General features: G+C 37.1%; 3 protein-coding genes across 14 annotated transcripts; 2 read left to right on the top strand and 1 right to left on the bottom strand.

The window, feature by feature from the left end:
• Positions 1 to 38,553: 38,553 nt before the first annotated feature.
• LOC147524911 (callose synthase 10-like) lies at positions 38,554 to 42,231 on the bottom strand. Of its 12 annotated transcripts, XR_015197508.1 has the most exons (6): positions 42,004 to 42,231; positions 41,685 to 41,787; positions 41,169 to 41,221; positions 39,227 to 39,277; positions 38,998 to 39,074; positions 38,554 to 38,836 (listed from the first exon to the last, which is right to left on the bottom strand). XR_015197508.1 is itself a non-coding variant. In XM_086564125.1 (5 exons), exons 1-4 carry the CDS (start codon positions 42,087 to 42,089, stop codon positions 39,250 to 39,252), a joined length of 270 nt encoding a protein of 89 aa, XP_086420251.1. In that variant the 5' UTR covers positions 42,090 to 42,231; the 3' UTR covers positions 38,554 to 39,074; positions 39,227 to 39,249. The 12 variants fall into 12 exon arrangements, 5 of the variants coding, with proteins under 5 accessions (XP_086420251.1, XP_086420259.1, XP_086420235.1 ...); XR_015197512.1 differs by having other exon boundaries at positions 38,554 to 39,074; positions 41,685 to 41,804; XM_086564125.1 differs by having other exon boundaries at positions 38,554 to 39,074.
• Positions 42,232 to 57,023: 14,792 nt separating this feature from the next.
• Positions 57,024 to 57,699, top strand: LOC147524910 (uncharacterized). The gene is made up of 2 exons (XM_086577175.1): positions 57,024 to 57,159; positions 57,383 to 57,699. Exons 1-2 carry the CDS (start codon positions 57,024 to 57,026, stop codon positions 57,697 to 57,699), a joined length of 453 nt encoding a protein of 150 aa, XP_086433301.1.
• A 989-nt stretch (positions 57,700 to 58,688) lies between these two features.
• Positions 58,689 to 59,609, top strand: LOC147524909 (uncharacterized). Its single transcript, XM_086577171.1, has one exon. It carries the CDS (start codon positions 58,689 to 58,691, stop codon positions 59,607 to 59,609), a length of 921 nt encoding a protein of 306 aa, XP_086433297.1.
• Positions 59,610 to 72,089: the final 12,480 nt, after the last annotated feature.

Raw genomic sequence — 72,089 nt, 5'->3', positions numbered from 1 at the left:
TGGTTGGTCCCTAGCCGACATTAAGGGAATTGACCCTAATGTTTGCACTCATCGTATCCATTTGGAGGATAACGCGAAGACTTCTCGCGAACCTCAGCGTCGCTTGAACCCTACCATGAAAGAGGTGGTCAGGGAAGAAGTCTTACGATTACTCGATGTGGGTATCATATACCCAATCTCTGATAGCGAATGGGTAAGCCCCATTCATGTAGTTCCTAAGAAATCGGGAGTTACCATGGTACGTAACGGAAAGGGTGACTATGTTGTCACACAAGGTCCTATGAAATGGAGAATCAAGTATTGATTTGAGGCGTTTAAATGCTATGACATAAAAGGATCACTTTCCTTTACCTTTTATAGATCGGATGCTTTCGAGCGCCTAGCCTGGTCATGCTTTTTATTGTTTTCTCGGGCGGCTACTCGGGCTATTTTCAGATTATTATTGATATTGATGACCAAGAAAAGACTACCTTCACATGTCCCTTTGGAACGTGCCTATAAGCGAATGCCTTTTGGCCTTTGTAATGCTCCTAGTACCTTCCAAATGTGTATGCTTCATATATTTAGTGACATGGTAGAGCGCTTTATGGAAGTTTTCATGGATGATTTTTTCTATCTATGGAGACTCCTTCACGATCGCTTGTCTAACCTTGTCTAAGGTTTTGACATGGTGTGAAGAAAAGAGCCTCGTTTTTAAACCTGGGAAAAATGTCATTTCATGGTGAAAAAGGGCATAGTACTAGGTCACATTGTATCTAGTGATGGCATCGAAGTAGATAAGGCCAAACTAGATAAGATAGCGACTCTACCTAAACCACGGATTTGTCCGTGATATTAGAGCCTTTCTAGGCCATGCAGGTTTTATAGGCGTTTTATTAAAGATTTTCGAAAATAGCTAGGCCTTTAACTAATCTGCTTTTGAAGGGTGCAATCTTTGATTTTAATTTTAATCGTAACCAGGCTTTTGAAACTTTAAAAGCCGCCTCTAACCTCTGCACCAATTATCTGACCTCCCGATTGGTCTAAACCTTCGAACTCATGTGTGATGCTAGTGATTATGCGGTTGGTCTTTGTCTTGGGACATAAACTAGATATTAAGTCCATTGTTATTTATTATGCTAGTAAAACCTTAAATGATGCTCAACGGAATTATACAACTACTGAAAAAGAATTCTTAGTCTGTCATTTATGCTTTAGATAAGTTTCATCCTTATTTGGTTGGTTCTAAAACTTTAGTTTACACGGACCATGCAGCTTTAGGTACCTTCTTGTAAAGAAGGATGCTAAGCGAGATTAATCCGATGGATCCTTCTCCGCAAGAGTTCACATTAGAAATAAAGGACAAAAGAGGGGTCGAAAACGTAGTTGCCGACCACTTATCTAGACTTACAAACGACGATAATAGTGATTCTGAGTCCATATCAGACTCTTTTCCTGATGAGCATCTGTATGCTATTTTTTCAGCACCATGGTATGCTGACATTGTAAATTATTTAGCGGCTGATGTTATGCCTTATAATTGGTCAAGAAATGAACGTAAGAAGTTCTTGGCCAGAGTTAAGTTATACTACTGGGATGAGCCCTACCTTTTTAATTATTGTGCAGATCAGATTATTCGTCGTTGCATTATCCAGTGGGAATATAATGAAGTTCTATCGTTCTGCCATGACAAAGAGTGTGGTGGCCATTTTAGTGGAATGAAAACAGCCGCTAAAGTTCTTCAATATGGATTTTATTGGCCTACCCTTTTTAAGGATGCCCAAGTGCATTGCAAAATGTGTATTAGTTGCCAACAACTTGGGCGAATCACGAAGCGTAATATGATGCCATTAAATCCAATCTTGATAGTAGAAATTTTTGACATTTGGGGCATTGATTTCATGGGTCCCTTCCCTATTTCCCACAGTTTCATTTATATTCTAGTTGCCGTGGACTACGTGTCTAAATGGATAGAGGCCATGGCTTGCCATAGTAATAACCATAAGACAGTGGTATTTTTTATTAAGGAGTATATTTTCTGTCGTTTTGGCATTCCTAAAGCCATCATTAGTGATGGTGGAACACATTTTTGCAACAGAGTTGTTGCATCCCTAGTGAAAAAGTATGGAGTTACACACAAAGTAGCAACTCCTTATCATCCACAAACTAGTGGACAAGTAGAAGTTTCTAATAGGGAAATCAAAAAGATTTTAGAAACAACTGTAAATCCTAATAGGAAAGACTGGTCGAAGCGTCTATCGGATGCCTTATGGGCGTATAGAACTGCTTTCAAAACTCCTATAGTTATGTCTCCCTTTAGACTTGTATTTGGGAAACCTTGTCATTTGCCCGTTGAAATATAGCACCGTGCTCTGTGGGCTATAAAAAGTCTTAACTTCAATATTGATGAGGCGGGTGTCAAACGCAAATTGCAATTGAATGAGATTGAAGAAATCTGTAGCGATTCTTACGATCTCGTAAAGGATTATAAAGCTAACATGAAACGTGTTCATGATAAGCAAATCTTGCGCAAAGAGTTTGTGGTTGGTCAAAAGGTTTTGCTTTGTAACTCCCGTCTATATATTTTCCCAGGGAAACTAAAACCCGTTGTGCGGTACTTTTTCAGGTTATGAAGTCACCCCTTACGGGGCAATCACCTTGGTAAATCCCAAGGATAACATTACCTTTCAAGTCAATGGCTAACAGTTAAAACATTTTCACGAGCTTCTGTCCCCTGATGTAGAGGAAGTCCTTTTACAGGACCCTGTAAATGAGGAGTGACCTTTGTCATTTGGTGTACTTCCTTTCACTTCCATATAGTGGTAAGTGCACCATTCAGTAACGGCCCCTCTATGGAGTGTGTGGTCGTAGAAGTCACGGATCCTAAGTCCACGTTTTATATAATTCACGTCTTCCACTTTTGCATGTGTTCTCGGTTTTTGAGTCATGTTCCTCTATGGGGTGAATTATGTAATTATTGTTTTTCATTTTTCTTATAATAAACTAAAATAATAAATTTTTTTTTAAAAAAAATAAAAATAAAAATAATAAAAAATAATAATAAAATAATAAAAATAAAAATAAAAATAATAAAATAATAAAATAAAAATAAAAAAATAAAAATAATAATTCTAAAATCATAGAAATAGCAATCCAACAAGTCTTAGGAATCTGACTTTAAACGACCCACGTTTAAAACAAATTTTGTGTTTAAAAATTTATTTGGGGGTGGGCAGTCGATCTTTCCATCCGGATTGCTCAAACTTTCCATTGTGTTGCTTAGGCCCGTTAGTCGTAGTTCATTCGGGTTGACAATATCTATAACGTAGATTCCCTTCCTTCGCATAACTTACGTCACTCACGCACTTCGAGGCATTTTTCACCTTCTTATATGTCACCCATGGTTGGAATTGAGTGTTTTATGGATCATTGGATTGGAAATTCTCTACTGATCATTTCCATAACTCATTCGCCAAAATCGGACCAGTAACGAAACAGCAAATTGAATTTGAAATTGCGCGAAATATCGGAAAAGTTATGAATTCGAATTGGGCTTGGGCCCAAACCGCACGCACGTCTGTGCGTCTCCTTCCTTCCCAAAAACGCACAGTTTGTTTCCTTTTCCAATCCCGCCGGTTACCAAAGTTTAAAACAAAACTTAAACACCAAAATAAAAAAAAAAAAAAAAAACCTAACTACACCCACGCCAAGAATTTAAATCAATCTGAAATCTTCTCCAAACCATTACCACCACCAACTCCAACAATTTTAAAACTCGAAACCACCAAAATCTAGAAATTTGAGCTGCAATCCGACGCCACCACCATCGGTTCTTTTTAGTAAAGTTGTCTAAAATCGCATCCCCACACTCCATTATACAAACCCGTAGATTGTTTTAATATTTCCCATGGTTATTTTAAGACGTCGGATTTTGCCGAGCACGCGTTTCTTTGCCGACGCGGCAGCGCCATTTCTGACGCCAGATGATTAGGAGAAATTGGAATGGACTCTAGTACTCGACTGAGGAGTTCTACCACTTTGATTTGGTAGAACTGTTTTATAAGAAGCGAGAATTGGAGGGGGATAGGATTTTCATTAAGGTAGCAGGAACGAGGAGGGAAGTAACGAGACAGTTGTTAGCTGAGTTGTTAGGCGTTACACCTGAAAGCAACCTAGAAACGACCATTCAAGAATCCCAGTATACTGGAGTTCCTGCTTTGATGAAAGATGCTACCGTGGAGGGTGAATACAATCTACGAAGTTCTCATCATTCGTCCGCCAGTGACCACGAGAACCAATCAACTGGCTGTAGCTCAGTGGATTGGTAGGAACGTCCTCGGGAAAGAAAAAGTCAGTGACATCGGTCTGCAATATCTGCACCTTCTCTGGATTTTGCAAATGAATAAGTATAATTTCTGCATCCTCGATTTAATTTTTAAGGTGATTAGAGGAGTGGGAAAGAGCATTGCGCCTCTTCCCGTATTGATCACTAAGATAGTTGTAATTCTAATTTTGAACGCATGCAAGTGTTGCAAACTGTCTTGCGTTGCGTTTATGGTATTTGTGAAGATATCCGAGATAGACAGATTGTAGTTCGAAATAAACAAACGAACCTTTAGATGAGAGTTGAAATGCTCGAAAGGGGTCAGGAAGATATCTTGTCCAACATGGAGACTATCCACCAGCATCACCAAGCCCAGTATGCAGTACTCAGGACTGAGATGGAAGCACAACGCTTGTTCCGAATAGAGATGCTACGACGTATGCCACCCTTGGAGGATTCTATTTCAGCCGAGTCTGAGAGGCATGAGCGTCGTCACCGAAGGACAGATGGCTCAAGCCATTCTTCATCCCAGGACCAATCTCTATCTCAGGGTCCATCTTCATCACATGGCTAGGTGTTCACCATAAGTTTGTGTTCGCTGTTATTTCATTGTTTATATTGTTTTATTAGTTGGATTTTAATTCAGTTGTTAAATTTAAATATTAATGTGTTTGCTTTATGTTGTTTGGATTTAAATTTTTTAATATAATTGGTTATTTTCGAATTGTGCGTGTTTTTATCATTAATCCCACCTTCCCAAATTGTTTGGGGGTGGTAATATTTATACCGAGCATAATTCGTTATATTATCATCTTCTGTAAAGTTGTCTTGGAGTAAAGGTTGAGAATTTGGCCGATATCGGCATATCTATGATTATGTGTGGTGGTAGCATGAAATCTAGGAGAGTTTAGAAGTTACTATTCTAAATCCAGTATAAAATATACCAAGATTTTTAGAAAATCAAGAAGATGGTTTGTTTCCGTTTTCGGGTTTGGAAATTTTCTATTTCCGAAAATTGCCTTAAACAATTTGGCAACTTGCCGATTCGTTTTGGAAGCTCAAAACCTATTTAAACTTCCTTCATTCTAAACTCACAACCCACACTACACCCCACCATCATCTCTCACCTTTCACTCCAAGCTTTTCCTTCTTTTTCCTTGTAAATTTCTGTTTCAAGACTTACGGCACTGCGCCCTAGAGAATCGCCGAATTTTACTTTCGAGCGCATCTGGCTTCAAGTTGAGCGACTGGCTACCAAACACAGATAAATCCAAAAACACCCGAGCGACTCGCTTCAAGTTGAGCGACTCGCGCCCAAACATGTAAATCCAAAACACCCGAAGACTCTGCGCTGCCGCCTCTCGTAAACACAAAATTTCCAATTTTCGAGGGTTGTTCGAGGATTTTGGAGCTGTTCAAAAGAGTAGTTGAGATGACATCTCCTATAGTCATACCGAACAGTCTTTTCGAAGACGTGTTAGGAACCGAGACCTATGGACATTGGTTCAAACAGGATCCTGATTAGGATGGCGCCATCTACGGGTAAGTGATGACGATTCATATTCAAAGACGACTTCGCTTATTTCTACGACCACGTTAGATTCTATTGTAATCAGGATGGAGAACAAGAATTCTCCGTCGTAGTCGATGACACGACACTAGAATTCAATAAACATGTGGTAGCTTTAGTTTCGGGATTACCAATACCTGATCCTGTTCACACATGGGGATATATATGACCAATAATGCATACCTTTATGATTATACATATTTCCATGAGTATTATGGGGGAGGGGTATTTCGAGTAATGGACCAGGGGCGATATAGCATTGCCCTTGGTGGCCTATCCCTAAACGTAGGCACCACCATGTTATTCATCCTGATGAATATTTTGGGGGAATGGCAGTTCACTTCTGCAAACAGTACTGCTGGTGACATTTTCCTCGCTTTAGCTGAGGGACGTCGCCGATATGACATTCCCCGGGTTTTAGTCGCTAGTCTTAAGAGAGCCCAAAGCATGAGGCGTAAGTATCTTCTTATGCCTGTTTTGGTAAGCCGCATCATGCGTAGTTGTTTACCTGTATTCTGTGCACAATTCACAGATTGGAAAAGGGTTGAAGTCATGAGACCCACCAATTGGGTGGTTTGTTCATTGTGAATAATGACTTGGCCGGGATGGCAGGTGCAGCCTCATTTGGTCGCCCCGTACATCCCATCAGACATAATAACACTTAACATGTTAGCATTAGTAGATGATAAATGGCGGCGAGCTTGGCAAGTTATAATGGCCTGGCAGGATGCGAAGGAACCTCATCTCTTTGATGAGGAGGAGGATGCTTAAGCGGGAAATAAGGTAAGTTTTTAGTTTTGTTATTGTCTGCTTATGTCCCAAGCAAATTAATTAATGGGTGGAACTCTTATAGAGTTGCGTCAGTTTTTTTTATTTCCTATATTAGTATGTTCTAACCTTGTTTTGCAGATGTTCCAGAATTTCACGTGTTTCCATGGTATTTTTCTATCCTCTTTATTTAAATGCTTTGAGGACAAAGCATGCTTCTTGTTTGGGGGGGGGGGCATAGAAACACGTGTAATTAAGGCATCTGTTAGGATATAGATATGTATAATATGCATTTGTTTTCAAGTTAAAAATTTTAAAAATATAAATAAATAAGTTTATGCTATACACTTAGGAATATTGGTATTGTTTTCTTTCTCTATGATTTTAACAATTTAGAAGTCTCACGTAGCTTTTGCATCAGGATAATTGTTAGAAACTTAGGTTAATATGTAGGTAATAATATTTGCATCTATAAATATATTACATGAGTATCTATGATTGTTAGCAGTAAGTTTCTGAAATCTAGGCTAAAGTACTTATTCTACAAATCCTGTGAGAATATAGCCTAAAGCCTTATATGAGCGAAACATTTGAGAAATGACACAAGGGAGAAGTAAAATCCGGATAGAGAAATCACACGTCCACTTGCTTGATCACTATGCCATATCCTAAGCGAGAATTTAGGCCCTCTTTGGATCGATATAGCCAGAAATTCAAACCTATGAATTATTTTCCGCTAGTTGCCCCTCTGAGCCTTTCTTTAGCCTTCCATAAACCACAATTCCTTTACCCTGTTACAAAAACAAAACAAAATAAAAAATTCAACTTACCCAATCTAGAATAAGTCTGAGAATAGAATGAGTGAAGAAAGAAGAAGAGAAAAACCTGTGTAAACAAAAATTAGTTAGTTGCTTCAGAAAAATAAAATAAGTTTCCATCCAAGGAAAAGAAAAAATAGAAATAAATAAAAACTCCAAAAATAGAATAAAAGGGAGTCAAAAACAAAGAAAAAAAAAAGAAAAATATGGCTAAGGATGGAAACAAAGTATAGAAGCAAAAGAAAATAACAAGGTTTTCTCTAAGTTACATAATATGAAGACTCTATTATCTCAGACTTGTCCTTTTGAATATCCATTTCCTTCCTTCTTAAACCATCTCCTAATCCCCGCAACACCTAATAAAGACCTCTAGCTCAGTTAGGAATAGGTTAGTGTGATAGTAAGTGGCAGATGTGTTTGATCGACTCTGGCTTTCTTGTTTGTCATTGAGATTGTAAGGTAAAGTGTGCCCACTGCACACTAGAGTAGCTTAAACTTGAGCGGAAAAATCGAGTGGTTTTGTCTTGACATTTATGTGAGGACCTACTTAAGGACGCTTATTTCGAAGTTTCAGAAACTAACCGCTAGGCATTTCATAGTATTACTCATAGTATATATATTTGTATCATAGATGATTGATTATTATGCATATATTAGCTTAGATTTTTGACTTGGTTATTCTTATTCATTTGCTAGTGAGATGTATAGATAGTTGAGACATGAATGAGGAAACAATAGTTTTATTTCTTAGTCGATTTGTAGTATAGATGAAGTTTGTGAGTACCTTTCACTGGAAAACTCTCACGCGAGACTATAACTCGGCCCACTAGGGAATTCCTAGTGGTTTAAGGCCTTGTTGCATATGGTCAATGCAATCGCGACTCAAGTAAACGAGTAGTTAGAACTCCATTTTTGGTCACTTATTCTAATTTCTCATATTTGCTTGAAGACAAGCAAAATGCTGTTTGGGGATGATTTGATAAGAGCCCAAAACTGTAGTTTTAACCCTGTAACAGTCATACTTTTAGACCAATTATGTGAGTAATAATTAAGAGTTAATATCGACACGTGTTTTTATGCGTTTCAGGCTTCAAAGTCAATTATGTGCAGAAATGTGCCACTTTGATGAGATAAAGGAGAAATGGTTGGTTGCTAAGGATTTCTGTGATTAAAGGCCAAGATTCAAGAAGACAAAGCCTTTCTAAAGCCCGGTCAAAGCTGAAAAGTCAAAGTCAACGCTTGGGCGTAAACAAAGACACAAAGTCAAGAGAACTTAGAAGGTGTATCTTTGGACTCGGGACCGGAATTGGGTCTACCTTATGTCAAAACGACCGGCTCGGAAAGAGCTTTCCAATGGTCCAAGCTTTAGCCTAATCAGAGAATCAAAAGTGGACAAAAAGTCTGTCAAAGTCAACTACAGCAGAAGAGGCCTTTTTGGACTGAAAGAATTGGGTTTTGGGCCTGATTCTCTGGCCCAAAACATGGCTCCAACCCCATGCACGATTTTTGGATCTGAAACATATAAAAACAAAAGCTTAGCTCTTTGTTAATGGTAGATAGTTAGGTTAGAAAATAAATTAGGTTAGGATAAGAAAAGTAGCCATTAAACCTTAGTTCTAGATCTAGTTTTACATTATTTAGTTTTACATTAATTGATTAGTTTATTTCTTGAGTATTGAATCATTGTTTTTGTTGTTCATTAGATTAATAAGTAGTTGTTATTCATTCAATCATATCTTGTTCTTATTGTTCTATTAGATTTATAAAGTTAATTACTTATTCCATAATGACATGTTCTTATTATTGTTCTTGTGTTGGGAATGGTAGTATAGAAATTTCACATCAAATCATTACTCTCACTATTGTTCCTTTTGGGTTTGATTAGTTGCATTCAATTTAAGTCTAGACAGTTAAGAGTGGAACGAATCCTTACTCATTATATTGCATGATTATGTTTTGAGAGTAAGAAGAATTGATTTAAACGTAAGAACGGTAGGATTACGTATTAGTGTTGTTAACATTAATATTTAGGATTACATATTTTACAGTTATCAATAACTAACCCAATTCATGCAAGGAAAAAGAGGGAGAGTGCGATAGATTTTGGAATTCGAGTTCAAATAGGAGTTAGAATTTGCCCAGTGTCAGGAAGCTGTAGCTTTACGATTAGGACTAGTAGAGACGTGGATCACTTCTAAAACTTTCTCTATAAAGCTATATTTTGTAGCGTCTCCTGAATTCACTACTTCAACACTTTTTACATCTCTGTATTCTCTATCCCATCACCACAAAAAGTTCGGGAAGGAGCTTGAAGTATCAATAGTACAGAGAATTAATCTATTTTTAGTCGTTATGGTATAGTATTAGGAAAAGGGTACGTAGAAGTTAATTTTATTTCCTACTGTCATGGGATTAGTTGTTTTTAATTTCTTAGAATATCAATAATTATATATTGAGTGATATTTTATGCGTGAGTATTAAATTGATATGAGTTTAAAACTGCTATGTTGTGCGCATGTGTTATTGTGTGCTACTTAGACTAGTATTACGTGAATTGCTCAAGTGAAGTAGAATCCTTTTATGCTTCAGACACAATTGCTAGTCAAAATACCCATATAAGTCAATTTGGGCCTGGAAGCTTAAGGCAAGCCCACCCAACTAGGGAATTATTCGAGAAATTAAATATCAAAGCCCGATATATCATTCTATTTTTTTTTTTCTTCCGCTCATCTTTGAACTCTAGCCTAACTAAACATCATCACCTTAAAACCTTCGGCGGGAAATAAAAACCTCACCATCTGTCACCACTAACCAGGAGCTCCACTGCTCACCTTCACCCACCTCACGTCATCACCAGTTAAAATTTCAACCTGAATCAGACGCTGCAACCTCCAGTCACACCACACGAGATGAGGATCACTTATTAAACGGCAAGGCCTACCACTAGTTAGTTCACAACCAGTTTTCAAATTTGAATTGTGGAACTCTACATTCCCAAACAGTAGCTTCGATCAGCTCCTCCAAGTTTCTCCAGTTTCAGTTCTAAGTGATTCCCCAATTTTCAGATTCTCTTTTTAATTTATATTCTCTTGATGGCGTGGTGAATTCGATTTCGCATTCAATAGGAAAAGAATACCGAAAATGAGAAAGAGAATGGAGTTGTCGAAGTTTTGATTGAATTCGGGTTTCTATTTTGTCTACTGTTGTTAGGAGGGAAATAAGAGAACTAAGGGTGATCAGGTGGTCTCTGGTTTAGAAAAGACGGGTAGATTATGGGTATTTGTTTAGGAATTGGAGAGAAAGAAGGTCCTGAACCTTAAGGACTTGTTCGCTCTTTTGTGATCCAATTTTGAACTTTAATGACTTATTCACCGTGCTTCACTAATTCAAGGACATTTTCGCAAATAGATGTTAAAAAGAGAGGCCGCCCAAAATTAAAACAGTATTGCTCAAATACTTTATTTAGGCTCAAATTCATAAATAATATGGTCACTCATGTACTTTATTGTCTATCATGGTTTTATCACTTTTATTTGTAGGCAGAGAAAAATCTTGTATTCCGTGCAACAATGAAATTATTATTATTATTATTATTATAATTATTATTATTATTCATTGTTTAAATTTTTATTTTTATTTTTCAGTCATGGCATTTGTACATGTGACTCTTACATTCCACTCTAGTACCTTTTCTTTGTCTTTTTAGAGACGTATAACTCTACGAATTGAGCACATGACAAATATTTAGTCGTTGTAGTAATTATTGATCCTTATGAATCATCACTCTTATTTGTTTTGTTAAGGATATAAATTCTACAGATTTTAGTGATGTAATTTTTGCACGCATTTAAGGTAATATCCCTCCTTTCTCGATTATTTCAATTATGGTAAGCTTTCAGTTATTTTATTTAGTTATTGAGGACAATGCCTAATTTAGTTAGGGGGGTGAGAATTAAAATTTTGCAATATTTTAATTACAATATTTGGAAAGTTTATATGTGAATTATGGTGATTCTAGGTGAAAAGTATATTTTTATCGTTTAAACTGGCTAATGAAATAAGAAATTATAAGTCATGACCAGGATTAGTAAGACTTTTAGACTAAGTTTCTATTACTAGAAATAGATCTCACTGATAAAAGTCTTAGTCTAGAGTAAGTTCATATAATACACCACTAAAGGAATTTCAAATGAAAAAGCAACTTAAACTTCTACCAAAATAGATGATTAGTATAGAGACTTGACCTGTGAGACTTGAGCCTTTCAATTTTAATTTCTTGGAGAGTATTTACGTAAATCTGAGTCCAAGTTAACTCAACCATTTTTCAGTGCTTAAATTCGTTGTGTAGTCTCATTTATTCTTGATTTGGTCAATCACGAGGTGGCATCAACTGGGGAGATAGCCATTAGGTCTTGTAGTCTATTCAAAGCGGAATATCATACTGATAAGTCAAGTAGTGAACCAATCAGCCTTTATCCCACCTAGTAGGATTATCATGTTAACCACTTTTGAGCCTTATATATTAAACCTTTTATTCTTAAACCAATCATCTTAAACCCAACTCCAGATAAGGAGTATATCCCATGTTATTAGCCTTATCCATATTTTTGAGGATTTCTAAAGAACTAAAGAGAAAGCTAGAACGAAGAAGATTTTGAAGGAAATTTTACCAAAGTCAAATGAAGAAAATCATTCCTTTTGCTCAAAAAGAAAAAAAAAAAAAAAAAAAAAAAAAGAAAAAAAAAAAAAAAAAAAAAAAAAAAATAAATAGAAAGAAATAAAGTGATAAAGTTTAAGTGTTGTAGTCTACAAGTGAAGAAAATCTCCAAGAAGGTCAAAAGCAAAAAGTCTTTAGTATATTCTCAGAAATTTTTGAATCATTTTTACCCTTTTCTTGTTAACATGTCCTATGCCCCGTTTTGATACCCAGACTTATCACTAAAGTATGATATGAAGTTTAGAATAGGTGAGAGGATGCTAAAGTGAAGGACCCGACACTTCAAATGTGATTGACATTCTTTCCATGAGACTTTATTTATATATTTGCAAATTTCCGTCTTTCTAACTAAATATGTGGGATGCTCTACTTTTTACTCATTTCCCTGCATATGGAGGCAAAATATAAAACTTATCTGAGAGAGATTTTCTTGTGAGTGTATGAAATGGTGAGATTTGAAGTCAAAATACTAATCCAAAGGTGAGGTAGAAATTTCGTTGCTTGGAAAAGAGAAAGGAATCAAAATGGTTAAAAATGAATAAGCTCTAGTTAGGATGATTAGTCAGTCTTTTCTATCTTTATAAATAGAACCTTAACCTAATGTTTTATGATCATGGGTGTGATAAGTAATAACCTTTTGATTTAGACATTTTAACTGAAAAAGTTGTTTTCTCTAGATTTCACCATAGTTCATATGTAAAATTGATTTTGTGGGTATATCAACTGAAAACCCTCATGAGACTATAACTCGTCCTTTAAGGGTAACTTAAAGGTTTAAGGCCTTGTTGCATATGGTAAATACAACCACGGTGCCTGCGAAAGTGAGTTAGTTTATTATTTAATTAGTATTGTTAGCTTTGAACACTTCTCTAGTATAACACATATTTGCTAAGAGACTAGCAAAATGCTAGTTGGGGGTTGTGATAAGTGCTCAAAAGTAATGATTTATAACCCCAATTATGTGTATGTTAGTATCCATTTTATATTTAAATATTCTAATATGATGCAATTTGAGTTTTTGCAGGTTAAAGAACCTAAATGAGAAATATGGAGGGAAAAGAAGTCAAACAAGTCAAAAAGGAGTCACTGGGAATTACAGTTAAAGGCCTAGGGCAAAAACGTCATATTTGTCTTCATAAGTGCCAAGCCTAATGGGATTCTAAAAGAGGATAATAATTGAGTTAGAAGAGTCTTCAATCTGATCTCAAAGCCTTAATTTTGACTTCATAGGAAGATGAGAACAACATGGAAAAGAAGTCAGAGTTTCACAAGAATTAGGAAATTGAAAGCTGTCAGAAGCTACAACTTGGGAAATAGCCTGCAGGACAAACTGGGTCACGTCCAACATTTGTCCAATCGAATTTAACTTTTCCAAGATTACTTCTCGAAATATTACAGGGATTTTGACACCAAATAAACATAGGATTTGGATCTCTATCCAGACGAGCATGTAAGCCAATATATAAGGCACAAAAACCTCAGTTTATATCAAATACCACAAACCATAGATTCTTTTCTTCTAGTTTTTAGTGTTCTAGTGTGATGATTGGATTCTTTATGGCACCTCAATTAGTTGTATGGTTAATGCCACATGTGGATTTTCCATGGCACCTAGAGTTGTATATTGAATGCCACTTAAAGCACAATTTGGTTAGATAGAAGATATCATTGGAGATTGAAGAAGTATTTGATGGAAAGATAGAAAGCACATTGAAAGCCACATATTATCATCATGGTTATGAGCATAAGGTTTGTAGGTATGGTGAGTTTCTATTGGTGATTTATATTAAGCATGATAGATAGATCTATTAGACTAATTCTATGATTTTGGTGGATTCATCTCTCCCAAGATATTCTTTCTCTTGATTCATATTCATATATTTAATTTAGTTTAGTTTATGCATAGTTTAAATCTCAAATCTAATCAACCATATATTAATTATTACTTAGCCACATCTTTTACTTGCATCCATTAAAGTAACTTAGATTAGAAATTTCTATTATTATCAACTAGTTATTTAGAGTAGGATTGATACCTTGCTAGTTACTATACTAATCAATATATATTAGGCTAATTAAGATTTGCAAAAGATACGTAACACAAACAACGACACAAATAATTACGTGTTGCGTGCTTTGTCAGCAAGGCCAACTAGGCAACCGCCTAGGTCCCCCACTTGAACCAAAAAAAAGGCCCCCAATTCTCCACCCACTGTATATGTAATTCTAGTAAAGCCCATATCCAAAATACATATTAAAGCAATAAATAAGCCCAAACATTACATTGACCCAACTAATTTAAGCCCAGGCCAACAAAAAACAAAAACAAACATATAAGATCGGTTATTGTTTCTATTCGGTCTTCTAGAATTCTGGTCTTCTCTTTCCTATTTCAAAAAACCCGAGGGGTTTAAGTGTTAAGTGGTTAGTGATTTTAGTGTAGTGGTGGTATTGGGTGTGTTGTTCATCTTAGATCATTTGTTGGAGGAAAGGTGTTGATGGTTGGAAAACCTCTTTCTAAACTTTCTAAACTTTCTTAACTTGTTCTTGATGTTTAAATGGTGGAAAACACTAGTTCTTGCATTGAATGATTAAAACTATTGATATGAAAGAGAAAACATGTATGGAAATGGCTTAGTTGGGATAGCTTGCTCACAAAGTTATACTCATTTGAACATGTCAAATGAGTATGACTAGTGTTTTAGGGTTTTGATGCAAAATTAGAAGAATTAATGAGGTTAAAGACAAGGTTGAAAACTTTGTATTGAAGACACTAAGAACTTGATTTATCAACTAAAGCTTGAAGAACATGAAAATGAAAAACAAGCAAATAACAAATTAAACTAGTAATTCAAAACATGTTAATCTACTCCTAATGACCAAAGATTAATTCTAGGGTAAGGTTCTCTCCCCTCCCACTTTGGTTTATATAAAACACTAATTACATATTTGCCCCTTTCTTCTAGAAACACCTTGAGGATAAGATTAAGCTTTGTAGCCTTTTGACTTTAGCCCATATATTTGAATTCTTGATTTGGCTTTAAGTCCTTCAGTCTATAGCTTTTAGCTTTGAATCCTTGAGCCTTCAACTTTTAGCTTTGAGTCCTTGAGAGTTGACTTTAATAGTTGACTTTGACTTTTTGGCACTTTTTTTCCTAAGTTGGAATCTTCCCAAGCAACGTCAATAGCAATCATTTTTGCGCTAAAATGCACATTTTAGGAATATACGTCTTAAAAGGCATGTATCCTGCAAAAGGTAGCGAAAGCTATAAGTTGTCTGTTCATTAAGCATAATAAGGGCATAATTGAAGCATTGTAAAGGTAATCAAATGCACATTTGGGGACTGATCAACTACCCCCAAATAGCATTTTTCTTGTCCTCAAGCAAAGATGAGAAAGAAAAAACTAAGATCACAAATGTGTGATTTATTATACTAGTCTCATTTCGCAGAGTGCGATTGCATTGACTATATGCAACAAGGCCTTAAACCACTGGGAATTCCCTAGTGGACGAGCTTCAGCCTCATGAGAGTTTTACATAGAAGGTACTCACAAACTTCTTCTATCTAGTACAAAGGGTCTTGTTTCCTTGTTATTCTCAGAAGTCTATATGTCTCATTAGCGGGGGAATAAAGAAAAGCTCCTTTGAACTTAGAATAACATATACACAATAATTTAATCATATAAAGATAAACGTGCAAAACATGAGTGATGAAATGCAAAAGCAGAGTCATTTCCGAAACTTTTGTAGAGCGTCCTTAAGGTGGGTTCTCACAGGGGTGTGTTGCAATCACAACTCTCTGATAGATTCACTCAAGTTTCATTTTCTCAAGTGCAGAGGGCACTTATATTCCTCACATACACAAATGACGTCCAAAGAAACTGGTGTTGATTGATCACAATATCCACTTACTATCACACCATCCTATTCCTAGTTGAGGTCTTTTATTAAGAATTATGGGGCTAAAGTAGTGGTTTAGAAATAAAAATGAAAGGAAAAACAAACTCTAATAAGTTGAGAAATTGGGACTTCAGGATAATTGTAACTAGAGAAGAACCTCGTTTAATTTTGTTCTTTTGCTTCCAAATTTGTGATTCATTCTTTAGCCCTTTGGATTTGTGATTCTATATGATTTTGATTTTTGGGAGTTCTAACTTTGCTTTTGTTTCTTTTGAAATCGACTCCTTTTGATTTTGAACTTTGGGAGATTTCGATTTTTGAATCTTTTTTTTCTTTTCTTTCCGAAGCTTCTAACTATTATGTTTTTGTACAAGGCCTTCTCTTCTCTTTTTACTGTTCATCCAATTATCAACTCATCAGCTGGGTACACTTTTTATTGTGTGTAGTCAAGTTCAGGGATTGATGGTAAAGAAATAAAAAGGTTTTTTAGAAATTGGTGAAGACTCAAGGGGGGTAACTAGAGAAAAACTATCTTTTGGGTTTTAACAGTTTATTTGGCTATATCGATCCAAAAAGTGCCGAAATTCTCTTCTAGGATATGGCGTGGTGATCAAGCAAGTGGACATATTATCTTTCTATCCGGACATCCTTTGTGTCATTACTCAATAATCATTCAGATGACACTTTTGGCTAGATTCTCACAGGATATGAAACTTAATTGTTTTAATCTCGGCTTTGGAAACTTACTGCTATATACAATCAATGATGTTGATGCATGTCATTCATGAAAAGATGTAGAAACTATTGGATGTATATTAGTCTGTGTTCGAAGAACGAATCTTTACTCTATTGCTATAATGAGACTTCTAAACCATTTGTTCATCATTGAAAAAGGAAAACATGACTTTTAGTACTAAACAGAAAAATATTTTTGGTTTTTTCAAAATTTGTTTACAAAAAGAAAGAAATATAGAAATATACGTAATATATCTAGTATAAAAATTGTTATATAATAAATGCCTAGTTTTTGTAGAATGTTGTTATACCACCCCCAAACATAAATATGTTTTGTCCTCAAAGTATGAAGAAAAGTAAAGAGATTACAATAGGAACATGAGCAAAAACGGCAGTAACCTATACTCTGTTCTTCGTGATGAGAATATACCACCCCAAAACAAGTTTGGAGCATGGTTTGATAGATATAGAACAAGATGTACATGGGTTAACTAAAAGATAAAAATGTAATTATTCTAACATGAAATTTTTGGGGTTTTTTTTTTTTTAAATTTATTTGTAAAAACATGCATAGTGTAGAAAATAAGAAAATTTGGGCGTGATGTATTTGTATGTCGCTCTGCTCATATTCCAAAAATCGTTATATGTACATTCCACACACACACAAGCATATATAATAGATAATACTAATAAAAACTAGAAGTGCATAAAGTAAAGACATGTACTAATACAAAAACAAATTATATATATCTATGCGGACACTAGGGAGCTGCCTAGTCAGAATCCGCCCGGGTAACTAACTACGTCGAGACGAAATCGAACTACTCCTATCTTTTCCCTCTCGTCGAGCTCTCTCAGTCATAGGAGCCGGTGGAACTATCTCATCTCTCAGCTCCTGAAGCATCTGGAGAGTGATGACTTGAAAGTCGCACTACTCTTGCTGAATTATACTTAACTGCTAATGTAGTTGACACTGACCCTCATGCATGAATCTCAAAGCATCTATGGGTCGCGTGAACTGAGACAGAGCTCCTGGAGCAAATTAGTCTACTAGAGGTGGAGGTGGAGCGGCGTCGTCGTTGAGACCGTGCTCGATCCCTTCTACAGCCTCTGGGGACCAATCGTGCTAAACGCAATGAAGGTAGACTTCACTGCCACAAAGTCACTCGGAACTGCTGCTGCCCAACTAAGCATGAGTTTAGTTACAAGGGTAGGAAGGGGAGCTGTAACGCCCGTATTTTTAAATACGTATTTTTTTATTTTAATTAATTAATTAAATTATTTATTTTCAAAATTCGTCGGATTGGACTCGGGATACGTGGGCCTGGTTTTTGGGCCCGAGTCGGTGTTGGACTTGGGTTTCGGACCCAAGTATATAAACACTTTTTTCTAGAAAATAGGGTTCCTGGATAATAGAATAATTAAAAATGGAGGCAGAGAGAGAAGCTGGTTTGCTGGAGCGTTGGAGCACGACGAATCGGGCTAGGAGGATTCGTCGAGCTGTTCATATAGGTGAGTAGCTATATTTTGCTATTTCACCGAATTTATGGTTTTCCGTGTATACGGACATTTTATCTGTCTAAGGTTTCTGTCCGTTATTATTATTCAATTTCCTGTTTTATTTGGAGTTTTGTTGCATTTGGTAAATCGGCTGGAGTGTTAAACCGTTGAACTCTGAGCTTAAACTGTCGGAACTCTTGCTGGGCTGTTCATGGCGGCTAAAAGCCCAAACAGAGAAATCGTATTGATTATCTGTCTTGTTAGTTAGATTATTGCTGTTGTTGTATGCGGGTTGGGGGGAGTTCGAAGCTTGAAGGTCCATCAATGGCGGACGCCCAGACGTCCTCCAGTAAATCGTTTTTTTATGTGTTTGATTGTTTGTTTTGGTTTGGATGTTGGTTGTTGAGGTTTGGGCGGGGTGTTGTTGGGTTGTGTAGTGCATGATGTCGGGGCTGCCAAAGCTTGGTTGGAGGCGGTAATGGCGGTGGCCAAATCGGTGGTGGGGCTGTTTTTGGTCGATTTTGGTTGGTTGAGTGGCAAGGGGTTGAAGTGGTTAGTGTAGTGTGGGTATTGATGTTCGAATGGGGGCTGTTGGAAGCTCCCAAAACTCATTAATGGCGGCAGTAAAAATTGTGTAGATCTAGTTTTGGGCGAGGGTTGGATTGTAGGATTTGGGGTTTTCGTTTTCTTTAATGTGATTGGGTTTTTCATTTTGAGTTAAACCGATGTGTTGAAAGGGGAGGACGATCGGTTTTGGTGGTGGCCGGATTTTTGGTGGAGGAGATAAGCTAGAGAAGATGAACAGTAACTGTTTATCTTAGTTGGGCTTGGGCCGGTTTTTGGTTTTTGGGCTATTTTGGTTTTGTTAGTTGGGCCAGTTTATTAAGTTTTGTTTGGGCCCGATTTTTATTAAGTTTGGGACCGTTCTAATATTAGCCTATGGGTCCGCTTTTATTTGTATTTGTGGACCGGTTTAACTTAACTGTTTTGGGCCCGATTTTCTAATATTGCATGGACCATCCATTGGACTTAAAATAGATCTACATGGGTCTTTCTTTGTTTAGACTTAGGGTGCTAAGGTTTGGGGCTCACTTTGTTAGGTCCGAACCATTACCTTTGGTCATGAGCCCATGAGCCATGCACCTTTGACCTTAGCCATGAACCATGGTCATGACCCTGGACCTGTCGAACACGAAAACGACAGTTTGACTTTGACCAGGACAGTTTGACTTTGACCTTTGACCTTAGCCATGAACCATGGCTATGACCCTAGACTTGTCGAACGCGAAAACGACAGTTTGACTTTGACCATGACATGTTGACTTTGACTAGGGCATGTTGACTTTGACCATGACATGTTGACTTTGACTAGGGCATGTTGACTTTGACCAGGACAGTTTGACTTTGACCAGGACATGTTGACTTTGACTTTCACTATGACATGTTGAGTTTGACCTTGACCATGATGTGTTGACTTTTGACCGTTGACTTTGACTGTTGACCGTTGACTGTGGAATGTTGACTTTTCCAGTTTTTCACATATTTGATTATATAAAATATTGTCGATATTGTATAACTTGGTTGGTCATTATCTAATTTAGATTTGACGTGAGTAGTGTGTAAAGCATATATATATATATATATATATATATATATATATATATATATATATATATATATATATATTGGGCTTTGATTGTGGATTTGTGAATTTGTTTATTTGTGCTTACGTTTTATGTGTATATTATATGGACACATATAGTAATAAAATGCTGTGGAAGCTAGTATATATTTGGTTGTCATTATCTAAGAAAGATTTGACATTGATGTTGTGTATTTTGACACGTGACATGATATAATATGCTGGGATAGTTATATAAATGCGATATCTTGGAGAAATGTATATACACTCCATTATTTTATATGTGAGATGCTAATATAGTATTGGTGAATATTTGCCCACGGGAGTGTGGTGTAGTGCAATAATATATTGGCACGTGAAAGAATGAAAATGGTTATGAGGTAACTGAGATATTTCTATGTATTGTGGCTTAGTGCAATAAGGTAATTGACCTGCACGTGGTATAGTAGAAATGCTTATGAGTCATAAACGTATGACACCTGAATAAATTACGTAATGAAAATCCTAGAACCCCGACTACCACAACTCATGAGATTTTTGCCTTGTGTGGGCTTATGTGATATGATTGACCCATGTGTTGGGTGTATATATAAGATGTGATTGACCCATGTGTTGGGCAATCGTGAGCGAATAGTGGGTTTGATATATTCCGTTCGCAAAATAGAACGATGATGCATAATATTTTATGCCGAATAGTGGCGGTGCTTACATAGATTTGGCTTCCGTGTGAGGATTTACGGTGTCGCGGCATCCCGCCGTGGTGGTTACGCACGGAGTGGCTCATTATGTAAGGGAGGCATGTGGATGTACATGTTCGTTGGGTTCGCGATTGTGGTAGCCAGGAAACTAGGTAAGACATAGATACGACGCGTGATTTTAGGGACACAAAGAAAGCCTAAACTAATATAATTATGGTAATATGTTGGTAAATGATATATCTTTAGATAGATGATTTGTATATGGTTGGCTGGTTATAGTTTAGTTAGAACCTAAGGCGCCTCGATGGAGGAACTACATGCCTTATTTATGATGCGTATAATATGTTGTGTGGTTAGTGGGAAGTTAAGGCGCCTCAGTGGAGGAACTACCTGCCTTAGTTATTGTACTTGAGTATGTTATATTATTCGTTGAAAGTTAAGGCGCCTCGGTGGAGGAACTAACTGCCGTATGGATTGTGTATATATATGTATAATTATATGTTGTATTTTAGGGCTACTCACACCAGCATTGTTTATAATGCTGACCCGATTTGCATGTTTGCTTATCGGGTGTGTTCATTAAATGAACATAGTTGATAAGTCTTGACAGGTTTAGTGATGAAGAAGATTGGTTGCTGCTTGTGGTTTGCGTTAGCATTGCATCTCAGGTTGTGTTTTGTTTTCCCTTGAGGTGATATAGATTTTCAGTTGAGATAATATTATTTGCATTTTCATTTGTAAATTGTTTTATAATGAAGAGGACTTTGTTTAAGTTAAAATTTTTATTGGTTTTGATTATCCGCATATTTTAAAACTGTTTATGGGTTTTTGGGAGTGGAGAGTGCGTCACACCTCGGAAATCGAAGAGTCGGGAACAAATTATGTTTTTCCGAATTCTGTCGAAATTCGGGGTGTGACAGGAGCAGTACTGCATCTAGACTAAGAAAGCTGGTCCCATAGGAAAGAACAAATACAGAACTCGTTGGTTCGGGTCTATAAGATTCGAAGAATGTGAAGGATCGACTTACCTATATCCGAAGGTTTTATCATCCCTACTAGGTTATGCACAATCCAAGTTTCCACTGCTAACTCGTTCTCCCTCAAGGAAGTCTGCCTCACACAGGTGGAACTAGTGACGTACTCTCCCTCTAACACAATTGCATGCATCAAATCGAACATTGTGCCATAGAATTGCTGACTCTCGAGGACCTCGTGTCGTGCTTCGATACCCAAAGCCGACCCAATTGACTGCCTAGTCAACTCATGTGAGCCTCCCCCAAATGAAATGGTAATCAAACATTCGTTATCGTAAGCTAAGCCACGATAGAAAGCTTGAACAAGAGAAGGGGAGTAATGAGCAGAGGTTTCTAGCAAGAGTGGCCTCCAACCACTTCTAAGGATCTGTCCCTTGAAGAAAACATCAAAAACCCCCGAATCAAATAGATTTGAAAAATCCATTTCGGGTACAATCTTTCGATTGGTAGCCATGAGTGGATGTTTTTGTTAAATTGAAAGTGGATATGAAGTTGGGTGAAGGTTTTCTAGAATCTGTGGGAAGGGTTTTGAATTTGGTGAAGAAAGAGGCACGGCACGGGTTGATAAGGCGCGGACATAGGTCAAGTTGATTTTTGTGAGTTAAGGTTTTGTGTTAAAGAGAAGGTGAGTTGGGCGGTCGCGCGGTTGGATTTTAAACCTGTGTATGACCGTCAGTTGTTGGGTTTTTAGGGTTTTGAAATTTTTGGCCCAAGCCCATACGAAATTTGGAAATACTGAAAAGGTCCTGTTCCTTCTCGTAACGGGTAAAATGCAAATCCCTGCTTCGTTACTGGTCCGATTTGGACAAACGAACTGTCTAAATGATCAACGCAAAAAATCCTATCTAACGACATATCACATGCTTTGATCCAAGGGTGTATGACACACAATATGATAGATGAACGCCTTAAAGCGTGAGAATGACATAAGTTGTATACACGAATTAGCTCTAAAAAGAATAGAGTGTGCAAACTTGAAAGCAAGGTGCACGAATAGCGGTAAGAATCAAAAAGAGTATTACGAGAGCAAAGGGAACGGATGGTGGAAAGAATATATATACAAACGTGAAATTAAAGACTAATTAATTTTTTTAGATTAAGCTTTGAAAAACTGTAAAAATGTTGGTCATTTTCAGTTAGATTCCCAAGACTCGAGTCAATCCCAACCAGATGGTTTGATTACTCTATGAAGCTGGGCTATGTGTTTTGGTTTAAGACACATGTAAACTATAAATACTGAACCCTTGCTTCTCGGTTGAAGTCGAAGGCAGTCTGGTGTTTGACATCTCAAATACCAGTTCTCATTGATTGCACGCCATCTGCGCGTGTATGAACTTTTTCCTACAACAGGTGTGATGGTGTAAATTCTCTTCCAGATATCAAGTTGAATATCAATCGGAAGAGATGAAAAAACTTCATAATCAGAGGGTACACGTCTCCATTGAGCATTGCTCGGTAGAGAAGAACTATTTTTAGACATTTTTAAAGGTTTTTAGAAAGGGGGAAGAAAAGAAATTTTTTGTACAAAATGAGTCTTTTAACGTCAGATTCTTGAGACAATAATAGAGAGGTGCACAAGATAAAATTTAACAGATCATGGTTTCACTTTGGGTTACACCATTTGTTTAATTCTAGAATTCAACGCTACGTCGAGTTTTTTTTTTTTCTTAAAATGTATCTCTAACAAAATAGAGGGTTTTTGCAAGAAGATAAAATCATACGTTTATCCAGTATTATTTTGGTTACTCTAGCACGTAAGATTTTAATTTTTTATATCCTCAAGTTTTTAAAAACTATGGAGAGATGTTTTTAAGATACTCGTACTCAAAAGTTGTGATTCTAAACATACCATAGCAGGTGATCTTAGGCAACTTTCGTGTTGACTCTGAGGTGAACCCAATCCAGGCAAACAGAGCTTCAGTTATACGAGTTGGGAGATTTACTACACAAGACATGATACGTCCTAGCGCAGTGATATATAGGCGACCATTAATAAGTAAAACTGATCTCAAACCGCCCCTAGATTGCGTTTTTCTAGGGGTTAGTCTGTGTAGAATCCATTGCCCGTTTTGAAACAAAAATCACATGACTAGTGTTGTATCGAGAATCCTTTATTATAAGCACTGGAAAAAACAAGAACTTTTGTAAAAATAACAAGGAAAAGCTATTATTAACAAAAAGAATGTAAAATAAAGAAAACAAAAAATGTATACTTGCTCCATAGAGGTACACTACTCAAACTACGAGTAAAAGTGCTAACAAGGAATATGCAAGGTATACGTAGACTCAAGACTCCAGCACTTACAATCACACACTCCAAGTAGAGAGTCCAGTTACCTTTTATGATGTATTCTATAGAAGCAGATGTAAGGGAATGAATGGATTGGAAATACATCACAGAAAAGAGGATTTAATCCTCATAGATAGGATCATGGAGAAGGGTTTCTTCTACATCCATAGACCGTAACTCATGCTAGTGTTTTAGGCGTAGACCATTAACTTGGAAGGTGTTCTTATCCTTGTAATCCTTCAAAGTGATAGCCCCATATGGGGTGACTGCAGTGATCTTGTAAGGACTAGTCCATCGAGTATTTAGTTTTTCTTGAAATATATGCAACCTTGAGTTATAAAGAAAAACATTTTCTCCAATTTCAAAATGTTTTCATAAAATATGCTTGTTATGAATTTTTTTCATGTTGGCTTTGTAATCTTTTGAGAGATCATCCGCATCATTTAAAATTTCTTCGAGTTCATATATTTGTAGTTTATGTTTTTCACCTGCCACATCGAGATTGTAATTAGGGTTTTTTATTACCCACAGGGCGCGATGCTCTAGTTCCACTGGTAGATGACAAGGTTTTCCAAAGACAAGCCTGTAGGGTGACATCCATATAGGTGTTTTAAAAGCAGTTTGGTATGCCCATAAGGCATCATTTAGACGGAGAGACCAGTCTTTCCTATTTGGATTAACTATTTTCTCCAAGATACGTTTAATCTCTCGATTATAGACTTCCACTTGTTTGGGGATGATATGGAGTTGCAACCTTGTGGGTTACTCCATATTTTTTCATGACATGTTCAAAGACTTGATTACAAAAATGTGACCCATCATCACTAATGATGGCTTTTGGAACACCAAATCTTGAAAAAATGTTTTCTTTTATAAAAGACATTACAATTTTGTTATCGTTGTTACGACATGGTATGGCCTCGATCCATTTGGATACATAGTCTACGGCGAGTAGGATGTAGATGAAACCATGAGATGTGGGAAAGGGTCCTATGAAATCGATGCCCCACACATAAAAAATCTTCACTATGAGAATGGGATTTAAGAGCATCATGTTACGTTTAGAGATACGACTAAGGTGTTGGCAACGAAGGCAACCTTTACAATGATCAAAAGCAGCGGACAAATAAAATCCACATTACAACACTTTAGATGCAATTTTGTTTGCACTAAAATGTCCTCCACAAAACTGTTCGTGACAAAAAGAGAGAACGACAAATTGTTCCCAATCTGGAATACAACGTCGTATAATCTGGTCCGGATAGTACTTGAAAAGGTAAAGATCACCCCAATGATAGTACTTTACATGTGCTAAAAACTTCTTTCACTGATTTCTATTCCACAAGGGTGGAGTAGTGTCTTCAGTCACCAGATAGTTAACAATATCAGCAAACCAAGGTGCAGATAGGATAGTATAAAGGTGCTTCTCAGGAAAAGAATCTGAAATGGACTTGGAATCACTGTCACTATCATTGGTTAATCTAGAGAGGTGGTCAGCCACAATGTGTTTAACTCCATTTTCATCTTTAATCTCTAATGTGAACTCTTACAGGAGAAGGATCCATCGGATTAATCTCTGCTTAGCATCCTTCTTCGCGAGAAGGTACCTAAGTGCTGCATGATCGGTGTAAATTATGGTGTTTGAACCTACCAAATAAGGATGAAATTTGTCTAAAGCATAGACAATGGCTAAGAATTCTTTTTCGGTGGTTGTATAATTCCATTGAGCTTCATTTAAAGTTTTATTTACATTGTAAATAATTGTCTATGCATTATGATGTTTTTAACCTAGTACGGCGCCAACAACATAGTCGCTAGCATCACGCATGAGCTCGAACAGTTTCGACCGAGGTTGAATTATAGGAGCAGTTATTAAGGCAGCTTTCAAAGTTTTAAAAGCATGTATGCAATCTGAATTAAACTTAAAGGGTGTATCTTTTATAAGAAGATTAGTTAAAGGTTTAGCATTTTTTGAGAAATTTTGAATGAATCTTCTATAAAAACCAGCATAGCCTAGAAAGGTTCGTATATCACGGATGGTCCGTGGATTAGGTAAAGTAGAAATTTTATCTATTTTAGATTTATCAACCTCTATACCATTTTTAGACACAATGTGACCTAACACTATTCTCTTTTTTACCATGAAGTGACATTTCTCCCAATTGAGGACTAGATTCTTTTCCTGACAATGCGTCATACTTTAGAAAGGTTGGATAGGTAATCGTTAAAAGAATCCCCATAGAGGTAAAAATCATCCATAAAAACTTCCATGAATCTCTCCACCATATCACTGAAAATGTGTAACATGCATCGTTGAAATGTGGGAGGTGCATTGCAGAGACTGGAGGGCATACGTGTGTAAGCATGGGTTCCAAAAGGGTAAGTGAAGGTGATCTTTTCTTGATCGGTTTCATCGATTAAACTTTGAAAATATCCTAAATATCCATCCAAGAAACAGTAATAAGCATGTCCTGCTAGGCGTTCAAGCATGTGATCAATAAAAGGTAGGGGAAAATGATCTTTTCTCGTGACAGCATTCAGCTTCCTGTAATCAATACAAATCCTCCACATGATAGGAACTCGTTCTGGAATGAACTCTCCATCTGCATTATGGACCATTATAATCCCAGATTTCTTTGGTACTATATAAATAGGACTAACCTATTCGCTGTCAGATATGGGATAAATGATTACGGCATCCAGTCATCAGAAGATCTCTTCTCGCACTACTTCTTTCATAGATGGATTTAGACAACGTTGTGGTTCTCTAGAAGTCATATAATTCTCTTCCAGATGAATTTTGTGTGCGCAAATCTTTGGATCAATTCCTTTTATGTCATCAAGAGACCAACCAATTGCAGAGCAGTGTTCTTGAATTACCCTAATCAGACATTCTTCTTCCTTTTTTTTTAACTTGGATGAGATGATGATGGGATGGGTTCCATCAGAATCAAGATATATATATTTTAAGTCAGGAGGGAGAGTTTTTAGGCCAAATGTAGGTGATTTGGGTACCAAGGTTTTCACAAGGTTTTGTTCTTCCACAGTGAACACTTGGGCTGGTAAGTTCTCTTCATGTTTAGGTAGATCATCATCTGAGTTGTATAAGGGAATGGATACCAAGTTGTTACTAGTGTCTTCCATATAATGATCTGTGTCAAAATCAGAGTCTCCAAAGGATAAGAATTGATGCACATCATTTTCTGGGAAAGTCTTGTCGCAATATTCTTGGATGACATTTTCTATCATACTCATTTCTCCTTCTAATTCCTCTTCCATTTCCTGCTTCATCATCTTAAAAACATTAACTTCCACTGAAAGATTTTTGAAAGACATGGTCATAGATTCATTGCGTCAATTGATAAGGGCATTGGTTGTTGCCAAAAAAGGGCGCCCTAGAATAATAGGTATGGAATCATGAGCTACTTCGGTGTCAAGGATGACAAAATCCACAGGATAGTAAAAATCTTTTACTTTGAGTAAAACAATTTCAACTATGCCTTTTGGGTATTTAATGGAGCAATCGGCTAATTGTAATGTCATAGTTATAGGTGTAAGCTCACGGAAACCAAGTTGTTTGAATAGGTAGTATGGAAGGAGGTTAACACTTGCTCTAAGATCGAGCAAAGCAGTAGTTGTGTACTTTTCTCCTATAGTGCAAGGAATGGTCGGATGACCAGGATCTTTATACTTGACGATTCCAATGGTTTCTGTAAGGGATGAAAATTATTCTGTGAGGGATGAAAATTATTCTGTAAGGAAGGCATCTTTTGGAATGTTAGTTCTTCTTTTGTTGGTGCACATATCCTTGAGAAATTTGGCATGTTTGGGTAAATGTTTGATGGCATCTAGAAATAGTAGATTTATGGTTAGATTCTTGTATGTCTCTCTGATTTCATCAAAATTTTCATCATCCTTGGGTGTCATCAAGCGTACTGAAAACGGTGCCTTTGGTTTATATTTCAAAACTAGGTAAGGTGTGTGAGATGATGGTTTAAGAACTGGAATTGCTATAGGGACAGTAGGAGGTATCTGTTTTTTAGATTCTTGTTCTGGTAATATTGGTATTGTAATGGGTATCTCTATAGGTGCAAGATCTTTAGGCAAGACTACTTTATTATCAATTATTTTGACAGAATGCAAGATTGTGACCGCTTTAATCTCTTGTGTTTTAGGAGTTCATTGTGATCATTAGTAGCTTGTTTTTGTCTTTGATGTAACATATGGATTGTTTGTTTTATGGTCGCAATGATATGTGTTTGTTATTGTATCAAAGATAGCATCAGCTCTGATGTTTTATCTAACAGGACACTAGTAGGTTGGGCAACTGGAACTAGGTTTCTTTGGTTATTGATTGGTGGATTTTGGTAGTTCTGGTTAAAATTGGATGGAACCATCGCTCTATTCTGATTGTTGTAGGTACCTTGTCCTTGTCTGAACTGATTGAATGTATTTTGTGGTTTTACATGATTTGTGAACCCCGGAGGTGGTTGGGGTTGTGGATTAGTATTCCATTGAAAATTTAGGTGTTGCCTCCATGGTGCATTCGGTACATTGAAAGCACAAACTTTTTCTGGTTGAAGTGATGCTATGTTGGTGAGCAAGGGACAATTGGTAGATATGTGATTTAAATCAAAGCAGAAACTGCATGGTGCTATATCTATGTTCATGACTGGTTGGGGAGTATTGATCAGTCCCCAAATGTGCATTTTATTACCTTTACAATGCTTCATATATGCCCTTCTTATGCTTAATGAACAATCAATTTATAGCTTTTGCTACTGTTTCCAGGATACAAGTCATTTAGGACACATATTCCTAATATATGCATTTTGGCACAAAAAGGATGGCTATTTACGCTGCTTGGGAAGATTTTAGCTTTGGAGCAAAGTTCCCGGAGAGACAAAGTCAAAAGTCAAAGTCAAAATACAAGTCAACTGCCAAAGTCAAATACTCACTCAAGGACTCAGGATTGAAAGCTACTGACCCAGGGACCTAAAGCCAAATTCAAGACTTCTATTGTATGGGCTTAGGTCAAAGGGCCATAAGATTTTTTCTAGAAGGAAGGGTATAACTGTAAAAGGTGTCCTATATAAACCAAAGTTGTAGAGAGAAACCATTACCCTATACCTAAATCTTTGGTCATTAGGAGTAGGTTAAATGTTTTTAATTTAAATTGTTATTTACTTATTTTCCATTTTCATGTTCTTCAAGCCTTAGTGTAAACCAAGTTTTCTTCATCAATTCAATACAAGTTTTCTTCATCATTTCAATACAAGTTCTTAATCATTTCAATACAAGTTTCAGATTGAGAGTAATTCCAAATAGCCATAACCAAGCTAGGAGAGAAGAGTTACAAAGTTTAGTATTTCATCCATCAAAAACCTTCCTCTAAACAAAGAATCTAAGATGAACAACAACACCCTTCCCACCACTATCAATAAATCTTCTTCAAATGGCACCACCGTTATAGATTCATATGTGAAGAGGAAGATGGAGAAGGGCAACAATCATTGAACTTCTCAATCTTCATTTCGATTTTTTAGTTTTTTTTCTAATTTTTGTTACTGATGTTTCATTTCTGTGTGTTTTCAGTATATTTCTGCACAAACGGAGCCCGATAGTAGCACAAGATGAACCATCGGAACTTGCTATAGAAAATTGAGCGCAAACGGAGAAAAAAGACCCGTACCGCGCCTGCCATAAGCGTGCCCGCTTGCGAAACGTGCTCGCGAACCGTTTCCCATCGGACGCACATGATATGCGACTGCGCCTCCTTCAACCCACGCCGCACCTAACGTTTGCTAGATGAAGATTCCGTTAACTAGGAATCTTCATATGTAAGTCCACTTTAATATTTCATAGTTTTTTTAATTTAACTGTTAGTAGATAAAAAGTAGATAGATTTACAAGTTTTTGAGTTTTTAAAAACCCAAAATTCAATTAAAAATGCAATTTAAAAATTAAAAGTTTTTATTAATTAAAATGAATTATTAACCCATCAGCAAAGTTAAATGTTATAATTAGTTTAGTAGCATGTTTAGGTCTTAGTTTTCATTAATTGTTGTTATACACATTTAGATTAAGATAATATCATATAAGTATGTCAAAACAAAACACAAAAAAATTAATTAGGTTAAATACAAAATAGTTTAAGCTTTGGAAGTTTAGTCTTTTGGTTTAAGTTTACTTACCAAGAGTTGGGGATTCAACTAATCAACTTGGACCGGTTGGATGTGCGAGGCGAATAGTGTAACATCATGCTCGCACATCTCAACCCAACTTGAGGGTTGAAGTTCCAATCTTTGATGAATACTTTCCAAACTTTTACGTATTTTGTTTAATTAAGTTATTAGTTAATTAGGTTAAACGTAGTTAATTTTCGTGTTTACCGCTTTCATAGTTTAAGCCCACAAAGGCAAATTTGTTTTAGGCCCACTAAGGCAATCAATTGTAATTTATTGGCTTTACCAACATTTCGACCCAACTTGTGGGTTTTAGTTAGATTAAATTTGTAACCGTAAGGAAAAGCTCGAATGGTAGGTTGACACGCAATACACCAAACACTTCGTCAACCCCACCACGTTACCTTCACCCTAAGGGTCGTGTATGCACACCTTGGGAGGGAATTTCTAAACCTCCTCATTACCAAAGTGTAAGAGGATACTTGTGTGTTACTAAACATGCTTAGATGATTGTGTGATTTACATTTTAGTCTTGTCTTTACATTTAACGCTAAGGCTAAACCCGAGCCAAAAGCATGAAACGTTTGTTACATAGACCAAATTAAAAAGATAAAATCAACCAAGCAGAGCTAATTTAGTCACGTCCATCAGGACAAACATCTAGCATGAACAAAGAGAGTAGTAAACTACCAGATTCCAGTGGACCAACTGTAGGAACCGTTATTTCAGAATGCAAATTTCTACAAACCGTGAAAACCACGCGCAACGGAATTAATGGTTCTCACGATTTTGGATAGGAAAACATACATGTAAATCCGGTTGAGATAACTCTCTGAGAATCCAATAGCTATATGAAATCCGAAATCATAGCTTTGTTGCATCTTCTGTTGTATTCCTTTCAATAGATTGGACGTTGTGTGGGCAACGATCTACCAACCCCTTTCTTTCTCACAAAGCTAGAACCGATTTGGATCTATCTTTTCTATCAAGATGAATAATGAATTTTGGCCAAGAAGAAAGGATTCTATTTATAGGCTACAACAGGGACCATAAGGAGAAATTAGGGTTGGGCCTCTTGACGGGCTTGGGCTTCCCATGTTCGCCCAGAACACACGGCCCAAGTCCGTCAACAAATGGCTTATTCCATTAAAGGCCATTGTTGCACTACCGCCCTAATCCCAAATTACGTGTCAACATTTATGGGCTCCATATTATATGCTCATTGATCTCCCCGTGTTTAAGATATCGAATGTCCGTTGATTATGTCAAGTTACTGACAACTACATTAATCAACTTCTTATGTCCTTGAGTAGTACCACTCAACCTTATTGTCATGTCGGAATAAATCCATTTGCAGGGTTTACATGACAATCTTTTTGAGCTCCTCAAGGGGACATCATCAACCCGACTTCCTGCGGGTCACGGATTCCTTCTATAATCAACAGCACACCTTACATACAATGTCATTACCCAATCCATCGAGTTTGTTGATTCACAAATGAATCTCACTCATTGATGATTTAAAGCAATGTACAATGCACGTAAGTGCCCGTTATTATATCCGGATTAAGAGGACAAACATCCATAATAACAGAGGCGTTTGTTCTCTTATATAGTCAGTATAAAGAGAAACAACCTCACTTGGTCCTGTTCAATATACACAAAGTGTACTAGTGTAATCCTATAGTCAAGATAGACTAATACCATATTATACTACAACCGTACCAATGGTTTGTCCAAATCCATCTAGGTTGTGAACAATTACTTATACTTTCTAAGGTACGATAATATGATCTTCTGTGTGTTCACACCATATCATCTACAACATAAAGTATTAGACACATGCATATAACTAATAACATATATAATATGCATAACATTTGCCCATATGATTCTCATTCAAAATATAAAGAATTAGAGTTAATACAAAAGTAATGATTTTAGTATATAACCCTATCACCAACCACCTTCCTCACTCCCCTCCCTCAGAAATACCGTAGGTGAGATTCTTGGTGGCATACCATCTGGTGAAGTAGTGATATTCTCCCTCGACGCGTGTAGTTCCAAAAACCCAGTTTCGCACCCACTGTTACATTCAAGCAGGGAATAGTATATAATCTATAGACATTGCATGCAAACTTTTCAAAAACTTCAAAGCTACAAATTAATTTCGCTATTTGAGCATCTAATACATTTGTATGAGCATGTAAGTAGTTTCTAAAATAGTCTCACAATTGTGCATGAGATTACGCTCAGGCTATACAAACCTTAACATGTTTAAAACTTACCCACGTAGGAGAGCACGTCGATCTCGACATTCTCCTATTTTTCATCTCCCACCCATTATGATGGCGGATGAAGTAGTTCAAACTGAAGAGCCTCTCTCTAGTTTCTACACAACATTACAAGATGGACCTCCATCTTGTATACGACTCACACAGTTCAATAGCAATTTCCACATTCCACCGAACGTGTTGAATCTCTTACCCGTCTTTCACGGTCTAGAACACGAGTTACCATACGAACACCTACGCCGGATACACGAGGTCTGCAGTACGTTCAATCATCTGGGTATTTCTGATGTTCAAGTTAAACTAAGAGTGTTTCCCTTCACTCTAGCTGGCAAGAGCCACACATGGCTTCTATCGCAGAAGCCCGATTCGTTCGATACATGAGAAAATGTAGTGTTCTCTTTTATGAAGAAGTACTTTCCATTGAAGAAAACAGGGGAAATAGTAAGCACGATACGGTTCTTCAGACAGAGTCTAAGTGAGACATTCTCCGAAGCATGGGATAGATTCTCTGACTTAATCCATTCATATCTTCACCATAAACTCGAAAAATCCACTTTTGTCCAATGTTTCTTCAAAGGCCTTCTCCAAGAACACAAAGTCACACTGGATATCATGAGTAATGGAAACTTTTTAGATAAAGGTGCTACAAAAGCTCTAAACTTTCTAGAATACCAAGTTGAAAAGAGTACTCATTGGGGCGACACAGACAATTCCAGAACATCCCAACCCAGTACTTCCAAAGCCAATTGTATATTTTAGGTAAAATCCAATCCAGATATGAAAACCCTAATCGAAACCCTTACAAAAAAGATAGATGCCCTTGCAACCAAACGAAAATACCATACTCCCCAACCAGTCATGAACATCGATATAGCACCATGCACTTTTTGTTTCGATCTAAATCACGTATCTACCCACTGTCCCTTGCTTAACAACATAGCATCACTTCAACCAGAAGAAGTTTATGCTTTCAATATTCCAAATGCACCATGGAGGCAACACCTAAATTTTCAATGGAATACTAATCCACAAAACCAACCACCTCCAGGGTTCACAAATCATGTCAAACCACAAAATACATTCAATCAGTTCACAGACAAAGACAAGGTACCTATAATAATCATAATAAAGCAATGGTTCCATCCAACTTTAACCAGAACTACCAAAATCCACCAATCAACAACCAAAGAGACTTAGTACCAGTTGCCCAACCTACTAATGTCCCACTAGACAAAACATCCGAGATGATGCTATCCTTGATGCACCAACAATCTCAAATCTTGGTGTCCATACAACAATCTCTAAGCCATCTAACTTAAGAGAAAGCCCAAAAAGGTGTGTTCCTAGGACAAGCAGTTCCTAATCCTTAACAAGCTAACTCAGCCTTGGAAGCTACAAGCACCTAAATTTTCTATTCCGTGATGTATTTCCAATCCTTTCATTCCCTTACATCTATTTCTTTTGAGTACATCATAAAAGGTAACCGGACCACTCCACTTGGAGTGTGTGGTTGTAAGTGCTGGAGCCTTGAGTCCACGTATATCTTGTGTATTCCTTGTTAGCACGTTTACTCGTAGTTTGACTAGTGTACCCCTATGGAGCAAGTATACAATTTTATTTTTCTTTATTTTACACTCTTTTTGTTAGAATTAGAATTTCCTTGTTGTTTTTATAAAATTTCTTGGTTTTTCTAGTTTTTATAATAGAGGATTCTCGATACAACACTAGTCATGTGTTTTTGTTTCAAAACGGACAATGGATTCTACACGGACCAACCCCTAAAAAATCACAATCTAGGGATGATTTGAGATCAGTTTTGCTTATTAAGGGTCGCCTATATCACCGCATTATTCACACGGGTCAGGACATTCCATGTCTTGCACAGTAAAACCACCCAACTTGTATAACTGAAGCTCTGTCCGTCTGGATTGGGTTCACTTGGACCGACATGAAAGTTGCATAAGACAATCTGTTATGGTATGTTTTTATCACAACTTTTGGAAGAATCATTTATCTCTGCATAGTTTTCAAAAACTTGAGGATATGAAAATTAAAATCTTATGTCCCAGAATAACCAAAATAATACTGGATTAACGTATGATTTTATCTTCTTGCAAAAAATCTCTATCTTGATAGAGATATCTTTTAAGAAAAAATAAAAAATAAAAAAAAAAAAAAAACTGGTGCTTGATATAAAACATGATATCTGGAAGAGAATTCACAGCACCATGCCTGGTGTAGGAAAAAGTTCCTACGCCCACAGACGGCGTGTAGTCAGGGAAAATTGGTGCTTGAGATGTCAAACACCAGACTGCCCTGGGCTTCAGCCGATAAGCAAAGGTTTCAATTTTTATAGTCTACATGTGCCTTACACCAAAGCATAGAGGTCAGCTTCATAGAGTCATCAAACCTTCTGGTTGGGATTGACTCAAGTCTTGGGGATCTTACTTAAAACGAAACATATTTTTTTACAATTTTTCAAAAATATAATCCAAAAAAATTAATTAGTCTTTAATTCCAAGTTTGTATATTCTTTCCACCATCCATTCCCTTTGTTCTCGTAACACCCTTTTTGATTCATTCTGCTATTCGTGTGCTTTGTTTTCAAGTTGGCATACTCTGTACTTTCTAGAGCTCATTCGTGTATACATCTTATGTCATCTTCATGCTTCAAGGCGTTCATCTATCATCTTGTGTGTCCTACACCCTTGGATCGATGCACGTGATATACCGTTGGATAGAATTTTTCACGCTGATCGTTTAGACAGTTTGTTTGTCCAAATTGGACCGGTAACGAAATGAGGATTTGCATATTATGCGTTACGAGACGGAACGGGACCTTTCCGGTATTTCCACATTTCATTTAGGCTTAGACCAAAAATTCAAAAACATAAAAACCCAACAACCAACGGTCGTACGTGGGTTAAAACCCAACCTCACGACCGCCCGACATACCATCTTCTCCACTCAAAACCCTAGCTCCCAAATAAAAAACCAAGTAGCGCCCGCGCCTACCAAGACCCGTGCCGCGCCTCAACCTACACCAAATCAAAAATAGTTTCAACTGCAACTCTCCCACCATCACCCCACCTCATAGCCACTTTCAATATACCCTCCTATGGCTGCTAATTGAAAGATTGTTCCCAAGATGGATTTTTCTAATCTCTTTGATTCGGGGATTTTTTAGGTTTTCTTCAGAGCACAAATCCTTAGAATAGGTTGGAGGCCACTCTTGCTAGAACCCACCACCCATTACTCCCCTTCTCTTATTCAAGCTTTTTATCGTGGCTTAGTTCGTGATAACGATGGCTTGGTCACCGTATCGTTTGGGGGTCGCTCTCATGTGTTCACTAGGTAGATAGTTGGAATGGTTTTGGGCATGGAAGCATGACATGAGGTATCCGAGAGTTAGCAATTTCAGGGAATAGTGTTCGATTTGATGCACGCTACCGTGTTAGAGGGCAAGTACGTTAATGGTTCCACCTGCGCCAGGCAGACTTCTCTGAGAAAGAAGCAATTGGCAGTTGCAACGTGGATTGTTCACAACCTTGTAGGGACGACGAAACCTTCAGATATCAGTAAGTCGATCCTTCACATTCTATGGATTTTACAGACCCGGAATAATGGGTTTTGTATTGCTTCTTTCTTGTGGGACCATCTTTCTCAGTGTAGACAGAGTACTGCTACCCTTTGTACCCTTGTAACTAGGCTCATGCTTAGTTGGGGAGCAGCAGTTCTGATTGACTTTGTGGCAGTCAAGTCTGCCACATTCACTCCGGTCAACCTTCATTGCATTCAGCACGATTGGTCCCCAGAGGCTGTACATGAGATTGAGCATGGTCTCGATGATGACGACGCTCCACTTCCACCACTAGTAGACTACTTTGCTCCAGGAGCTCTGTCTCAGTTCACGCATCCCTTAAATGCTTTGCAATTTATGCATGAGGGTCAGCGTTTACTACATCAGCAGTTGACTACTATTTAGCAAGAGCAGCACACCTTTTAGGACAACACTCTCCAGATGCTTCAAGACCTGCAAGATGAGTTAGTTCCATAGCCTTCTGCTAAAGCCTGATGAGAGAGGAGAGACAGGAGTAGCTCGAGTTCACCTCGATGTCGTTAGTTATCCAGCATGGAACTTGACTAGGCAACTCCTTAGTGTCCGCATAGTTATATATTTTTTATTGTCGTTGTAGTATCTATTTTTATTTTCTGCACTTCTAGTTTTCTTAAGTATCATTTGTTATGTTTATCTGTGTTTTGTGGAATGTACGATGATTTGTGGTATATGATCAGAATGACATACAAATACATCATGCCCAAAATTTTCTTATTTTCTACACTATGCATGTTTTACAAATAAAGTTCAAAAAAACCAAAAATTTCATGTTAGAATAATTATGTTTTTTACCTTTTAGATAAACCATGTAGTTCTCGTTCTATTTATATCAACCCACGCACCAAAATTGTTTGGGGGTGGTATATTTCATAACGAAGAACAGAGTACAGGTTCCTGCCGTTTTTGCACATGTTCCTATGGTAATCTCCTTCCTTTTCATCATACTTTGAGGACAAAGAATATTTATGTTTGGGGGTGGTATAGTACCTTTTGCAAAAACTAGGCATTTATTATATAACATTTCTTATATTACATAGATTTTTTTTCTTTCTTAAAATCTTTCGAAAAGACCAAACATATTTTTATGTTTAGTACCAAAAGTCTTGTTTTCCTTTTTCTATGATGAATAAAAGGTTTAGAAGTCTCATTATAGCAATAGAGTAAATATTCATTATTCAAACTCAAATTAATATATATATATATATTCAATAGTTTCTGTACCTTTTCATGAATGGCATGCATCATCATTTGATTGTATATAACAGTGAGTTTTCAAGACTAAGGTTTGAACAGTTAAGTTCCATATCCTGTGAGAATCTAGCCGAAAGCCTCATCTGACTGATTATTGAGTGATGACATAAGGATGTCCAGATAGAAAGATAACTCGTCCACTTTCTTGATCACCACGTCATATCCTAACAGAGAATTTAGGCCCTTTTTGGATCCATATAGCCAAATAAACGTTCAAAACCCAAAAAGATAGTTTTTCTCTAGTTACCCCCCTTGAGCCTTCACCAAATTCTAAAACCCTTTTTATTTCTTCACCATCAATTCCTGAACCGTTACCACACAATAAAAAGCTTACCCAGCTGACGAGTTGAGAATTAGATGAAATGTAAAAAGAGAGATGAGAATGTCTTGTACAAAAACAGAATAGTTAGAAGCTTCAAAAAAAGAAAAGATTCAAAGATCGAAATCTCCCAAAAAGTTCAAAATCAAAAGGAGTCGATTTCAAAAGAAACAAAAGCAAAGTTAGAACTCCCACAATTCAAAACTATATGGAGTCACAAAGCCAAAGGGCTAAAAGAATGAATCACAAATTCGAAAGCAAAGAACAAAACGAGGTTCATCTCTAGTTACAAATATCTTGAAAACCCAATTTCTCAACTTATCAAAGTTTGTTTTCCCTTTCCTTTATTTTCTAAACTACTATTTTAGCCCTGTAATTCCTAATAAAAGACCTCTAACTCAACTAGGAACACTACTAAAAATATGATTTTTTGTCGTGGTCAGTTGTGGTGGCAAAAAACCCAAAATTCGTGGCAACATGTGTTTTGCCACGAAAAAACTTTTAACCTCACTTGAGGAAAAAAAGTGTGTGGAAGAAGTTTGTTGCCACGACTGCAAGAGAATGAATATTTAGCCGCGTCCATGTTGTGGCAAGACATTATTTTTTATTTGAATTAGTTTAATTGTCAAAATAAATTAATTTCTTTTTGTCACAGGCACGGCCGCTGCGAAAAGTATTTATTGCCACAAGTCGTGGCAATAAATGTTTCTCCCGCCATTATTTTTGGTTCTTTTTTGCAGCAAATGCCCACGACAAGACATTACTTTTGGTTATTTTTTGCAGCAAATTGCCGCTGCAAGACATTACTTTTGGGTTTTTTTTAACATCAAATGGCTGCGGCAAAAAGTGTTGTTATATATATAATAATAATAATAATTTGTGTACTAAAACCACATAGAGCTATGAATGAGAATCTAAACTGAAATTTCATTTCACATGGAAGCTACATAAACCAATTCCAATCACTACTAAAAATAAGAGAAACAACAATCCATCTTTGGAGTATTTCAGTATCACACAAACAAAAGTATCAAAATAACTACACAAAAAATCCTTGTGATGGAAGTTCAAAATCCAGCATTATGCATGCGCAGTAGTACCATATTCCTCTTATCAACGCCAAAATCGCAAAAACCACGAAGTTCGGAATCGATCATGCATGTACAAGTAGCCATCGATGTGCATTTATTTTCTGTGTAAACAAATAACAAGAAAAGTTTAGAAATAACAAGAAAGGCATAAACCGAAGACAATAATTAAAGGTTTATCACTCTAATAGCCAAGAAGCTAGCAAATAGATCCGGTATTGAAAGATTAGTGAAGTAAACAAGAAGGCAAAGAGCTGCCATCAACCCCAAAGATGTGACTCCCTGTATGAATCGCAACACAAGCTGGAAATTAGTAGACTCTTTGGGGCTGAAGGTGAAGATCTGCAGTGAAAGAAATGTATACACATGAAAAACAAGTTCTACTATAGAAAACTAGTTATCATGAGTAAGAAAATTTTGAAAAGTCTAAAATTTATATTTGATTTCCACAAGTATGAAAAAAATAACAAATCAGAGATGCCACGATAACTAACCTTGAAAATCATAACTATGGCTGCTAGCGCAACCCATGAGAAACCATAAATCTGGAGGAAATCATCAAGTAATCAGCTCAAAAATTGTGTACAAAAATAATAATTGGTTAATCAGTTCAAGATAAAAAAAATCCAAAATATACAGTGATGAAGGACCTGAAACTATACCCCATGGATATAGAATCTGCCACGCCAATCAACAAAATCTTACAAAATTTTAGAATCTACAAAAGTATTAAGACTCTAGAATATAATGAAGTGTGTGGAAATGGGTTCATAAGATCAAGTAATTTCAGATGATTAACAGAATAGCTTATGGCTTGCAAATAAAAAAATCACTGAATATGGCATATATGCAAGGTTTGCATTGTTAATCTGTTAGAAGCAGCTGGTCCAAAATATGCAATGCAAGTTCTAACAGAAATGTAATTAGGTTGAACAGATGAATCTCTCTCTCAAAATAACTCACCGCCTACAGTGTGCCCCCATATAAACAAGTAACTAGCAAAGGCTTTGCTGAATAGGAACTCCTTGACACACTCATCCCATTGTTCGACAAATGCATTTTTCTTTAAATATGCACTGATTTGGCTCCTTCTAAACAGCCCACAAAATTGCAATAGTATTGACATCCTCATTAGATTCCAGTAGTGTCCACTAATTATATAAGGAAACAAGAAAGGTGCTTATTCCTAAATCACCATTGACAGTCGAACCAATATATGCTTCACGCTTTTATCCACCTCCTTGCAATTTTAAAGTCTATTCCCTCAGGAAAACCCCCAAAAGGAAGTGATGTTGAATAGAACATATTTCTTCCAGATGTCCTTGTAGGGAAAATGCACGACTCTATCTCCTAACAAAATAGTGCTCGATAGTAACAAATGAACTTAAACCACGTAAGTTATTTTCAACATTCCACTAACTTGTACCCATTTCCCCCAAAAGAAAAGTCAGCTTGGTGTAGGCTTTCATAAAAACTATCACTTCTACAATGTATATCCGATAGAACATATACCCTGATGAAGGATCCAACATGGGAGCCTTCTTGTTGTTTGCCATATCATGAATGTTTAGATTCTCCTTCATTGTTGGAGTAACTCCTTACCTTCAATGCTTGCCTTCATAAACAATTGGACGAGCAATTAAAGCACACTACTCTACAAGGAAAACTTGGATGTTTAGTATACCACTTGCTCTTCTTTCTGTGCGACAAATGTCCTTTACTTATCTCTATAACCTCTTAGAAAGTAACAACTTAACAGTTTGTTTAATATTATTCTCCCACCTTTGGAAAAGCTTTAACATTTCTAAGCCACAAATCATAATACGACTTTGGTAAGCACCATGCCATATAGCATTGCTCCTGTAAAGGCTCTCAACCACCAAAAAAAAAGATGGGGTATGTTTCGATACCACATTTCAAACTACCAGCTATTTGGTAATGGTTAGGCACATAACCAATTCCAAAAAATACAACTACGAATTGACAAAATCAACTCTCAGTCCTGAGACCTTTCCAAACCACAAGGCATTCAAAATTGATGCACTAAGAGTTATATGCAAATTGCAGGGGATAAATTAAAGTGGAACCGCCCCCACCGCCCCCAGGCTTAATAAAATCAACTATTAAAAGTACTTGACTATTATCATCTTTGACAATGAGTATATGATTACAATTTACACAAATGCAATACACTGATGATGTGATTTTAAACTTTTCAGGAAATATAAAACACTTAAAACTACAGATCAACTACACTCACAGCATGAGAATAACAAAGGATATTTATTTATTTTTTAAATAAGTTGATTTCAGGAAAGTGCTTCTGAAAGCATTATAGTCACAAAGAAAGGGGAAGGACAAAATGCATACTGCAAGTAATGTATCCTTCCCGGTTAGATGGAGTTATAAATAATGCCATACTAAAATATGAAAAACCTTATGGTTAATAGTGTTTCCAAGACACGACCTCTCAAAGTTTGTATATGCATCTGCAAACGAAAGAAATCTTGTCAAATATATCATCGGAAATGGCCATAAGTTCGACAATAAAAAAAATGATAGTTATATACATTCAGAGTAAACTAGAAGCATTAGTAAGTACAACAAGAAAACAAAGAGTACGGATGTTAACACAAAAAATCATCACGGTCAAAGACTGGATGAGTTAGATGGAATTTTCTCTTGCGTTTAGAGACTAACTGAATGGTGAGAAAACTAAGCTCTTTTACAGGACAAAAACAACGTGACTAGTGAATATGAACTATGAAGAGTCAACTAAATACAAAATTATTTACTAATTGTCAAGGAGAACGAGCTAATTGTGTGAGAGATAATGTAGAAATAAATGGATTATTAGCATGTAGGAACAAAGAGGTGACATAGCTTCCTGAAACAATTAAATAATATAGTATGACAATGATTATATCCATAGAAAAGGGAATAGTGGCTCACCTGTTCTTCATCCCACCAGGATTCCCAGCTACGTTCTCCCTTCACCCCAACTCCACCTTTATAAAGAAGCCAACTTGTCCAATTATCGAAGTCCTCCACAGTCCTAAAAAAAATTATCCCCTAGACATTCATATAGAAACATGTGCATAAAAGATATTTAGTAGAATGCAGGGAAGATAGTCAAACTTAGAACGCAGGATATTTAGTCAAATTATTCAAATGCAGGGAAGACAGTCAAACTTAGAATCAATATCATATCAATAACACAGTCACGCAAAATGGAGATAACAGTATTGATTTATTATGTCATGATACTCACTTCTGCCACTCAAATCCTAAGGGATTAAAAATATAAGGGGCAAAGAGCCATGATATGACGAGGAACCAACTACTGATGGTTAGCATGATAAAAGATGTTGCACCCCTTCCGTATATCCATAAGCTATGTAAACTATAAGAAGCAGTGCCACCTCAAGCCTGCAAAAATTGATATCTTAAATAAGAAGCAAACTCACAAGGATCTTTTATGCCAAGAAATGCAAATAGAAAGAACAAAGAACACTTATTCCTTGACAAAATAACTCTATGAGTAAAGCCTGTAATTTTCAGCAAACCTGATATGACGGACAACGAAACCTGTACCAGTTGCTTTGTACTGTACATAAAGTAGAAGTTTTAGTTATTAAAATTAGATATCCTACACATTTGCAATAGCATTAGATTAAGGCATCCTACACATGGGCAGTAAATCTCACCACAAAGTTCCTTAATTCGATTATTCCAAGAAACTTGATAAATTTCTCACAACCAAGTATATACTTACAACTGCATCTTCCTAGAGTCAGATCCATCCAACTTTTATCCATTTAAAAAATGAACTACAACTACATAAAAAAAATTAAAAAAAAATAAATAAATAAAAAAAAATCTTGTTCAGCAAGAATATCATATCCTACATCAAGTTCAAAAATTAAAATATTAACTAACATATCCTAACATAACATAGGAGAACCAATAAAAAAAAGGACTAAGTGAGAAGGCCATATTAACTGTCCAAATGTGGGATTTACCACCAAATACTGGTCTCACATGGAAGAAAGCAATAGCCATGAAAACATAACTAGAACTCAAAACAAGGAAAGCTAAAGCTTTAAACTTGAAAAGTATAACTTTTTATCCAAAAATAACGTAAATTAGATTAGAACCTCATATATATATATATATACAATATTCTAACACTAGAAAAGTCGAATCAATTGATCAAATATCGTAAGATTTAAATAAAATAATGAACGACTTCAAATCACAAAAAAATATATGATTTCTTAAACAAATCTCTAACATAAAACGTCTGGGAAGAAGATAATGGATTACCTGAAGGTAAAGCAAGCAGTGGAGAAGGAGGCAAAAGCAGTGAAGAAGAAGGCGGCAACCGGTGAAGAAGAAGGCAGCAACTAGTGCAACAGCCGGTGAAAAATATTTGGGGTGAAGAAGAAGGCAGCAACTGGTACGGTAGCCGATGAAAAATATTTGGGTTTTCTGTTTCTTCTTTTTCTTTTTGTTATTTGAGATTCAATTTTCACCAAAATAAACGAGGGAAACAGCAAGCGGGAACGCTAACATCTATTTTCTATCTTTTTATTCTTTAATGAAAATAATTATTTAATGTTTTAAACAACCTTTTTGCAACCATCGACGCCCAAACACTTACTTAAAGCCACGCGCAAAACTTGTTCACTACGAAAGGTGTGACTTAAAGCCACGACGACATTGAAACGGTTGCAAAAAATGCACCTTTTGCTATAAAAGGATAAACACGAGGCAAAAAGGTACTTCTTGCCACATATTTGGTTTGTCGTGGCAACAAGTAAGATATAGCCACCAAACTCCTGGCCGCGGCGAAATGTCCGAGGCTAAACGTTACTTTTTTGGTAGTGCAATAGGATTGTGTGATAGTAAGTGGATATTGTGATGAATCGACCCCGAGTTCCTTGAACGTCATTCGTGTATGTGAGGATTATAAGTGCCCTCTGCACTTGAGAAAACGAAACTTGAGTAAATCTATCAGAGAGTTGTGATTGCAACACACCCCTGTGAGAACCCAACTTAAGAACGCTCTTCAAAAGTTTCAGAAACGACTCTGCTTTTGCATTTCAATGCTCATGTCTTGCACATTTATCTTTATATGATTAAACTACTATATACATATTATTCTAAGTTCAAAGGAGTTTTTCTTTATTCCCCCGCTAATGAGATGTATAAACCTCTGAGAATAAATAAAGAAACGAGACCCTTTGTACTAAATAGAGAAAGTTTGTGAGTACCTTCTCTGAAAAACTCTCATGAGGCTTAAGTGATAAACGTAAAAATAAATAGTTTTACTCACAAATAAGATACGATTAACTATAAACACAAGTAAAACTAAAAATAAACTTGTACTATATTTATCAAAGATTTATTCTACTCTCGAATCTATCGAAATAGAGTGGAGTAAAAGATTCGTTCCACTCCTAGTTCTTTAGCATTCAATGTTTTCTAATATTATCAGTCCTAGCCAAAGTTAGTGAGAGTAATGGTGGGAATTTTATACTACGATGTAAATTGAACTAACAAGATACGAATAACAAAATGACAGAAATACTAAGGTTTGAATCTAGATAACGAATTAGGGGGAATTGAATCCACCTTGAATCCAACTTAATAAACTAGCATAGATTGTTGTAATCAAATTCTTACATTCTTATGATAAGAATTGGTTGTTCTAATCCCTAATCATTCATGACAATCTCTACCAACTAATGACTAGCATGTGAGGAAGTTCTACCCATTCTCATGGCGAATCAACTACCTTCTAGAGTGGAATAGACTCTTACAATGATTCTACACAACACAATCAAGTTTTCATCAAGGCTTCATCAAACCCCTCTAATGGAGGTTTAGTCTTGATTCATAAAACTATCATTTCTCATGGAATTCAAACAAGACATCATATAAAAGTTCTAACTTTACTAAATTGACTAATCAATAATTCAAATCTAAATTAACAACTAAGAAATGATTAACAACTAAATATGAATTTGACAATTCTAACACTAATAAGAATTTAATTAATAAACTAAATTGAGATGAAAATGAATACTTTATTATGAACTAATATTTGATTCTAAATAATAATCTACTTGTTCTAACACTAATTAATTGAAAGGTAAAACTACATCTAAAACAATAATTGAAAACTAATTAATGGAATAAAAACTCAAAACTAGATCTAGATCTAAAAACTATTCTCCAATGGCTACTTTCTACCTAACCTAATTATTACTTCAGCGTTAAGTCTTGTGTATGGAAATAGAGGAGACCAGATTCACATTTTCGTGCATGGTCTAAGGAGCCATGTTTTGGGCCGGAAAATCGAGCCCAAAACCCAATTTCTTCAGTCCACAGAGCCCTTTTCAAATAGCTTTGACTTAAATAGACTTTTCGTCCATTTTTGATCCTCTAATTGGGTTAAGGCTTAGACTATTGGAAAGCTCTTTCCGAGCCAGTAATTTTGACATAAGGTAGGCCCAATTCCGAGGCTTGAGTCCAAAGATACAATCTTCGAAAATTTTGCTGATTTTTGTGTGTTGTTTCTGCTCGCGTTGACTTTGACTTTTCAGCTTTTGACAAGGCTTTACAAAGGCTTTTTCTCCTTGAATCTTGGCCTTTAATCACAAAACTTCTTAGCAATCAACCCTTGCTCCTTTATCTCGCCAAAGTGGCATATTTCTGTACATAATTGACTTTAATGCCTAAAATACATAAAAGCACGTAATCAGCATTAACTCTTATTTATTACTCGCATAATTGGTCTAAAAGTATTATTGTTAAGTGGTTAAAACTACAGTTTTGGGCTCTTATCAAACCACCCCCAAACAGCATTTTTCTTGTCCTCAAGCAAATATGAGAAATTAGAATAATTGACCAAAAATGAAGTTCTAACTAATCTCGTTTTGCCGAGTGCGATTGCATTGATTATATGCAACAAGGCCTTAAACCACTAGGAATTCCCTATTGGACGAGTTATAGTCTCGTGAGAGTTTTCCAGTGAAAGTACTCACAAACTTCATCTATATTACAATAACTAAGAAATAAAACTATTGTTTCCTTATTTATGCTCTTAATTATCTATACATATCACTAGCAATGAATAAAGAATAATCAAGTCGAAACCTAAGCTAATATATGCATAATAATCAATCATCTATGAATAAACATGTCTACAATAAGTAATACAATGAAATGTACTAGCAGGTCCGTTTCTGAAAACTCGGAATAGCATCCTTAAGTAGGTCCTCACATAAATGTCAAGACAAAAACCACTTTGATTTTTCCGCTCAAGTTTTGCTACTCCAGTGTGCAGTGGGCACACTTTACCTTACAATCTCAATGACACACAAGGAAGTCGGAGTCGATCAAACACATCTGCCACTTACTATCACACTAACCTATTCCTAATTGAGCTAGAGGTCTTTATTAGGTGTTGCGGGGATTAGGAGATGGTTTAAGAAGGAAGGAAATGGATATTCAAAAAGGACAAGTCTGAGATAATAGAGTCTTCATATTATATAACTAGAGAAAACCTTGTTTTTTACTTTTGCTTCTACACTTTGTTTCCATCCTTAGCCATATTTTTATGTTTCTTTGGCTCTTAACTCCTTTGATTCTATTTTTGGAGTTCTAACTATTTATTTTATTTTATTTTTCTTTGGATGGAAACTTCTTTTCTTTTTTGAAGCGACTAACAAATTCTTGATTTCAAAGGTCTTTCTCTTTTCTATTCTTCATCCCTATTCTCAGACTCATTCTATAATAGGTAGGTTGATTTTTTTTTTTTTTTTTTTTTTTTTTAATTTTTTAATTTTGTTTTGTTTTTGTAACAAGGTAAAGGATTTGCGGTTTATGAAAGGCTAAAGAAAGGCTCAGAGGGGCGACTAGCTGAAAATAATTCATAGGTTTGAATTTCTGGCTATATCGATCTAAAGAGGGCCTAAATTCTCACTTAGGATATGGTATAGTGATCAAGCAAGTCGACGTGTGATTTCTCTATCCGGATTTTACTTCTCACTTGTGTTATTTCTCTAATATTTCACTCATATAAGGCTTTAGGCTATATTCTCACAGGATTTGTAGAATAAGTACTCTAGCCTAGATTTCAGAAACTTACTGCCAACAATCATAGATACTCATGTAACATATTTATAGATAGATGCAATGATTATTACGTACATATTAACCTAAGTTTCTAAAAACTATTCTAATGCAAACGCTACATGAGATTTCTAGATTATCAAGGGCCTAGAGAAGAAAACAATACCAATATTCCTAAGTGTACAGCATAAACTTTTATTTATACATTTTTTAAAATTTTTGAATTTTTAACTTGAAAACAAGTGCATATTATACATCTATATATCCTAACAAATGCCTTAATTACACGTGTTTCTATCCCCCCAAACAAGAAGCATGCTTTGTCTTCAAAGTATTTAAATAAAAAAGGTAGAGAAATACCATTGAAACACGTGAAATTCTGGAACATCTGCAAAACAAGGTTAAAACATACTAATATAGAAAAAGAAAACTGACGCAATTCTATAGGCGTTCCACCCGTTCTGGGGTTAATAAGAATTAAATTGCTTGGGACATAAGCAGACACTAATTGAAATAAAAACTAACCTTAACTCACGTTTAAGCCTCATCCTCCTCATCTTCCTCTCCAAAGAGATGAGGTTCCTTCGCATCCTGCTAAGCCATGATAATTTGCCAAGCCCGTCGCCATGTGTCATCAGCTTGTGCTAACCTATCGAGTGTTACTATGTCTGATGGGGTGTAAGGAGCAACCAAATAAGGTTGCACCTGCCATCCCGGCCAAGTCATTACTCAAAATGAGCGAACCACCCAATTGGTGGGTCTCATGACTTCAACCCTTTTCCAATTCGTGAATTGGGTACCGAATTCAGGTAGACAACTGAGCATGATGTGGCAAACCAAAACAAGCATAAGAAGATACTTATGCCTCAGGCTTTGGGCTCTCTTAAGACTAGCCACTAATACACGGGGAATGTCATATCAGCGACGTTCCTCAGCTAAAGCAAGGAAAACGTCACCAGCGGTACTATTTGCAGAAGTAAACTGCCAATCCCCTAAAATATTCATCAGGATAAATAACATGGTAGTGCCTACATTTAGGGATAGGCTACCAAGGGCTATGTTATAATTTCCTTGGTCTATTATACGAAACACCCCTCCCCCATAATACTCATGGAAATATGTATAGTCATAGAGATATGCATTATCGGTCATATATCCCCACGTGTGAATAGGATCAAGTATTGGTATTCCCGAAACTAACGCTACCGTACCACATACTTATTGAATTCTAGTGGCGTGTCATCAATCATAACAGAGAATTTTTGTTCTCCATCCTGGTTACAATAGAACCTAACATTATTGTAAAAATATTCAGTAAGCTTAGGTGAATATAAGTCGTCTTCACTTACCAGTAGATGCCTCAATCCTAACTGCAAGATCCTGTCGCGAAACCAATGTCCATAAGTCTCGCTTCCCAACAAGTGTTCGAAAGACTACTCCGGTATGGCTATAGGTGATGTCATCACAAAACTACTCTCTAGAACAGCTGGAACGATCCTGGAACAAGCCACAAAAAATTGGAATTTTTTGTGTCTACGGAGGTCAGGGCGCGGGGTGCGCTCACTTTATGCCTGGGTAGGGTGCAGGGTGCACTCAGGCTATGATTGAGCTCCAGGCACTTAGGCGCAAGACGCGCTCACTTTTAGCTTGGGATGGGCGCGGGTCGCGCTCAGGATGAAACTGGAATTCCAGTGTTTTGGGTGCAGGTCGCGCTCAGGTTTGGGCTTGGTAGGGCGCGGGTCACGCTCTGAAGAAAATTTTGACTGACAGTGCCTAGGGCGCAGGTGGCGCTCCACTGGGGTGCAGACGTGCTCCGAGTTGCTGAGTTGCTAAAATGAAGAAGAAAAAAGGGAAACGTGGGAGTGAAAGGTGAGAGATGAAAGTGAGATGTAGTGTGGGTTGTGAGTGTAGAATGAAGGAAGTTTATATAGGTTTTAAGTTTCCAAAACGAATCGGGAAGTTGCGAAAAAGCTTCAAGGCAATTTCTGGAAACAAAAAATTTCCAAAACCGAAAACGGAAACAACCCATATTCTTGATTCTAAAACAAACCTAATATCTTTTAGATTGAATTTAGAATAGTAACTTCTAAGCTCTTTTATATTTCATCCTACCACAATATCTAATCATAGGTATGCCCATATCGGCAATATTCTCAACCATCACTCCAAAACAACTTCTAAAATGGAGGATCATATAACAAATCATGCTATAGTAAACAATACCACCCCCAAACAATTCGGAAAAGTGGGATTAACAATAAAAATAATGCACAATTTGAAAAGAACCATATTATATTAAAATTGAAATTCAAACAACATTTAACAACCATATTCAAATTTAACTATGGGATTCAAAATTAACATCCAAACTAAATAAAAAGAAATACAAAATGACATCAACTCAAAATATTCCTAACAACGCGCTGCGGGTAGTGGATGGCACATGAGAAGGAGATGACTCCTGAGCTCCCGATGGGCCAGAGCCATCCGTCCTTCGGTGACGACGCTTGTGCCTCACAGATGCCTCCTCCTCAGAAGAACCCCCCTGGGGTGGGAAGCGTTAAAGCATATCTTCTCGAAACTTGCGCTGTGCATCCATCTCTGTCTTCATTTATTCCCATTGCTCATCCTCGTGCTGGGCTCGAGTCTCGAAGTTATGATGCATGGTAGCCTGCCGAGTCTGGAGATCTTCATAAATATTATTGAAGGAACACATGCCACGATGAAGCACCGACATATGTTCTGCATCTGACCTACACCTCTCCCCGGCAGTGACGCCATTTGATAAACGTAAAAATAAATAGTTTTACTCACAAATAATATATGATTAACTCTAAACGCAAGTAAAACTAAAAATAAACTTGTACTATATTTATCAAAGATTTATTCTACTCTCGAATCTATCGAAATAGAGTGGAGTAAAAGATTTGTTCCACTCCTAGTTCTTTAGTATTCAATGTTTTCTAATATTATCAGTCCTAGCCAAAGTTAGTGAGAGTAATGATGGGAATTTTATACTACGATGTGAATTGAACTAAGAAGATAAGAATAATGAAATAACGGAAATACTAAGGTTTGAATCTAGATAATGAATTAGAGGGAATTAAATCTACCTTGAATCCAACTTAATAAACTAGCATAGATTGTTGTAATCAAATTCTTACGTTCGTACGATAAGAATTGGTTGTTCTAATCCCTAATCATTCATGGCAATCTCTACCAACTAATGACTAGCATGTGAGGAAGTTCTACCCATTCTCATGGCGAATCAACTACCTTCTAGAGTAGAATAGACTCTTACAACGATTCTACACTACACAATCAAGTTTTCATCATGGCTTCATCAAACCCCTCTAATGGAGGTTTAGTCTTGATTCATAAAACTATCATTTCTCATGGAATTCAAACAAGGCATCATATAAAGATTCTAACTTTACTAAATTGACTAATCAATAATTCAAATCTAAATTAACAAGTAAGAAATGATTAACAACTAAATATGAATTTGACAATTCTAACACTAATAAGAATTTAATTAATAAACTAAATTGAGATGAAAATGAATACTTTATTATGAACTAATATTTGATTCTAAATAATAATCTACTTGTTCTAACACTAATTAATTGAAAAGTAAAACTAGATCTAAAACAATAATTGAAAACTAATTAATGGAATAAAAACTCAAAACTAGATCTAGATCTAAAAACTATTCTCCAATGGCTACTTTCTACCTAACCTAATTATTGCTTCAGCATTAAGTCTTGTGTGTGGAAATGGAGGAGACCAGATCAACGTTTTCGTGCATGGGCTGAGGAGCCATGTTTTGGGCCGGAAAATCGAGCCCAAAGCCCAATTTCTTCAGTCCACAGAGCCCTTTCCAGATGGCTTTGACTTAAATAGACTTTTCGTCCATTTTTTATCCTCTAATTGGGTTAAGGCTTGGACCATTGGAAAGTTCTTTCCGAGGCGGTCGTTTTGACATAAGGTAGGCCCAATTCGGAGGCTTGAGTCCAAAGATACAGTCTTCGAAAGTTCTGCTGACTTCTGTGTGTTGTTTCTGCCCGCGTTGACTTTGACTTTTCAGCTTTTGATCGGGCTCTACAAAGTTTTTTTCTCCTTGAATCTTGGCCTTTAATCACAAAACTTCTTAGCAACCAACCCTTGCTCCTTTATCTCGCCAAAGTGACACATTTCTGCACATAATTGACTTCAATGCCTGAAATACATAAAAGCTGGTAATCAGCATTAACTCTTATTTATTACTAGCATAATTGGTCTAAAAGTATTATTGTTAAGGGGTTAAAACTACAGTTTTGGGCTCTTAACATTAAGCTTGTCTACTAGGGAATTCCTAGTGGTATTAGGCCTTGTTGCATATGGTCAATGCAATCGCACTCTGCGAAACGAGAATAGTATAATAAATCACACATTTGTGATCTTAGTTTTTTCTCTCATCTTTTGCTTGAGGACAAAGAAAATACTATTTAGGGGTAGTTGATTAATCCCCAAATGTGCATTTTATTAGCTTTACAATGCTTCATATATTCCCTTCTTATGCTTAATGAATAGTCAACTTATAGCTTTTGCTACCGTTTGTAGGATGCAGGCCATTTAGGACGCATATTCCTAATACGTGCATTTTGGCACAAAAAGGATGGCCATTTACGCTGCTTGGGAAGATTCCAGCTTCGGAGCAAAGTTGTCGGAGAGTCAAAGTCAAATACTCAAGGACTCAAGACTAAAAGTTACTGACCCAGAAACCTAAAGCCAAATTCAAGACTTCTATTGTATGAGCTTAGGTCAAAGGCCCATAAGATTGTTTCTAGAAGGAAGGGTATAATTGTAAAAGATGTCCTATATAAACCAAAGTTGTAGAGAGAAACCATTACCCTAGATCTAAATCTTTGGTCATTAGGAGTAGGTTAAATGTTTTTAATTTAAATTGTTATTTACTTTTTTTCCATTTTCATCTTCTTCAAGCTTTAGTGCAAACCAAGTTTTCTTCATCAATTCAATGCAAGTTTTCTTCATCATTTCAATACAAGTTCTTAGTCATTTCAATACAAGTTTAAGATTGAAAGTAATTCCAAATAGCCATAACCAAGCATGGATAGAAGAGTTACAAAGTTTAGTGTTTCATCCATAAAAAACCTTCCTCTAAACAAAGAATCTAAGATGAACAATAATACCCTTCCCACCACTATCAATAAATCTTCTTCAAGTATGGTATTTTTGTTTGGTTACGAGAGCATCTATCTTTCTCGTTAGGGTTTTGATTAGTATTTTAATCTTTGGATAAGATTTTACCTCAAAGATACCATTGGCTTTAGAGGTACTGAGCTAGGATGTTCTCGAATTGTTTGTGTCGCCCCAATGAGTACTCTTTTCTGCTTGGTCTTCAAAAAAGGTTAGAGCTTCAGTAGCACCTTTATCTAAAAAGTTTCCATTACTTATGAGATCCAGTGTGACTTTGTGTTCTTGGAGAAGACCTTTGAAAAAATATTGGACAAGAGTGAATTTTTCTAGTTTATGGTAAGGACATGAATGGAGCAGGACAGAGAATCTATCTCATACTTCAGAGAATGTCTCACTCGGACTCTGTCTGAAGAATTGTATCTTGTTTACTATCTCCTCTATTTTCTTCGGTGGAAAGTACTTTTTCATGAAGGAGAACACTACTTTTTCCCATGTATCGAAAGAATCAGGCTTCTGAGATAGAAGCCATGCATGGCTTTTGCCACCTAGAGTGAAGGGAAACACTCTTAGTTTAACCTAAACATCATAAAAGCCTTAATGATTGAAAGTATTGCATACCTCATGTATCCGGCGTAGGTGTTCGTACAATAACTCATTTTCAAAACTGTGAAAGACAAGAGATTGAACACGTTTGGTGGGATGTAGAAATCGCTAGTAAGCTATGTGAGTAGTATACAAGATGGAGGGCCATCTTGTAACGGTGTGTAGAAACTAGAGAGAGGCTCTTCAACTTGAACTACCTCATCCGCCATCTTAGCAGTTAGGGGATGAGAAATAGGAGTATGTTGAGATCGATGTGGTCTCTTACGTGGGTAAGTTTTAAAAGTGCTAAGCTTTGTATAGCCTGAGCGTAAACTCATGCACGATTGCGAGACTATTTTGAATCTACTTATATGCACACACAAATGTATTGGATGCTCAAATAGCAAAATTTGTTTGTAGCTTTAAAGTTTTTGAAAAGTTTGTATGCAATATCTATATATTAGAAACTATGCCTTGTTTGAATTTAACAGTGGGCACAAAACTAGGTTTTGGGAACTACACGCATCAAGGGAGAAGATTGCTACTTCACCAGATGGTGTGCCACCAAAAATCCCACTCACGGTAAATCTGAGGGAGGGGAGTGAGTAAGGTGGCTGGTCCACTGGAATTTGGTAGTTCACTACTCTCTTTGTTCGTGCTAGATGTTTGTCCTGATGGACATGACTAGATTGGCTCTGCTTGATCAATTTTAAGTTTTAATTAAGTCTATGTATCAATTTGAGCAATCAACATCCATTCTAAGTGGGGTTAATCCCACTTTTGTTCTTTAAGGGCTCAGGTTTAGCCTTAACGTTAATTGTAAAGATAAGACTGAATCAGAAATCACACAATCATGCACGCATGCTTTGTAACATACAAATATCCTCTTACACTTTGTAGCGAGGAGATTTAAAAAGTACCGCCCAAGGTGTGCGTACACGACTCTTGGGGTGAAAACGACGTGGTGGGGTTGACGAAGTGTTTGGTGTCTTGCGTGTCAACCCACCATTCGAGTGTTTTTGTACGGTTGCAAGTTTAATCTATCTAAGACCCACAAGTTGGGTTGAAATGTGGCAAAACCAATAAGATACAATTATTTGTCTTCATAGGCCTAAAACAAAGCTGCCTTCATGGGCTTAAAATTATGAAAGCGGTAAACACGAAAAATAACTACGTTTAGCTAATTAACTATTCACTAATGATTAATTAAACAAAATATGTAAAAGCTTAGAAAGTGTTCGTCAAAAATTGGAACTTCAACCCCCAAGTTGGGTTGAGATGCGAGAGTGTGATATTACACTACTCGCCTCGCACATCCAACCGGTCCAAGTTGGTTGAATCCCCAACTCTTGGTAAGTAAACTTAAGCCAAAAGACTAAACTTTCAAACTTAAACTATTTTGTATTTATCCTAGTTAATTAATTTTTATTTTATTTTTATGTTGACTTGACTATTTGATATTATCCTAACTAACATGCATAAACAACAATTAATAGAAAATAAACCCCAAACATGCTTCTAAATTAATTTTAATGTTCAACTTTACTAATGGATTACTAATTCATTTAAATTAATAAAAAAATTTAATTTTTAAATTCCTTTTTTAATTGAATTTTTGGTTTTAAAAACTCAAAACTTCGGAAATCTATCTACTTTTTATCTACTCACAGTTGAATTAAAATTACTAGGGAGAATTAAAGCTAACTTACATACGAAGATTCTGAGCCAACAGAATCTTCGTTGGAGAAATGTGAGGTGCGGCGCTGGTTTGACAGGCGCAGGCGCGGCAAGGACGCGGGTGGGAGCGGCTAAGGCATGGGTGCGTGGCTGGCAGGCGCAGTGCGGATCGATTTGCACCGTTTTGGCTTGTTTTCTCCAGTAGTCTCCGGTGAACCGTCTCGTGCTATTCTCAGTCTTCGTTTGCTTAGAAGTTTACTGGAAGTACATGAAAAAGAATCATCAGTGATGAAAATAAAGAAAAAAAACTTGAAAATAAGATTGAGAAGAAGAGTTCAAAGAGTGATTTTTGGCTCCATCTTCCTCCTTGCTCTTAGATCCATGACTGCAGCGCCATTTGATTTTAGTGTAGTGGTGGCATTCAGTGTGTTGTTCATCTTAGATCATTTGTTAGGAGAAAAGGGGTTGATGGTTAGAAAACCTCTTTCTAAACTTTTTAATCTTTCTAATCTTTCTTTAACTTGTTCTTGATGTTTAAATGGTGGAAAACACTAGTTCTTGCATTGAATGATTAAAACATAAATAAAACTATTGATTTAATAGAGAAAACATGTATGGAAATAGTTTAGTTGGGATAGCTTGCTCACAAAGTTATACTCATTTGAACAAGTCAAATGAGTATGACTAGTGTTTTAGGGCTTTGATGCAAAATTAGAAGAAGTAATGAGGTAGAAGACAAGGTTGAAAACTTTGTATTGAAGGCAATAAGAACTTGATTTATCAACTAAAGCTTGAAAAACAAGAAAATGAGAAACAATCAAATAATAAATTAAACTAGTAATTTAAAACATGTTAATCTACTCCTAATGACCAAAGATTAATTCTATGGTAAGGTTCTCTCCCCTCCCACTTTGGTTTATATAGGACACCAATTACATATTGCCCCTTCTTCTAGAAACACCTTGAGGATAAGATTAAAATTTGTGGGCTTTTCACTTTAGCCCATATATTTGAATTCTTGATTTGACTTTAAGTCCTTGTGTCCATAGCTTTTAGCTTTGAACCTTGAGTCTTCAGCTTTTAGCTTTGAGTTCTTGAGAGTTTACTTTGGCAGTTGACTTTGACTTTTCAGCACTTTTTCTTTGGGCTGTCAATGGGCCTGACTTGAATAGGACTCACCTATGTCCAAGTCCCATCCAAATTATATTTATATTTAGAAGGTCCAAGTCCCGGTCTAGGTCCCGTTGGACATGATCGGATTCGAGCCTGGCCTAGGCCCAATAAGATTACATGGAAATAGTGTATTTTTTTTTATTATTTCTCTAAAAAAAACAGGTTATATGGAAATAGTGTATTTTTTTATTATTTCTCTAAAAAGACTGAAATAGTGTGTAGTAAGACTCGAACCCAAGCCTTTTATGTGGCACTACAACACTAATCCATCAAGCCTCTTAACATTTTATGTATACTAGAACTTACAAATTTAATAGTAGTTATTAGAAAAACTAAAAAAATAACCTTAGTTTTTGGGTCAGGCCGTTATCGAGTCGGACGGTATGTCCATAACTGGCCCAATAGTCTTATCGGATAACATTTAAGTTCTAAGTCCCTATCTTATCGGTTCGGATTCAATCGGGCTTCGGGTCCGGCCCGGCCCATTGATAACCCTACTTTTTCTCCTAAGCTGGAATCTTCCCAAGCAGTGTCAATAGCAATCCTTTTTGCACTAAAATGCACGTTTTAGGCATATACGTCCTAAATGGCTTGTATCCTGCAAAAGATAGCAAAAGCTATAAGTTGTATGTTCATTAAGCATAAGAAGGGCATAATTGAAACATTGTAAAGGTAATAAAACACATATTTAGGGACTGATCAGTTAGTATCATGAGTAGCGCTAGAAAATATCCATTGGGTAGTGCTAAGAGAAAAAAGAAGCGAAAATAAGAAGAACTCACTCAATCTCAGGCGGGAAGTATTCTTAAATTTCTTTCTACTAGTAGACAAACAGAGACTTCTAATGAAAATGTTGTGCATGAGGAGCTTGAAAATATACTAAATATGGAACATGACGAGAGGGGGAATGATGAATTTAAAGAGAGATCAAATGTTGAAGCTGGAGAGAAGGTGAATAATGTTGAATTAGAAGAGAGAGTAAATGTTAAAGATGAAGAGACAATGAATACTAAAAGTCAAGAAGAACTCAATGAAGTTATGAATAAGAATGGAGAATATGGACTAACAAACTATTTTGATCTTATTGAAGTCAAGAAGACCAACAAACTCTTTTGAGAATATGGACCAGCAAATTGGGATAAGATTGATAAAAAATATAGGGATTTATTGGTCGAAAAATGTCCAATAAGAGACAATGTTACTGATTTTCCTAGTGATGATGAAGGTAGACACTTTTCAACCTTCCACTACGTGCGACAATGTATGGATAATGGTTTGAAGCAGGATCGATAGTGGCTTGTTTATTCTCATTCGGTGGACAGGGTATTTTGTTTTTGTTTTAAGTTGTTCAAGCAATGAGGAAGGCTTTCTCAATTAGATAGTGAAGGATGTTTAAATTGGAAAAATCTTAGTGAAAATCTTCAAAAATATGAACAAAGTATTGAGCACGAAAGACACTTGAATAGTTGGTGTGAGTTAGAAAATAGGTTAGGAAAGAATGAAACAATTGATAAGAGTATGCAGCAACAAATCAATCGAGAAAAAGAACATTGGAGACAACTATTATTGAAGATACTTGCTCTTGTGAAAGCTCTTGCTAAAAATATTTTGGCATTTCACGGGGACAATGAGAGGATTAAGGAAGAAAACAATGGTAGTTTTTTAGCATGATTGAAATGATTGTAGAATTTGATCCAATATTGCAAGACCACATCCGACGTATTGAAAGTCATGAAATTCACTATCATTATCTTGGCCACAACATTCATAATGAACTAATTCATATGTTAGTAGGTGATGTTATTAATGCCTTTTCTTTTAGGTAGATAATCCGTGACATTTTATTACTATAAGAGTTATCATAACTTTTTTTGCAGGTGAGGTGAAAAATGCAATTCTCAAGAAAATTCAAGCGGCTAAGTACTTTTCAATTATTCTTGATTGCACTCTAGATGTAAGCCATGAAGAACAAATGTCGTTGGTGATACGATGTGTGGATGTCTTAACAAATCTAGTTAAGATTGAAGAGTTCTTTTTAGAATTTATAAAGGTGGGCGATACATTGGGTTTGGGACTCCTTAATGAGCTGAAAGCTATATTGAGCACTATTCAACTTGATATTAATGATGTAAGGAGACGAGGTTATTGTAGGGGAATTTCTGAGTATTGTATGATCCTCCTCTGTACCGTGTGATGAAGAACTTTGGGATTAATGAGGGAAATAAAATGAGATGATTGAATGATCAGGGTTGAACCACTTTGCGGCTGCCTACGTATCTTCGTATATATTTAGAAGAATCAAACCTTATTGTGTGTAGTTCCTAAGAGCGAATTCCTATTGTTTATATAGGAGGTCTTAGGAGTCCTAGGGTTTGGGCTAACCTCACTGCTTGTGAGCTTCCTCCCCTCTTTGGACTCTGCTTTCCTATTAGGAATCCTCTCTTCTTGGAAGTCTGAATCTGGACCATATCTTATCAAAGGTAGGTTTCCTTTTAGATCATAATAACCCAAAATGTATAGGAAGATTAGGCCTAAAAGGTAACTTCTTAGAGATATGTCATCTTGATTCCTTCCTTATCATCAAGGACCGTCCTCCTCAGTTTCCTTCTATTCAAGAACTATCTATATCAGTTCCTAACGATTTGGCAGACTGTTATCTCCAGAGGTGGTCTATCACGTGACTAGCACATGTTTATGAAACACTCGTGATCAACACGAGATTACTTATTCCCATAACTAATCCGATGGTTCTCGTCTCATTCTGGGTATTTATAGTTCCAGGTCATTTTCTGTCCATGTGTCCTTTAGTTATTGACAAGAAATCCCCCTTACAGCTATGACAATGGATCTAATATGAAAGGCAAATACAAAGGCGTTCAAAAAACATTGCTCAAAATAAATATTATATCTTTTTATACACCATGTGGTTGCCATAGTCTAAATCTTGCATTGTGTTATATGGCTAACTCTTGCTATAAATTTGTGTCCTTTTTTGGAGTGGTGCAATGTGTATATACATTGTTTTCTTCTTCTACAAAACGGTGCAAAATTTTCAAAGAACATGTGAAAAGAGGTCCCAATCTTACTTTGAAGGCATTGTCACAAACACGTTGGAAAAGTCGTGTGAAAAGTGTTAAAGCAGTTCGAAGTCAAGCTCCACAAATAGATGCTTTAGTTGAATTAATGGATACTAGTGATGATCCGAAGACTAAGAGTGGAGCTGAGTCCCTAGCCACACATGATATTGAGAATTTTAAGTTCTTGATTGGTATGATTATTTGGCACACGATATTGAATGGTGTTAATGTTGTTAGCAAACTCTTAGAAACTGAAGATATGCAGATTGATGTCGCTATTAGTGAACTGCAAAGGCTAATTCCCTTTTTAGAAAAGTATAGAGAAACCGAATTTGAAGAAGCAATGATAGAAACTAAAGAAGTTGCAAGTGCTATGCAAATTGAGCCTATTTTTCATGAAAATAGTATCATCCATAGAAAGAGACAATTTGATGAAAACACGGATAAAGAGGTGCCACAGTCAGTCGAAGAATCACTTAGAGTCAATTACTTCATTTTTATTGTTGACCAAGCTCTTTCTTCTCTTAAGAGTAGGTTTGAACAGTTTCAAGCATATGAGAAACATTTTGGGTTCTTGTTTAATACGGAGAAGTTGAAGTCTATAGACAGAGATAGTTTAAAGGATTCTTGTGGCAACTCAATAGAGTTTCTGAAACATGACAACATTTCTGATATTGATAGGACAGAGTTATTTTTGGAATTGCAACTCTTGAAAGAAGTTTTACCAAATAACGCAAAGAAGGCAATTGAAGTGCTAAACCATTTGAACTTAAGGGCTAATTGCTTTCCAAATGCATGGATTGCTTACAAAATATTATTAACTATACCCGTAACAGTTGCTTCTGCAGAGAGGAGCTTTTCAAAGTTGAAGATGATTATGTTTTACCTTCAATCGACCATGTCGCAAGATAGATTAAATGGATTAGCTATGTTATCTATTGAAAAAGTTTTGGCAGAGGAGTTTGACTATGCAAATGTAATAACTGATTTTGAAACTAAAACTATGAGACGAGGAAATTTTCGATGATATTTTACTTGATGTAATTAATTCGTGACTTGGTGGGGTTAGATTTAATTTCCCTTACTTTCAAAATAAATAACAAAAAAAAAATTGCCTATATAATTTTTTTTTCTTTTGTTAAATCGTAAGCCCACTTTGAGAGCTCGCCTAGGGCCTCTCAAATCTTAGGGCCAGCCCTAGGTAGGGGCCTAACTTTTTAAAATTTAAACTTGGGTAGGGGACATAGAATTACATGGAAATAGAAGGAAATAATTCACATGCCTATTAGAGGTGTGTGTACTGGCTTGTTATTTTACAAATTTTGTTATTAATTTATAAATACATGCTACATTAGTTGTCAATAGCTTTCAATGTAAACGGTTCCCATTGAAAGACATTTCATTGAAAATTGATTTTACTGATAAACATGAAACACAATTTTGGAATGAAAACCAACCACACCTCAAAAGTTTTTTTTTTTTTTTTTTGAAATAATTATGGGGTTTAGGCAGACCCCAACCTGTATTAATTTAAACTCTTTGGTACATCTTACCTATAACATCTTCCTCCATTATTACATTGAGATCATACATGAGAGGAGGAAAGCTATAAAAGGTTTCTTCTAGATTTATAATTCTATCCAGAGAAGTGCTAGTCTTAGCCAACAAATCCATAGCTCTATTCGTTTCCCTATACATATGGGAAATCTTAACCGATTCAAACTTGTTCATGAGTTTCCAAATGGTTTCAACAAGGTCGATACAATACCAAGGATTTACCTCCATTTTGTTAATAATTTGAAACGCTCTCATGGAGTTAGACTCGACCAAAATCTTTAGACAATTCATACTGAGTGCTACAAGCAGTCCCGCCTCAATACATTTTAATTCTTGGATTATCATAGATCGAAGGTTGGCATTTCCCAAATAGAAGAGTATAGGAATACCCTCATGATTCCTCAAAATACCTCTATATCCAGCACTATCATCACTGACCAATCCATCAGCATTGATCTTTACATATCCTACTGGTGGCTTAGTTCACTAGACGAACTCTACAACTTTCTGCTTGTACTTTATCTTGATGCCAAGCCTAGCTGTCATTCTTCTGGTCGCCTGGGAAGAGTCATCAATTTCCTTGAATACTCGTTGTAGTTAGGTCCTCATCTTATCAATGATATGCCTGCTTATCGACTCAGCAATGTGAGATTTATTTCGAAACCTCCTGCTATTTCGTTCATTCCATATCCCATACACTACCGCACAGATCATGGTTCTAGCAATCTCACTAGACATCGAGCTGCTTTTAGTGAATCTTAGGAGCAACTTCCACTCTAAAGAGGATTCACACACTGAAACTCCCATTCCCAATCTTTCTTTGACTGCTGCCCACACCTTCTTTGAAAAATCACAATTGCAAAAAAGGTGTTTGGAGTTTTCTGGATGAGCTTTACAAAAATAGCACTTTGAATGAATAAGGACCTTTCTGTGAATCAACCGATCCTGTGTAGCAAGGCACCCGACAAATAGTTGCCAGGTAATGAAGGAATGTTTTGGGACATTGTACTTACCCCATACCATTTTGTAGCAACTGGCCTTTTCTCTCATTCCTTTGATAGCCATGTATGCTGACTTTGTGGAGAAAAGTCCTGAGCTTGTAGTTATCCATATGACCATATCCTAAGCTAGATTTGCATTTATGGAAGTCTGCAGGATGTTACTTTTTAACTCACCATCTAGTAAGTTGTGAACTAACTCATTCCATGCCCCATTTGTGATAAGTGAACTGACTTTGGCATCATCTGGGACATGTAGATGGTTTCTAGCTTGGCTATTATGAAGTAGTAACTTTGAGGATACCTAAGGGTCATGCCATAAGCTTGTTTCTTCCCCATTTGCTACCAAGCATTTGATATATCTCCAGGCTATTTTTCTGAGTTTTAGGACACACTGCCAGACCCAAGAACAATCAGGAGGTATCTTCATATTCCAGAAGCTTCTTTCTTATATGATACTCCCAAGTCCATTTTGTCCAAAGTGTATCATCCTTACTTGCAACCTTGAACACTAAACCACAGTAAGCAGCTTTGTTCCATACCCTTGGGTCAATAATACTCAGATCTCCCTCCTTTTTATGCAATCTCAAAGTTTCGTGACTAGCTTTATGCATCTTAGCTTGCAAACTAGCACAAGCCCACAGAAATCTATTACAAAGTTTAGCAACCTTGTTTAATACACCCACTGGAAGGATAAAAGTCTTTGCCCAATAGATGTGGAAGGACGAGAGAATCGATTGAATGAGTTGTAACCTTCTGGCATAAGATAGGGACCTATTCTTCCAATTTGACATTCTAATGGTGATTCTTTCTATTAGAGGAAGGCAGTCCTTGGTACTGAGTCTAGCAACAGTGAGAGGTAACCCCAAATATGTAATGGGAGGGGCAACTAGTTGGATGCCAAGCATCCCTACAAGAGCAAGCCCATCATCTTCCGTCATACTGCCAGTGAGGATAGTTGTCTTCATTGTATTAATCTTGAGCCCAGTGAGAGAAAAGAAGTAATCAAGCACAGCCTTAATAGCCATAATGGAACCATCTTCCCCTTTGCAAAAAAGAAGAACATCATCTCCAAAGCTCAAATGAGTGATAACAAGTCTTTTACATTTAGAGTGAGGGATAATGCTCTTCATGTGAAGACCTTGCTTAAGCAGCCTACCCAGCAGTTCCATAATCAGAACAAACAGGTATGGAGACAGTGGGTCTCCTTGCCTTAATCCCCTTTTTCCTTCAAAGAATCCATGAGGGCTACCATTGACAATGACTGAGTAGCAAGGTGAAGTGAAGCACATAGACAGCCACATGATAAACTTTTCAGAGAATCTGAATCTTCTGAGGACCAACCGGATAGAATCCCAACTGATGGAGTCATAATCCTTTTGGATATCAACTTTGAGAGTACATCTCTGTGGCCCATGATTTCTATTGTAGCCTCTAAGAACTTCATGGGCTAAGAGGAGGTTATCTTGGATGCATTGATAAGAGCCCAAAACTGTAGTTTTAACCCCTTAATAATCATACTGTTAGACCAATTATGTGAATAATAAGTAAGAGTTAATACTGATTACGCGTTTTTATGCATTTCAGGTTTCAAAGTTCATTATGTGCAGAAATGTGCCACTTTAGCGAGATAGAGGAGCAAAAGTCAGCAGAACTTCCGAATGCCATATCTTTGGACTCAGACCTCGGAATGAGGCCTACTTTATGTCAAAACGACCGGCTCGGAAAGAGCTTTGCAATGGTCCAAGCCTTGACCCAATCAGAGGAGCAGAAGTGGACGAAAAGTTTGTGGAAGCCAACTGCAGCTGAAGAGGCCTTTTTGGACTGAAAGAATTGGGTTTTGGGCCTGATTCTCTGGCCCAAAACATGGCTCCAAGACCATGCACGATTTTTGGATCTGAATGTATAAGAACAAAAGCTTAACTCAGTGTTAATGGCAGTTAGGTTAGGTAGATAGCTTAGAATAGAAAGTAGCCATTAAAATAGCTTCTAGATCTAGATTTAATTGTTTTATTTAATTAGTTTCAAATCCTTTATTAGATTAAACCTTTGGATCTTGTTCTTCATTTGACTAGATCAATAAAGTAGTGTCCTTTATCAATTTCGTTTTTGTCTTTTACAATTTATTAGATCTAAATTCAATTCTTGTTACCATTCAATTCTTAGTTATTAATTAGATTCCATTATTGTTTAATTAAGTAAATTTCAATGCTTTATATTATGTTTAGTTTAAATTTAAATGGAAATGATTTGAATGATTCAAGGCTAAACCTCCATTAGAGGGGGTTGAGAAGCCTTGATGAAAGCTTGATTCCGTTTAACGTAGAGTCGTCGTAATTTCTATTCCACGCCAGAAATAATTAGTTCACCATGAGAATGGGTTTAATTGTTCACATGCTAGTTATAAATTGGTAGAAATGCCATGTGTAATTAGGGATTAGGAAGAACCGATTGTTCTGTGTAGCAGTTCAATTCGGATTACTTAATTTAAAATGCCGCTAGTGGATTAAGTTGAGTTAAGGTGGAATCAATCCCCCTCTAACTCCTTATCATCGAATCAACGTAGCATTCCCTTAGTATTCTGATAACCGACTAGTGCATTTCGTGGGTAGTTGCATCGTAGTCTAGTCCCCTTTTCGTAAAGCTCTCATTGACTTTAAGTAGAGTATTGAGACTAGAAAACAAGCATACGGAAGGACTAAGAGTGGAACGAATCACTCTACTCCACTATATCGTACTATTGATCGAGAGTAGAAGCTTTGATAATAGATAGTAAAAGTTTAGTTGTTAGTTTACTTACGTTGTGAATTCATCACCCATTTCGTAGGTAGACTCATCATTTTTATCATTATCAAATGGCGCCGCTGCCGTCTTAGTTTCACTTTCGTATTGTTTTCGTAGTGTTAGTACTGTTTTTAAAGTCCCATTTCACCCACCCACCCTTGTTGAATCATACTGTGGTTGTCCATTTTAGAGTTGAAAAATTCCGAGCAAAATTTTACGATAGCTGGATGCTCCCTCGAGCCGAACCCTCCCTATGTTATCGGACGAGCCGCGACCCGCCCCCATGTGGAGCGCGACCCGCCCTAAAAACACTGTAAATTGAAAATACCTCGAGCTGAAGGCCGCTCTATCTGGCCTTGGCCTCTATGTTAAATTTTTCGGATTTCGGCGGTTTTGATTCGAACTTTGATCTTTCATATTTTTCAGTGTTCTAACCTCGCTATATACACCGAACAAGCGTAAACAAGACGCTATTTATAAGTTTAAGCAAGGACGAATCAGGTATTCCTTCCTTCCAAACCTCGTGATCTCCTCGTTAGAGGTTTTATACTAGTATATCGAATTGTTTGGATTGTTGCATGTTTAGTTAAGCTCGACTTAGTCTTGCATGAGATTAAGGTCTGGTAGAACAAAAACACCTAACGTAAATACACAACAACACCAACAAACAAATCTATCTAGTATACCACACACTACACCTCTAGCTACTATTTTACACACACCACCGATATAATGGGGAAGAAAGAGAGACTCCTCTCGGACTTCTACAAAGCCTTGAGCGATAGCCCCAAATCTTGCATCGTTCTAGCAGACCCAGCGGGGGATTTCAGAATCCCTCCAAATATTTTTAATTTGTTACCCGTTTTTCATGGTTTAGACCATGAAAAACCTTATCAGCACATGCGTAGGATTGAACAAGTCTTAACAACATTCCACCATCCTACGGTTGGTACGGAACAAATTAAATTAAGGGTATTCCCTTTCACCTTAGCCCGATAAAGGCGTCTTGGTTAACGCCCAAGCCTAATTACGTGGACTCGTGGGCTAAACTTGTTCATTTGTTTATGGAACATTTTACCCACCCCTAAAGACGGATGAGATGCTTTCCAAGATTCATTTCTTTCGACAAAATCCTCATGAATCATTTTCGAGGCTTGGAATCGTTTCACCGATCTGCGCTTATAGAGTGTCCACACCATAACCTAGCAAAAGACACGTTAGTTCGTGCCTTTTCAAAGGACTTCAACATCACCATAAAGAAGTCCTTGACATTATGAATGGGGGTAGTTTCTTAAGTAAAGGAGCCTCGGAGGCTTTATAAATTTTAGAAGACCAAACTAAAGCGAAATAATAATTGGGGTAGTGATGATATCCCCCCTCGGCTAGTTCTTCTTCAACAGTTAAGGCCGGTATGTTTGAAATTAAACACGATTCGAGCTTAAAACTCTAATCGAATCACTCACTAAAAGGTAGAGGCCATTTCTGTACAACAAAAGCCTATCCCCCGTCATGAATGTAAATTCAAACCCATGTAGTTTCATTGGAGTCCCCGAAAGCATCCCGACTCCCATCGTCCTATAGCCTATGAGAACAGGCTTGTTCCATTAATAGTGAACCTAACGCCCTTTGGAGACAAAATCCCAACTTCGGTTGGAGGAATAACCAACAAGTCACACCTCAAGGGTACAATAATCAATATGTTAGGCTAACGCACGGCTTTAACCAAGCTCCACTCACGACAAGGACAGAGTCGGGGTAATTTTAATAATTATAACAACTAAGTGCAACCTCGACAAGGTCAAGCACAAGGTCAAGGTAATTATAATAATTATAATGCTAATAGAGGTATCGTTAGGTAAATAATAACTATCAAAATCCACCAATAAATAATTCATGGGAAATAGTTCCGAATAACACCACCCGTGAACACTACACCCACCCAACCGGATCGTCTTGACACCTTCATACAAGTGAGCCAAAACTTTTCCAAACCATGGCTCAATCTAACCAATGCCTTCTACAATCCGTTAATAATTTAATCCAACGGTTGGCTCAAGATAAAGCCCAACCCAAAGGTGTGTTTCAGTAACGCAATACCTAATCCTAAAACAACAAAACACAGACCTTTGAGGTAACCGATAATACTAGTAATGAATATGAAAATGTAGGTGAGATAAATGCCATCACCACTCTCCGCTCGGGCAGGTTGTTGATAACAAGGTAACTATGCCTATAGTTACCCCACCAAGAGTCCCCTACACCTACTATTTTACTAGATACGAAATAGAAACTGGAAGAGCCTACCACCGTAGAGGTACCGGTTACAACACAACCTAAGAAACATAAAGCCACAGTTAAACATCCGGGTGATACCATTGCTAAATATAGATGTAAAACCACCGTTTCCACAAAAATTAGCCATGTTAACTAGGGATACAAATTACGAGGAGATTAGGGACGTTTTCAAGAATCTAACTATAAACCTTCCCTTCCTCGAAGCTATTAAAAGCTACCATATCATGCTAAGTTTCTTAAGGAATTGTGTACTACTAGGCGAAGACAAATATAGCAAAAGACGCTTTTTAACGTAACAATTCCCAACCTTATCTGAACATAATGGAATTGTTAAGTACAAGGACCCCGGTCGCCCCATCAGCACAATGCACCTTAGGAGATTCCTATACGACGACCCGCGTTATTAGACACGGGGGCTAGTGTTAACTTACTCCCATTTTATTTGTATAGACAGATAGGTCTAGACAAGATGCAACCCACTAAAATGACGTTGCAATTAGTCGATCGGTCTATTAAGTATCCTAAGGGTGTAGTCGAAAATGTGTTGGTAAAAGTTCGGGATTTCTACTATCCGGCTGATTTTGTAGTCCTCGATACGAAGTCGCTAACCACTCTGTCCCGATCATTCTAGGGCGCCCTTTCTTGGCAACCGCCAACGCGCCATTAATTGCCGTGATGGTTCAATGTCCATGTCTTTTGGCCATCTTGTCATTGAAGTCAATGTTTTTAAAACAAGGACGGTTATTACGATTCGTCTATGGATGGAGAGGTTAGCATGATCGAGAGCTTTGCTCGAGATTATTTCAACAACACGTTCCCTGATAATCATATGCCAAACATTCTTTCCTTTGGAAAGTCAGACTCCAACTATTCCATTCCTACACTAGTCAATAAACATATTAGTGATGAGGACGGGATAGATGACTTTCTCAAATATGTAGAGGACTACCATAGTAATGTGGATATGACCAATCTTGATGAGGAATTTGATGAGTTTCTTCGAGTAGGTGACAATTCACCCTATCAAGAACTAACTTGCATAACATCCACCTCGATTCCCCTCCTTCCACCCTTTCAAAGGAATCTCGAGTTTGCACTCGATCCTTTTGTTTCTCCTGTGCTTCATAATTTTTGAAATCCTCCTAGCAAACAGATACTTCAGAAGGACAAACTATTTGACACCTTCATTTTCAGAATTGAGACAGTCCCTACACACACAATGAATGAGTTCGGTGCTAAAACCACATCCTCATTGTGTACAAGCTGTCTTTCTACAACTTATCCATATCCACCATATTCTCCACACCCATTCACTTTTCCACACTTATTTACTAGAACACCCACTCATTCAAAAATTAAAAAGAAGGTGCATGATAAGTTACACAATAGGGTAATCCGACTTCCCTTTCATATCACTAGGTTGAGTCATAGGGAAAATTGGTGTTTGATTGTGTTTGGATATGTTTTTCGTGATATTTATTTATGGAATGATCCACAACTATTTTCGGTTGTTGATATATGATCAACTGCATGTTCATACATATGTTTTAGATAAAGTCTTGAGTATCTGACTATAAACGACTCAAATTTCTGTGTTGGTGCATTTCCTTTCATTCCAATATATTGGTGAGTGCACCATTAAGGTAACCGGGCCCTCCCTATGGAGTGTGTTCTTTGTAAGTACCGGATCCTAAGTCCACGGTTCACATAGTTCACGTTTTCCACTCTTGCATGTTTTTCTCGGATTTTTTAGTCATGTTTCTCTATGGTGTGAATTATGTCTTTATTGCTTATTGTTTTTCTTTCTAAAAATAAATAAAAAATAAAAATAAACATAGTAATCTAGGAAGTCTCGGGAATCTGACTCTAAAAGACCCACTGCTAAAAACAAATTTTCTAAGCTTCGTTGTAAAAATTTGTTTGGGGGTCGGGTGTTCGTGTTTCCGTACTAAAATGTTTATGTGCCATTAGAGTTGCTTAGGCCGTTTTATTGTATTACGATTTGGATTGACATAATCTATTAATTTAGATTTCATTCGTTCGCATAACTTACGTCATGCACGCACTTTGAGGCGTTTTCCACTATCTCGTATGTCATCCGAAGTCGGAATAGAGTGTTTTATGGATCATTGGATAGGAAATTCTCTCCTGATCATTTCCATATCTCATTCACAAAAATCGGACATGTAACGAAGCGGGAATTTTGATTTGAAATTCGCGAAAAAATCGAAAAAATCAAAAATTTCGATTTTGGGCTTGGGCCCAACCCGCGCCCACCCGCGCCCATGGAGACGAGGCTTCAGCTTTTACATTCTCCGCAACAGTTCATCGTTTTTTTTTCATCTTCCACCGCCATTAACACCAAGCTTAAAGCTTAAACCTAAAACAAAAATCAAAATAAAAAGAAAACTAAAAACAACCCACGCCAAAAATGAAATCCCAACCCCAATCGACTTCAAACACCAATCAAAACAAACTCCACCAATTTAACCCAAGAAAAACCACCGAAAAAATCAAAAAATTGGTGCTGCGCCGCCACCATACCGCCACCACCACTGTTCTTTCAGTCGGTCAAGCTAAACCACCACCACCACATCATATTTAAACCCTCACTCCATTCCAAACACTAGATGGCTCAACGCCGAATTATATCGGAGCAAGTTTTCACTGCAGACCATTTCGCGCCGTTTTACGGTGATGAAATGGCTAGTAGAGACTGGAATAGTCTCTGGTACTCGACCGAAGCCTTCTACCACGAAGACTTGGTCCGACGTTTCTACAACACCAGGGAGTTGGAGGGGAGTAGGATTTTTGTTATGGTAAGAAGAAGAGAAGCGGAGTTGACTCATCGGGTTGTTGGTCGAGATTCTAGGCATTCCGCCTAGAATCCATCCGAGGCCACCTTACAGAGCCCCGGTTTTGACGGGTGGAGCCATTGATGGGCGCATCGTCATCAATGGGAGCTACAATACAAACTCCCATTGTGTTCGCCAGCATCCCCTCGGGACCAACCACCGGGCTACTGCCCAGTGGATTGGTCGGAATGTCCTAGGGAAGGACAAGGTCGGCGACATCGGTCCGACTCGGCCTTCCATCGTCCTATGGATACTCCAGAGAGTAAGCACGATTTCTGTATCCCGGAGTTTTTGCTGAAAGCATGATTAGGGGTCGGAAGGTCTTTGGCACCTCTTCCCCGTGTTAATCACCAAGATCATGTGAAGATGAAAGCAGCCCGCGCACTCGAGAGATTTACATTACCCCCGCACGGAACACGCAGTATCTATAGGGAGTGTGTCCAACAAGTTTGGAGGACGGGCGGAGGATAGAGAGGAAGAAGAAGAGGATGGTGGGGCTGGGAATGAAGAGGAGGAGGATGAGGATGCCTCCGAGGATGAGGAGGACGTGACCTGCTTTGATGCAGATGCCTTCCAGAGGTGTTGGTCTGATGCAGAACGCATGGCTATGCTTCATAGGGGCATGCGTTCACTAAACACTATCTGCCACGGACCTCCGGACTCGACAGGCGACTATTCATCACAACTTCGAGATCCGCACCAGAGGGAGGATGAGAGATGGGAGCAGGCGAGGGTCGAGATGGAAGCGCCAGGTTTAGAGTGGATATGCTAGCACGCTTCCCACCTCATACAGACTCACGCCCGAGGACACAGCCTACGAGACATGAGCGTCGTTGTGACGGCGACGACTGCTGCCGGACCTTCCGGAGCCCAGAGCCACCACTAGAGATCAGGCCCTCGGCCACCATCGGGCGCAGGTGTTTAGAGAGGATGAGGAGTGATAGTCGTAGTTATTTTTGTTTTATAAGTTGTTGTTTTATTTATTTTTGTTGTTTTTTATTGTAATGTAATTTTTATTCTCGTAATTTGAATTTTGTAAGTGAAAGGACCTCCGAATGAAAATTATAATATAAGGGGTTATTTTCAGTATGTGTGCTTGTTTCATATTGATCCCACCTTCCCAACTTGTTTGGGGTGGTTTTATCATTTCAAGTTGTATTTTTATAAAACCCTAGTGTTAGAATTTACTATGGAGTAAGGTGAAAATATGGAGTTTAGGCCTATCTATGATTGAGAATCATTGTAGGATGAAATCTAGATTAAATAGGTACATTCAATCATAAAATCCAAATAAGAGATACTGGGTTTGAATCAGAATCCAAGATATGAGTTGTTTCCGCTTTTGAAGTTTTGAAATATTAGGATTTCGAAACCGCCGAATTAGTTTTGGCAACTTTCTCGATCCATTCTAGCAACTTTAAACCTATATAAACTTGATACAATCTACCCTCACAACTCACACTACACCTAAACCCCATCACTCACCCTTCACACCCGCGATTCCCACGTTTCGTCTCCATTTTCACAAAATCAACTCGGAACGGCTGGCCCAGCCTCTACACTTCTATCGAGAAAAATTTGTTCGACTACGCAAGCCACAGTCAAATTCAGCGACCCGCTTAAGTTACTTGGAATTTAAAATACAAAAAAGCCCGCGCCCGACTTCTCCGGACCGAGAAAAATTCCAGTTTTTCGCTAACAGTTCCGGTCGTTTTGCAACTATTCCAGAACGTAGTTTTGAGATGAGATCTCCCATAATAATACCGGAACAGTCTTTCGAAGATTTGTTCCAAAGCACTACTTACGGTGCTTGGTTTCGCGAGGTGATCACATACGTTGGCTGGGAACCTCTTATGGTAAGACCGGCTGAACTTTATTCTCCAGCACTTGCATCTTATTTTTATAATAACTGCATTTTCTTTGAGAGACCGGATGGAGAACAAGTGTTCTCCATCACCATTGACGATGAACCAATGGAAATTACCAGGTTCTTGCTAGCATTTGTTCTTGGACTTGCTATGCCCGCTGAGATACAAGACCCATGGTGCTATTGGGTCGATAATATGCATGTCTATACTTATGAGTCTTTGCACGGAGGCTTATGGGGGGCGTGCATTTTCCGTATTGAGGACCAAGGGGACTATAACGCCGTTCCCTTGGTAGCCCGGCCCATGAACATAGGAACTGTTATGTTTTGGATTATGCTAAACATTTTAGGGAATGGCGTTTTTTTCTTCGCGGAATGACGCCACTTGCAGCTTTTTTCCTTGCTTTTTAGCCAATGGACGCCGGGTTCTATGACCTTCCAGGACTTTGATGTCTAGTTTAGCACGAGCCCATACCATGAGGCATAAGTACCTTCTTATGCCTGTTCTAATTTCACGTATTATGCTATGTTTCTTTCCTGTTTTTTGTACACGTTTCACGGATTGGATTAAGGTAGACACGGCGCGACCCACCAATAGTATTATTCGATCTTTCCGCAATGACTTGGCATGGGTGGCGGATACAACCCTCACCAGTTGCACCCTACACCCCATCAGACCAAGTGGCACTTAATAGGTTAGCAACCATAGATGATAAATGGCGTGAAGCCCGGCAAATTATCATAGCATGGCAGATCGCTGAAGGAACCTCACTTCTTTATAGAAGTAGAGGATGACCTAAGATGATTTAATAATAACGGGAGTGGAGGTAAGTTTTAGTTCTATTAGTGTCTGCTTATGTCCCAAGCAATTTAATTATGTTAACCCCATAATGGGTGGAACTCTTATAGAGTTGCGTCAGTTTTTATTTCCTATATTAGTACGTTCTAACCTTGTTTTGCAGATGTTTCTGAATTTCACGCGCTTCAATGGTATTTTTCCTACCCTCTTTATTTACAATGCTTTGAGGACAAAGCATGCTTTTTGTTTGGGGGCATAGAAACACGCGTGTAATTAAGGCATCTGCTAGGATATAAATATATAATATGCATTCGTTTTCTAGTTAAAATTTCAAAAATTTAAAAATATAAAT

Source organism: Coptis chinensis, chromosome 1 (assembly GCF_015680905.1).
Source record: "Coptis chinensis isolate HL-2020 chromosome 1, ASM1568090v1, whole genome shotgun sequence".
Classification (NCBI taxonomy): Eukaryota; Viridiplantae; Streptophyta; class Magnoliopsida; order Ranunculales; family Ranunculaceae; genus Coptis; species Coptis chinensis.
Note: the sequence above shows the minus strand (reverse complement) of the source record. Positions and strands in the feature narration are given on the sequence as shown.

Coding starts and splice junctions, on each gene's coding strand:
- LOC147524910 (XM_086577175.1), top strand. CDS start 57,024: ATGCAGCAACAAATCAATCGAGAAAAAGAACATTGGAGACAACTATTA. Junction 57,160..57,382: donor GATTAAGGAAGAAAACAATG/GTAGTTTTTTAG, acceptor CTTTTTTTGCAG/GTGAGGTGAAAAATGCAATT.
- LOC147524909 (XM_086577171.1), top strand. CDS start 58,689: ATGGATACTAGTGATGATCCGAAGACTAAGAGTGGAGCTGAGTCCCTA.
- LOC147524911 (XM_086564099.1), bottom strand. CDS start 42,089: ATGCTAACCATCAGTAGTTGGTTCCTCGTCATATCATGGCTCTTTGCC. Junction 41,788..42,003: donor TTAGGATTTGAGTGGCAGAA/GTGAGTATCATG, acceptor AATTTTTTTTAG/GACTGTGGAGGACTTCGATA. Junction 39,075..39,226: donor CCATAGTTATGATTTTCAAG/GTTAGTTATCGT, acceptor CTTTCACTGCAG/ATCTTCACCTTCAGCCCCAA.